At 48.1% G+C, this 71,713-nt stretch overlaps 1 protein-coding gene and 1 pseudogene across 1 annotated transcript; both read left to right on the forward strand.

The window, feature by feature from the left end:
• The first annotated feature begins 6,800 nt into the window (after positions 1 to 6,800).
• LOC122229098 lies at positions 6,801 to 6,954 on the forward strand (annotated as a pseudogene).
• Positions 6,955 to 23,807: 16,853 nt separating this feature from the next.
• CD2 (CD2 molecule) lies at positions 23,808 to 51,991 on the forward strand. Its single transcript, XM_042953582.1, has 6 exons — positions 23,808 to 23,905; positions 39,122 to 39,212; positions 39,333 to 39,635; positions 43,705 to 43,938; positions 47,814 to 47,936; positions 51,240 to 51,991. The coding sequence occupies exons 1-6, from the start codon at positions 23,891 to 23,893 to the stop codon at positions 51,536 to 51,538; spliced, it is 1,065 nt and encodes a 354-aa protein (XP_042809516.1). The 5' UTR covers positions 23,808 to 23,890; the 3' UTR covers positions 51,539 to 51,991.
• Positions 51,992 to 71,713: the final 19,722 nt, after the last annotated feature.

The following is a 71,713-nucleotide window of genomic DNA, read 5'->3' on the forward strand; positions in this document are numbered from 1 at the left end:
GGTTGGTCTTGAGGATGAGGACCACCTGTGGTGCTGTCTCTTCTAGCACACCTAGGGGAACCAGCACATATGTATGGAATCAGATTACGGCCCCACTTCCCATTTTCTCCTTATTCTATCGCGTAGTAACAGGAGTACCGTGAAACACAAAAGTGCCTATTTTCTGCTCAATTAGGTGAGGCACACTTAGATTGTTGTTTTTACCGCAAAACCTAGACAACTTTTAATAGGCTAACGAGTGCTGTGACGATGGCCCCCCGATAGGAACCTGTAACAACTCCAGAAAGCGCGCTCTGTGCCACATTTGGGGAAAATGCTGTGGACACACGGACAATCGGGGGCTTCCTTGCTCTCCCCCTGGGTCTCTGGTTTGCTGGGACGGCCAAAGCTCTGATTAGTCTCAGGGAGATGCGTATTCCTCCAGCTCAGCAGAACTGCCTCTCCACGGCCTGGGCCTCAGGGCTGCCGCGGGGCAGGGCAGAGCCCGGATCACCCCATTTGTACAGGTGGGGCTTCTAGTTGGCCGAGACATTTTCCCTCTCTGCTCCCCACTTCCTGGAACAGAGTTTAAGGAAGCCAGCTGGGCTTTTGGCCCAGGAGACAAGACATGAAATGAAACCTGTCTTCTGACAGGCATCTCCTGGCTTTCCTTCAAGTGGGATTTTGACTGTAGGATGGGGTTTAAACATTGAATTTCAATTTTGTACACACACACACACACACACACACACACACACACACAGGCCCTGGGGCACTGGGGCATTTGAAACGAACACCAGCCCAAGTCCTCTACCTGCCCAGTGTTGGATTAAGCTGCTTAGGTCTGTTTCCACCATCCTCTCTTTCAAATATTTATGTGGCAGATTATAGGCAAGCTTCAAAGGCAAGGAAATGCAAATCTGTTCCATAAATCATGGAATAACACAGCTGCTGTCTTCCTCGGAGTGACAGCTTACGAATGCCAGCATTTCTGTCTGCAGAGGGGTGGTTGGAGGTGGGCTTTTTACTCTCAGCCAGGACCTGTGTGTGTGTGTGTGTGTGTGTGTGTGTGTGTGTGTGTTGGAGGTAGAGGAGGGAATGGAAGTACTTAAGATATTTGCCTTTTTGCAGAATAGCAGATTGTATTTGTATTTGTTTTCACTAATTTCCCAGCAGGTAAGGAGTCCTATGGAACTTCTGTGAAGTAAGGAGTTAACTAATCCTAACACACTGTGGAGGGCTAGGACCTCTCCAGGGATCTGAGGCCTCCAGGGAGTTAGAGATGGGAGTAGCTTTCAGTTCTGGGGAAATGAGCCTATAACGGAAAGTAAGGTTGGGGGGTGGGATGGGGAGAGAAGTCGGTAGGCAGTAACTTTGAGAATCCCAAAACGAATTTAATTCGGTCTAAATGTGTGAAAAGGAAATTGTGCATTGCAAATAGTTATGCACATTAAGCTCTGCCCCCAGGGTCTTAACAATCTGCCAGGGGAGGCCCCAGTATGCTAAAGATTAGGCTTTCGAGGGCTCTGTTCAGCTGTTGCCATGAACACATAGTTCTGGTACAATGGTGTTCAGTGACACATTAACATCCACCAAGACCAACACTGGGGTTTATGGGCCTTGTCCAGCAGCCGGTTCTGGCCTGTTGTCGTCCTGTGTGACCATCTGGGGAGGGCTACAGTCAACAGTGTGCAGAGGCCCAGGGGAAGGGGTGTAGAAGAGGAAATGTGTCGGGAAAAGGTTTGCTGGGTATTAGTCAGGATTCTGTGGCAAGTGACTCAAACTAACTTGGGCAATAGAGGGATTGTCTGGGTCACAGAAAGGAGTACTGAATAAACAAATCCTGGGAAAGGAAGGGCTGGAGGGAGCTGGGTTTGGAAACAGCTGGAACAGACTGGAACACCGCCAGGGCTCTCTTCCATCACATGTCTTTGATTTTTTTCTGTGTTGGTTCCTAACATGGCTGGCAACCACTAACGGATTTTGTATCTAACACCTTTGGCCTCCATCATGTCCTATTTTGAATAATCCCAGGGAAGAACTACAATTGGCTCAAATGGGGTCAGGTGCCCATGCCTGGGCCAATCAGCTGTAGGGAGAGGGTGTGGGGTCATGTAAAAGCATGGCAGCTTTTATGGCTGTCTTACTAATAAGGGGAGGCCTTCCTAGCAAAAGGGGTGGGGAAAGCTTTGGGCAGACAATCCAATAACCATTCTCCTATTCCAGCCACGAGAGCACTGAAAAAATAGAACAGACAAAGCAGTGAAAGGGGGCCAGAAAAGATAGTGTGATAAATTAGTTACATCTGGAATTTCACTGACTTCTTCCTTGAAACTCAGTGTTCCACAGGATTCCTTGATGACACTAATTTCTCCTGGCTCTCCTTTTTATTCTTTCTCCTTGATCGCCCTGGATCCTCCCCTTCTCTGCATTGAGGATCCCTTCAAGATTCCAGTCCTTTGCTCCCCTGCTTCTAGAGGAGACCAGTAGACAGCTTCCTCCCAAATGCATAAAAAATCTTCCTGTCAGGACCCTCCCTTTATCTTTCAAAAGAAATCTATACTGGAAAATTCATTAGTCACCTTTAACACTTTGCTAGTCAAAGTGTGGTCCCCAAACCAGTCACACCAGGATCCCTGGGAACTTCCTGGAACTGCAGAAACTTGGGACTTGCCCCAAACTGCCAAATCCATTTACATTCTAACAAGATGAGCGGGGAAGTTCGTTAATTTGAAATGCATTACTTTAACCAGTTGCAAACTGAACTCATAACCTTTCTGCTCTCCATGCTAAAATGAATATTTATCTACAGTTTTCCCAGCAGGTCAAAAGCAACCACTTTAAGAAGCCCAGACTCATGATAAACCTCAGAGTCGTTTTTTAAATACTTTCTCGTCCTCCTTACCTATATCCAATCTGTCATTAATTTGCACTTGTTAATCCCACTGTCTCATTGGTCTGCTTTTCTTAATCATGCCCTCATAGCCTACAGCAGGCTCTAATAGAAGCATTTGCCAGTCAGCCTCCTCATTTATAAATTTTTTAAATGGGTCTGATAATACTAGACCTAATTTACACATTTTCGTATTATACAAATTTAATGTGTAATTATCTTCATCCTTACAGGTAGGTGTAGTTCTCAACCACAGCTTTGTGAAACAGTTGCAGGGAATATATCGCAAACAATACATTACGAATCATAGAGTGCCGTAACTTAGGATGATTTTGCTGATGAACATAAGCAGGAACTTTGTCGCAAGCCCACCAACGTCACTGTTCCCAATCAGTAAAGTGTTGGTAGCCCTCCATGGTTAGAGTTTGGTGCAGAGGTAATAAACTCAATGTGAGAATTCTCACTTGACGGTCCTCTTCCAGTCCCTGCTCAAACTCTCTCTCTCAAAAATAAACACGGGGCGCCTGGGTGGCTCAGTCGGTTAAGCGTCCGACTTCAACTCAGGTCACGATCTCGCGGTCTGTGAGTTTGAGCCCCGCGTCGGGCTCTGGGCTGATGGCTCAGAGCCTGGAGCCTGCTTCCGATTCTGTGTCTCCCTCTCTCTCTGCCCCTCCCCCGTTCATGCTCTGTCTCTCTCTGTCTCAAAAATAAATAAACGTTAAAAAAAAATAATAAATAAATAAATAAATAAATAAAATAAACAAACACTAAAAACAAGAAACTATTACATAATAGTTGCAGGTATAATATATAGATCACATATATCTATATATTACAGCTATTTTACATATCAGCTTTTATTTGTATTATATCATCCTGGGGTCATGATCTCACAGTTTGTGGGTTCGAGTCCCAGGTGGGGCTGTGTGCTGACAGCTCAGAACCTGGAGCTTGTTTCGGACTCTGTGTCTCCCTCTCTCTCTGCCCCTACCCCACTTGCACTCTTTCTCTCTCTCTCTCTCTCAAAAATAAATAAACATAAAAAAAAAAAGACCCGGTTCTGTGGCCTTTTAGGTGTTCCCACAGGACATTTCATGAAAAGCTTATATGAAGGAAACAATAATATTCTAAAGTCAGAATTCTGCTAACCATCCAATCGGACTCAGGAGGACAAGACCCCTCTGACTCAGCAGCTGTACCCCAATTGGTGAGGAATGGAGCCCAGGTGAGAGAGAAGCACTTTCTGGGTTCTTATATCCTATTCCTGCAAGGTGGACAGATGTGGGATGGTCAGATGTGGGTGGACAGATGGTCATCTGACCTTGCGTTTAACCTTGGCCAGTGATGGGTCTCAGCAATGACGTATTCACCCAAAAGACTACCTGGTGCCTCAAGGGATTTTGAACCAAGAAGCAAGCCCTGTCCTGTCTGATGGCAGAGCTGGGCACACGTGTGCCTAGAGTGACTGGCATCCAGGCTTCCAGCCTTGAGAGGAAAGCCACCTGAGGAGACAAAGCTGCCTTGCCGCAAGCAGGAAAGAGGGACAAGAAGTGCCCCGAGAGCCTCCAGTCCTACTGGCCAGTGGTGCCCAATCCTATTTCTTCCCCCTCTGGTTTGGGTTATGAGTCCACAGAGTCTCTCTATTGCTTGAGCTGATCAAAGTTAAATTTCTGTCATCTTTTAGACCAAAACTGTGTACAAAAAATTTGTTTTAACGTTTATTCATTTTTTTGAGAGACAGAGACAGAGCGCGAGCAGGGGAGGGGCAGAGAGAGCAGGAGACACAGAATCCAAGGCTCTGCGCTGTCAGCACAGAGCCCAATGCGGGGCTCGAACCCCGGAACCATACGATGGTGACCTGAGCCGAAATCAGACGCTTAACTGACTGAGCCACCCAGGCGCCCCTAGACCAAAACTGTTTTAAACAAAGCACTAAGTCAGGCAGCATAATTATAGAGCTCGATGAAATCAAAGAAATGGAAGCAACAGGAAACCTGGAGGAAATGCCATAATTCCCAGGAACAAAATAACCAGGGGGAGTAAAATTTGCAGTCTTGGAAGTCCACATACACTCCAGGGTACAGGATTGGATCTGAAAACAATGACCTTGGAATTTTAGCTCAGGGAGACAAATGCGACTTGGAGGTGCCATGAGCCTTGGAGGATGGAAAGGGACGGCAGCAACAGAAGGGGAGGAGAGGGCGACCACGTGTGAAGACGAGAACACGTGCGTGGAAGTGCACAAAATGAGGGTAGAGACGGTCACGGAGATGACGAAAAGAGAAAGGGAAATGAGACCGTGACCTGGACTCCAGGGCATAGAACCAGAGGTAGGGAACGGATGGCCGGGTTCCTGAGCAGTGTCACAGGCTGCGTGCTGGGCTCGCTCACTGGGGACAAGGGTCGGGGTTTGAAAGGACAGCGAGCCGCCCCAAGAAGCAGCCAGGCACAGGCCCTCTGGGGCAGGAACCACACTAGGTGCCAGACAGATCAACACAGGAGCAGACAAACACGGGCTCAAGGTCACCCTTAGGCCAGAAGCCACGTGACATGCGCAAGTGAGATCTGGAAAGAGAGCATAAGGGTGGGACACCGGCGGAGGGAGGAACCCAGGAGCACGTGGAGTCCCAGCAGATGGCCGTCTGCTGCCAAAGCGTCGCTTTTCTGCTGCTTGTCCACGAGAACGTGGCTCTGCCCTCGGGCTCGGAGGGCACATGTCTTCCGAGGGCACATGTGACCGCACTGGCTGGCACAGGAGCAAGATCCAGGGGAGATCGCGAGGAATCTCATCCTACCAGACACAGGGGGTCTGATAAATTCTCCTCATGCCGCTGACACTTCCATCTTCCGTAATTTAAAGAAAGAAACAAGAAGTGCTCCCCTGAACTCACTCTGGGCGTCCCGCTCTGCAGATGTGTAGTGACAGAGACCCCGAGAGGAACCAGCCTTTGAAAAAACTGAGGCCATCGAGGGCCCGACCAGATGAGGGCCTTGAGCCCACCGGGATAACAGGTTTTAGACATGTCCAGATAAGGGTTAGAAATATCTGGAGAGTAGATCTCCATGAGCAGAGACTCACAGGGAGCACACAGCTCCAGAGGAAAGGGAGGCTAACGGGGGCTAATTGGGACTCATTGTATGGTGCTAACCTACGATCGCAAGAAAACGGAGCTCAGATTGTACTTTACTTCCAAATTCGCAGTCGAGGTGGATCATCAGACTGGAAAAGGCAGGATTAATGCTGATGAGAAGGAATGAAGTCACATATAACGGCCACAAGCCGACTTCACGTACCCACTGAATACCTAACGGCCCCAGCAGGATTTGGCCCCCTCAGAGTGCTCCTTAGATACTTCCAAGCCCAGGGTGCTAGGCTCCAAAGGTTTGTCCACCATTCGAAACCCCCCCTGTCGGTAATGATTCTCAAGAACCTAGCACTCTGCAGGCCACAGCCAGTCAGCTCTGCTGTTGCTACGAGTACACACGCCCCAGCGTGAGGGGTGCTGAAGGCACTCCCTCAACCCCCCCAGAGTGTGGCAGAGACCAACTGACCTCCTTCTAGAACACAAGCTGCACAGGGGTAGGGTATTGGTCTGTCCCTACCCCACCCCTGCTATATGCCGTCAGGGTCTAGAATAGGGTCTAACAGATAGCAGGAGCTCAGGAAATCATACTCGTAACAAGTCTTTCCTAAACATTCCAAAACTAAAGAAGAACGAGACAGAGAATAATAACAACTGTTAAAAGATGTTGCTAACTTGGGGGTTCTCAGGCCCAGATTTAGGAATGCCTGTGTACAAATTACAAAAAAGTACGCCCTTGAGCAGGCCCATGGCTTTGCATGTAGAAAACGCCTTTGCGGAAAGGAAAGGGCTCATTGGTCTGACAAAATAGAAAAAGAAGTTTCCCTTTGCCCGTCCGCCAGGTGGGCAGGGAATGTACCATGATCAGGAAGGTGGTTTTCCCAGGGCGAGGCTTATCCATTGCACACCGGATGTGCTGACCCCTGCGATTTCCCCAAATGTGGGAAACTCGACTGCGTAATCTGTGGTAGCGGGGGACTGCGTTCGTGCTTTCCCCTAAAAAACAAAAAAAAGGAAGAAAACCCCACTTGGTGGGCACAGCCTGGGCAGAGGGCTTGTTTAGTAGGTGTCAACTCTGTGTAAAGAATAAGGCTTGCCTTAAGAGAAGAAAGGAACAGAGAAGAACTACAAAAACAACCATAAAACGAGTAACAAGTACATACCTCTCAATAAATACTCTGAATGTAAATGGACTAAATGTTCCAATCAAAAGACAGAGGATGATGAAATGGATAAGAAAGCAAGATCTATCCATTTCCTGCCTCCAAGAAACTCATTTCAGACCTAATGACACCTGCAGATTGAAAGTGAAGGAATGGAGAAGCATTTATCATGCAAATGGATGTGGAAAGAAAGCCAGGGTAGCAATACTTACATTGGACAAAATAGACTTTCAGACAAAGATTGTAACAAGGGACAAAGAAGAACACTATATAATCATAAAGGGAACAATGCCAAGAAGATATAACAATTTTAAATGTTTATGCACCCAATATGAGAGCACCCAAATACATAAAGCAGTTAATAACAAACACAAAGGAAGTAATCAATAGTAATACAATAATAGTAGGGACTTTAAAACCTCACTTACATCAATGGATAGATCATCCAAACAGAAAATCAATAAGGCAACAGTGCCTTTGAATGACACACTGGACCAGATGGGTCTAACAGATATATTCAGAACATTACATCCTAAAACAGAATACTCATTCTTTCCAAGTGTGCATGGAACATTCTCCAGAATGGATCACATATTAGGCCACAAAGCAAGCCTCAACAAATTCAAAAAGATTCAAGTCAAAGCATGCATCTTTTCGGAACACAATGCTACGAAACTAGAAATCAACCACAAGAAAAATCTGGAAAGAGCACAAATACATGGAGGTTAAATAACATGTTACTAAACAAGGAATGGGTCAACCAGGGAGTCAAATAGGAAATCAAAAAGTACATAGAGACAAATAAAAATGAACACGCAACAGTCCAGAATCTTTGGGATGTAGCAAAAGCTGTTCAAAGAGGGAAGTTTATAGCAATACAGGCTTACCTGAAGAAGCAAGAAACATCTCAAACAGTCTAACCTTATACCTAAGGGAGCTAGAAAAAAAGAACAAACAAAACCCAAAACCAGTAGAAGAAAGAAAAAATAAAGATTAGAGCAGAAATAGACGAAATAGAAGCCAAAACACAATAGAACAGATCAATGAAACCAGAAGCTGGTTCTTGGGAAAGATCAACAAAATTGATAAACCTTTAGCCACACTCATCAGAGAGACAGAGAGAGAGAGAGAGAGAGAGAGGACTCAAACAAAATCAGAAATGAAAGAGTAGAAATAACAACTGACAACACAGAAATACAAAGATTACAAGAGAATATTATGAAAAATATATGCCAACAAATTGGACAACCTGGAAGAAATGGATAAGTTCCTAGAAACATAACCTCCCAAAGCTGAATCAGGAAGAAATAGAAAATGTGAACAGACCAACCATCAGTATTGAAATTGAATCAGTAATCAAAAAACTCCCAACAAATAAAAGACCAGGACCAGACAGCTACACAGGCGAATTCTACCAAATATTTAAAGAGTTAATATCTGTTCTTCTCAAACTATTCTAAAAAATAGAGGAGGAACAAAAGCTTCCAAATTCATTCTATGAGGCCAGCATTACCCTGATACTAAAACCAGATAAAGACACTACAAAAAAAGAGAACTACTGGCCAACATCTCTGACGAATATAGGTACAAAAATCTTCAACCAAATATTAGCAAAACAAATCCAACAATACATTAAAAAAAATCATTCACCACAATCAAGTGGGATTTATTCCTGGGATGCAAGGGTGGTTCAATATCTGCAAATCAATCAACATCACATCAACAAGAGAAAGTACAAAAACCACATGATCATTTCAATAGATGGAGAAAAAGCATTTGACAGTGTACAACATCCATTCATGACAAAAACCCTCAACAAAGTAGGTTTAAAGGGAACACACCTTGGGGCGCCTGGGTGGCTCAGTCGGTTAAGCATCCGACTTCGGCTCAGGTCATGATCCCGCGGTCTGTGAGTTTGAGCCCTGCGTCGGGCTCTGTGCTGAAAGCTCAGAGCCTCGAGCCTGTTTCGGATTCGGTGTCTCCCTCTCTCTCTGACCCTCCCCCGTTCATGCTCTGTCTCTCTCTGTCTCAAAAATAAATAAATGTTAAAAGAAAATAAAAAAAATAAAAAAATAAAGGGAACACACCTCAACATAATAAAGCCATATATGAAAAACCCATAGCTAACATCATGCTCAATGGTGAAAAACTGAGAGCTTTCCCCACTAAGGTCAGTAACAAGACAGGGACGTCTACTCTCACCACTTTTATTCAACATGGTGCTGGAAGTCCTAACCACAGCAATCAGGCGACAAAAAGAAATAAAAAACATACAAATTGGTCAGGAAGAAGTAAAATTTTCACTATTTGCAGAGTACATGATACTGTACATAGAAAACCCTAAAGACACCACCAAGAAACTACTAGAACGGATAAATGAATTCAGTAAGGTCACAAGATACAAATGAATATATAGAAATCCACTGCATTTCTACACACTAGTAATGAAGCAGCAGAAAGAGAAATTAAGAAAACAGTCCCATTTACAGTTGCACCAAAAATAATAAAATATCTAGACATCAACTGAACCAAAGAGGTGAAAGACCTGTACTCTGAAAACTATAAAACATTAATGAAAGAAAATGAAGATGACACAAACAAATGGGAAGATATTCCATGCTCATGGATTGGGCAAAAACATAGTGTTAAAATGTCCATACTACCCAAAGCAATCTACAGATTTAATGTAATCCCTGTCAAAATATCAACAGCATTTTTTTCACAGAACTAGAAACAATCCTAAAACCTGTATGGACCCACAAAGGACTCCAGAGAGCCAAAGCGGTCTTGCAAAAAACCAAAACCAAAACCCCAAAACTGGAGGCATCAAAATCCCAGACTTCAAGTTATATTACAAAGCTGCGGTAATCAAAACAGTATGGTACTGGCACAAAAATGGACACATAGATGGGTGCTTGGCTGGCTCAGTTGGTTCAGAGTCTGACTTCAGCCCAGGTCGTGATCTCATGGTTCCTGGATTCAAGCCCCGCGTCGCACTTGCTGCTGTCAGCACAGAGCCTGCTTCAGACCCTTTGTCTTCTTCTCTCTCTGCACCGCCCACCGCCCCCCTCCCCCGCCACCGCCCTGTTCATGCTCTCTCTTAAAAGTTAAATAAACATTTAAAAAACAAACAAAAATAGATGCATGGATCAGGAGAACAGAAGAGAGAGCCCAGAAATAAACCCATAGTTAGTTATAGGGTCAATTAATCTTCAACAAAGGAGGCAAGAAAAGGTAATGGGAAAATTCTTTTCAATGAATGGTGTGGGGAAAACTGGACAGCCACATGCAAAAGAATGAAACTGGACCACTGTCTTATACCATACACAGAAATAAACTCAGAATGGATTAAGGATCTAAATGTGAGGCCTGAAACCATAAAAATCCTAGAAGAGAGCCAAATTATGGCAGTAATTTCTCTGACATTGGCCAGAGCAATGTTTTTCTAGATATGTCTCCTGAGGCAAAGGAAACAAAAGCAAAAATAAACTATTGGGCCTTCTTCAAAACGAAAAGCTTCTGCACAGCAAAGGAAACAATCAACAAAACTAAAAGACAACCTATGGAATGGGAGAAGGTATTTGCAAATGACATATGTGAGAAAGGGTTAGTCTCCAAAATACATAAAGAGCTTATACAACTCAACACCACAAAACCCCAAATAATCCTATTAAAAATGGGCAGAAGACATGAACAGACATTTCTCCAAAGAAAAAATACAAGTGGCCAACAGACGCATGCAAAGATGCTCAACATTACTCATCATCAAGGAAAATGCGAAGCAAAACCACAATGAGCTATCACCTTACACCTGTCAGAATGGCTAAAATCAAAAACGCGAGAAACAGCAAGCATTGGCAAGGGTGAAAAGGAACCCTCATGCACTGTTGGTGGGAATGCAAACTGGTGCAGCCACTGCGGGAGACAGGATGAAGGTTCCTCAGAAAATTAAAAAGAGAAATACCATATAATCCAGTAATTTCATTCCACTACTGCGTATTTACCCAAAGAATACAAAAACATCAATTCAAAAAGACATATGCATCCTTATGTTTATAGCAGCAGCATCTACAATAGCCACATTATGGAAGCAGTCCAAGTATCCATCGACTGATAAATGGATAAAGATGTGGTATACACACACACACGCACACACACGCATGCACACACACACACAGTGGAATATCACTCAGCCATCAAAACAAATGGAAGCTTGCCATCTGCAACAACATGGATGGAACTAGAGTATAATGCTAAGCAAAATAAGGCAGTCAGAGAAAGACAAATACCATATGATTTCACTCATATGTGGAATTTAACAAACAAAACAAAGGAACAAAGGGGAAAAAAAAGACAAACCATAAAGCAGTCTCTTTCTTTTTTTGAGAGAGAGAGAGGGGGTGCAAATGAACGAGGGGCAGAGTACGGTGGGGGAGAGAGAATCCCACAAGGGGCAGAGAGAGAGAGAGAGAGAAGTGGGGCTCGCCCGATTCGGGGCTCATGCTCACCCAAAGCTAGGGCTCGTGCTCATCCAATTCAGGACTTGAACTCTCAAACCATGTGATCAGGACCCAAGCCAAAGTCAGAGGCTTAACCGACTGAGCCACCCAGGTGCCCCAAGCAGACTCTTAACTATGGAGAACAAACTGATGGTTACGGGGGGGGCGGGAGGAGGAGGTGGGTGAACTAGGTGATGGGGATTAAAGGGCACACTTATCATGATGAGCGCTGAGGAATGTACAGAAGTGCTGAATCACTAAATTGTACACCTGAAACGAATAGAACACTGCGTGTTAACTATCCTGGATTTAAAATAAAATAAAAATAAATAGATAAATAAAGTGAGATATGTGTTAACAGTGCTAAAAAAAAAATAAAGTTAAAAAAAAATAAAAGCATCCCGAAGCTGCCTGTTACCTTTTTAGAAAGTGCTGAGTGACAGCTAACCCGGAACGTGGAACGGTTAGGGTGACACTTCTTTAAAAACGGAGAATTTCCCCCTTGTGAGTGTGTAGTGAATTCTATGTGACAAACCTTCTCCAGACGGGCAAAGAAACAGACCTATTTTGAGGCCCCCAGAACACTGACATGGTTTTTATCCTTGTTATGTGTAATGTTTTTATGCAGCTGGCATGGTGCAATGCTGCTGGTCTGATTTGGATAATCCTTTCAAAACGATCACATATCCTTACGTATCGAGAAGAACAAATAAAAAGGGGTGAAAGGACCAAAGAAGGGAAAAGAAAGAGAAGGCCTGCTTTCTGCCCGAAGACAGCCCACACCAGAGTGGACATAGCGCTGTCCTTGGACGCGTGACCTGGTGTCACCCCTTGGCCGGAACCTTTGTTCCACGGACAAGCTGCGCTGTCTCCCGACGGCTCCGCCGTGCCAATGTGTGGCATGAGTCAGCACAGCTGCCTATTCGCAAGCCTCCTGGTGTCAGGCCAGCTCTGCCTGGACCCCAGCCCCAGCCCCACCCAAGGCGGGGAGAGGGCGAGGGGCTCCCAGGCCTGCCTCCCTGTGTGCATTTCCTGTCCTGGCACCTGCTCTGTGGTGATTGGTGATGGACATTCATTCCCCCAGGAAACCAGCCCTCACCCCCCAGGTCTGCGATCTTGTCCTGCAGTGACCTGTAGAACAGTCCAGAGCACAATAGTCCAAGGGGCTTTGGGGTCACCAGTCTTCAGTCATGCTACATGAAGGACAGGAACTGTTTGCTCCAATTACGCTGCTCCGAGCATCCTTAGTTTTCCTTATTCTCTCTTCCAGGGGAGGTGAGCACTCTGCCTGGGTGTCCCTGACAGTCCTCTGGGCCCTCAGCTCCCGCAAACAACTGCTCAGGCAGAAAATACTCTACACTCAGCAAGAGCAAGCAAACCCGGTAATCCTCAGCATCCGTACAGAGTTAAGAACTGTTTCTCCCCTCCTCTGAAAGCAAGATCACGGGGACTCAGCTCAGCCTTCATCACGGACAAAAACATACACTGCCAAAACAAAACATTTATAACCAAACCTACAGTGGCCATCCAGATTAATCACGAGTTTCATTGCTGCGAAGGGCACACACGAGGCATTTGCTTCGCGTGTGTGCACGTAGGTAACAAAATGACTCCCAAAGTGTGACCCAAGGATTGACCGTCCCGATGGATTCAACTCGCTGTCTCCTTGCTGGACAAAGATGGATACGAGTTTGAATGGGAATTTCCTTAGATTCTACCCACCCATGGGGCTTTCTAAGAAAATGGCAGGTGCCAGCTTCCTCCAGGATACACCCATCATGAAAGAATTAACTAAGGGAATTTAAAAGAGCTTCTTACCATTGGAAATGGTGTTAAGTTTCTTGGCCTGAAACTTTAACCCTTGGGTGCTGAGAGACCTTGCAAATGTCATTGCTGAGTTCTGCCAACAACAATCTTCAACTGTGGGGACGAAACTGACGTCCTAAGCCTAGACCCAGGCAAATGTCCTGTATGCAAACAACAGAAGAGGGGGAGCTCTGGAAATCACACAATGACCGGCCACCTAGATTCTGGGTAATATTCATGAATAAACTACTAGAAGGAGATACATGAGCCCTTGTAAAAGGAAGTGGTGATTGCTAGGAGCCGGTATCGATTTGCCCATAATGTTAAGGCCCGGTAACCATTTCTCACTTTTTGAGAGGACTATTAACCTCAGGGGATTCTGAGACAGGGGCTCTGTGTTTCGCGAAGAGAGCACGAGATTGTTCATTCCATCTCCGACCCTATGAATCAGAGGTTGTAAATTGGCAGCCCACAGTGCCCTGTGTCTTGTGTGGCTCTGCCCAGCATTGATGGTGCTTTTGATTCAGTTGCTAACGTTTAAAAAGAGGGTTGCAGATGGTATCCTTGCCCCTGCTGTCCCCTATGCCCCGCCCCTCGCCCGCCAGTGGCCACGTGGGCAGCAGCGTCTCCCCACGAGTCTCCCCGTGAAAGACAGAGGGGCAGGGATCCAGCCTCCCCCTTCCCCTCCCCTCGCTCAGGGCACCTGCTCTGGCTGATGGAGTGCAGGCACGAGCGACCCATGCCACCTGCTGGGAGCCATAGCTTGAAGAGGGGCCCGTGGGTCCGCGGGCCCTCTTTTCCCTCTGCCACAAGAGGCACATCCAGGAGGGGGCCAGCCATTCAGAGCAGAGCCATCCCGGCCAGCATGCAGAAGGAACAGAAATAAACCTCTACTGGTATAAGCCAGTTTTGGGGGCTGTTTGTTCTACAGCTCTAACCTAGCAAAACTGACTGATAGGGAAGATATCCCATAGGAATCTGGATCTTCCTTTCGTCTTAAAGAGTCAGAAGACCCATGACCCTGCCCCCGCCCAGAGCCCTCTGGCAACAAATGGCTGGAAATGAAGGATGGCTCCCCCTTCGGGGGGAGACTGGTCACCACCTGCCCACTTTATTCTTCTGCATAGCTTGCCAGCCCTTCTAAGCTTCCGACTCAACCCCCCATGCCACCCCTGCCTAACACGAGCCACAGAGAGCCTGGGAGAGCCTGTCCCCAGGGTGCTCTGGGCATGCATCACCTCCTCCATGTGCTTAACCATGCTTCGGACATTGCCCACCCTTCTCCTTCAGCCTCAGAACATCTCTAAGCTCCTGGAAGGCAGTCGCTTCCTCACGGCACAAACCATAGGAGAAACAGGGGTTGTCTCCACCCTCTCCCAGCTTTCAAGGCCCATTTATGGAAGCCAGACCCCTAGAGTGCTCCCACCTCAGCCCCAAATAGTATCTGCACACCTGCGAGACCCCAATCCACACTCCTTCCATCCCCTAAGTCCTTGGCAAGTGCTCCACGGGTGGGGGAGAGCCTGGGACACAATGGAATGAAGGTGTCACGGGTTCTGCTGCTGTGGGGACACTGCCACATGGAGGCTACCAAGTGTCTGGGAGCAAACCAAGAGTCATGAAAGACCCACTGTTGACATTTGGGTGACTCTAGCTGCCCATCGCTGACATCCCGCCTTCCCTGGGCCTCCCTTAACTGGCGAATGCCAACCCCGCTCCTCTGAAATGCAGCAGCATAGTCTATACACCCTTGATGTCCCCTCTCCGGGTACCCCTCAGGTGCCAGGACCCTAAAAGCATAAGTTATGACACGACAGACCTGATGCCTGGGCCTCCCAAACATCCTCCCTTTGGCGGTGACCCCAGGCCCCTGGCGTATTCACAGGCACTGGTTTGGGGCAATGATCCATCAGGGTCCCCCGTCCCCGCTGAGGACTGTCCCTGCTGGACAGTGAGAGAGGGTGAATGCAGAGCTCAGTAAGGTTTCAGACATGCACTTTTTGAAGCCACTGTTATCTCCTGGAGCCCACGGTTCTATGGAACTAGACCCAGATGGCACTCACCTCCTTAGCTGGCACAGCGAGAGCTGGGCCCCACGGTTTGTGTGGTCTTCCAGCAGTGAGGGGCCGGGGTCCTGGACCACCCCCAGGACGTGTCCATGTATGTGCCTCACCTGGTCCCTCATCTCACACCCATGCCAACCCCTGCCAGAACGAGCCTCATAAAACGCCCCCCTGATTATGCCATTCCCCTGCTTATCCCTCTCTTGCCTGGTTCCCATCGCTTTCAGGATGCAGTTCAAGCTGCTTAGCACAACAAGCAAGTCTGTTCATGATCTGGCCCCACACCCTCCCCCACTCCCCACCTGCCCCTCAGTTCACACCATACCGAACCGCTCAGGGTTCCGCAAACCCACCAGGCTGTGGCACGTCTCGGGGTCACCCCTGTGCCAGGAACACCTCTCCTGGCTTCTTCTCACGGCAAGCTCCTCCTGGGTGTTGTCTCCTTTGGCAAGCTTCCCCGGGCCCCTCAGGCTAATTCTGACGCCCAGCCCCTGAGATTCTGAGCAGCCTGGGCTCAGGGGCGACAGAGAGAGCGGTTCTCACCGAGTGCTGCTGCCTGTGGCCCCCACCCCCATGAAAGCAACGGCTCCCCCTGCCTGGCGTCCATGTTGCCTTGCCATCAAATGATACTTTGCTTAGTATTAAAAATTGCAAAAAGAGTCATGCCACATCCTTTCTTTTCCCCGCCCCACCTTATCACTCTTCCTATTAGTCCTTGTGTACATCATCAGGAAGACCCTTGGGATTGTTAGTCTGTTCATTCATTCATTCATTCATTCAGCAAACGCTTACACTTTGCAGACACTGTGCTGAGTGCTTGGGAACTTACATTCTAGCGGAGTAAGAAAGATAGCAAACAGGTCAGGCGCTGAATAATAAGCTAGTAAATAAAGACGATGTCAGGTGACGCCGCGTGTCACGAAGAAAAATAAAACCATACAGGGGCAAATGGAGCTGGGGCACAGGTGATTTGCTCAGGCATTTGAACGGAGAGCTGAAGGACGTAGAAAACCGTACAGATGTTTGGGGAAGAGCATTCCAGGCAGAGGGAACAGCAAATGCAAAGGTCCTCTGTTGGTCAGGATGACACTCACCGTCGCGGCGACCGAATCCCAGAACTTCACGTTAACAATACGGCACAACAGATGTTTATTTCCTGCTCGTGTTCCTTCCGGTGTTGCATTGCTGGTTGATGGACAGCATGCTTTCTTTGGGTCCAGAGACTCACATGCCTTCCTTCTTGTGGCTTTCCCATTTCCAAGGGCCTCAAAGACCTCCCAGCTGAGTGGGCAGATGGGGAGTAGAGGAGGCACAAACAGTTCTTAAGACCTGCACCCCCCGGTGGCGACAGACCCCACTTCCTGTTATGCCGCAGAGGTGAGAACGAGTCAGACTACCCCGAATGCCCGGGATCGGACGGGGTTGCCGCCTCCCAGCAGCAAGGCCACACTGTGGACGGGCATCCTGGGAGGCCAGCCAGTGAGTGGGGGCAGAGCCTGGCAGTTCGAGGCTCAGCCAGGAGGCGGGGGTGACTGGGGCAGAGGGAGCCAGGCGAAGCGAGCAGGTCGGAGAGGTAACGGGGTGGGTGGCGGGCAGATGATGTCGGGCCCTGCGGTCACATGAAGGACCCTGGATTTTACCGTCTATGATGTGGAAGCCCTTGGAGGGTTTAGAGCGAGGCAGTGGCATGAAATGGCTTCTATTTCGAGGGGGCACTGTGGCCGCAGTGTGCAGCACAGACTGCAGAGGACGGGGGGACACCAGTAGGCGGAGGTAGGCTAGAGCAGCCATGCAGGGGTGAGATGATGCCGTCCCGGACAAGAAGGGAGGGCAGGGGCAGGGGCAGGGCAGACCCTCCTGGAGCGACGTCCAAACGACCTGCCACCCACTCCCACTCCCACCTTCTAAGCCAGGCGCTGGGGAAGGGTCACAGTATTTTAGGCTTTACAGGGCACGTCCACCCAGTGCGGCTGCTGCAGGGAGAAAGCTGCCACAAACAACACATAAACGAAGGAGCATGGCCATGGGCCTTGTGCCAATAAAGCTCTATTTACGAAATCAGGCCGTCGGCCGGCAAAATTTTCAGACCCCGATAAACCGGTCACACGGCACTGGGCTTCCCTTGTCCTCCGTTCCCAGCCGAAGCAGGGGTGCTGACTGAGGGCTCCGTCACTGCTTCAAGTGCGTGCGACAGCCACTCCCAACGAACCGAATTTCTCTCTCAGAGTAACGCTTGGGGTAGAAGAATGAATCACGGCTTCACGCTGCCTTTGAGCAAGTTCTCTCTTGACAAAGGAAATGGCTTTTGGCAAGACCTTTTTATTATAGTTCAGGCTCATCAACTATTCTTTTATAGTGCAATACCTTTGTTATGTGTAATTAAGGCAGCAGCTGAGAAAAGATGCAAATGTGCTCTTAAAAATCTGACTTCGCAGCAGCCCAGAGCTCTGCAACCTTTTAAAAGAGCAAGTTGATGTAATTTTTTTAAATTTATTTTTGAGAGTGAAAGAGACAGAGCTTGAGCGGGGGAGGGGCAGGGAGAGAGGGAGACACTGAATCAGGAGCAGGCTCCTAGCTGTCAGCACAGAGCCTGATGCGGGGCTCGAACCCACGAGTCTCGAGATCATGACCTGAGCCGAAGCCGGACACCCAACCGACTGAGCCACCCAGGTGTCCCTAAAGGAGCAAGTTTAAAGCGAAACACATTGGGCCTGTGCCAAAACAGGAAAGGAGAGAATGAAAGCTAAAGAAAGAAATAAAAAGACGAGGGGCCTGCAGCGTGGTGTTCGGGAACTCACGCCTGTCTAGCCGTCACCCTGTGAGCTGAGCAGACTGTAAACTCCGGGGAGCGTCCTCAGTGCCAAGCCAGCCCCGTCCCCACAATGGTCCCCCTGCCCAAAGCCAAGTGCTGTAGCAGCAGAAATATCACAGGCTGCCGCGTTCCCAACTTCCATGGGTGTTATCCGTTTTCAGAATTTCTTCGACTTCTTTTCACAGCGAGTTGTAGAGGGTCGCAAGCCAGAGCAACTGGGAAACAAAAGAGGAGGCCGGAGGAAGGAAGAGAATATCCCATCGCTTCCTTTGGGACGAGGAATGGAAGCCAGAAACAATCCATTTCCTTGGCACAGCACCATCCAGCAGCACTTTCTGTGGCGTTGAAAATATTTTATATCGGGGCGCCTGGGCGGCTCAGTCGGTTAAGCAGCCGACTTCGGCTCAGGTCACGATCTCGCGGTCCGTGAGTTCGAGCCCCGCGTCGGGCTCTGGGCTGACGGCTCAGAGCCTGGAGCCTGTTTCGGATTCTGTGTCTCCCTCTCTCTCTGACCCTCCCCCATTCATGCTGTCTCTCCCTGTCCTAAAAATAAATAAACATTAAAAAAAAATTTAAAAAAAAAAGAAAATATTTTATGTCTTCACTATTCAGTGTGATAGCCACGAGTCCCTGCAGGGGGCCACTGAGCCATCAAATCACCTTCTAGGTCAACTGCCTTGTATCTACACGTGCATCTCTACTCGTGGCCACTAAGCCCCGTATGGGTCAGTGCAACTGCAGGGGGCTGGTTAAGAACTTAGGCTCACGAGCGGCGCCTGGGCGGCTCGGTCGGTTAAGCATCCAACTCTTGATCTCGGCTCGGGTCATGATCTCGCGGTTCGGGAGTCTGAACCCTGCATCGGGCTCTGTGCTGACAGCATAGAGCCTGCTTGGGATTCTCTCCCTCCCTCCCTCCCTCCCTCTCTCTCTGCCCCACCCCTGTTCTCTCTCTCTCTTTCTCTCAAAATAAATAAATGAACATTAAAAAAAAAAAAAAGAAAAGAACTTAGGCTGAGGAGTCAGACCCAGGCTTCGATGCTCGCTGCCCACTTACTGTGACCAGGCCAGATGCTCACTGCCACCAATCCTTGGTTTCCTCACTTGCAGGCTGGGTACAATTGTGCCAACTCATGGAGTCGCTGGGAGAATGAGGTGACGGAGATAAACCGTTTCACACAGTGTGCCTGAGGGAGGACAGATACTCAGTACCTGCTGATTGTTTTTATTGTTCTCTAGGAAGTCCCTCGCAGGACCCACCTTCTAGATGTTTCAGAAAGCTCTCTCCTAAGGCACCTGTGCTGGTTTTTCCCACCGAGGCTTCCTGGGTCTTAAGCTACACCACATAAATTTGGGGAGAGGGATGAAGGAGGGCAGAAGGAGAGCCAATGGCCACCAAACCAGACCTATGACTCCCTCTGATCATCTTTGAGGAGGTGAAGACTGCTAGCTGCCCACTCAGTCTTTGGGTGGCAGTGCGACCAGCTAAAAAAGACCTTATTTCCCAGGCGGTCTCACAGCTGGGCGTAGCCAATAAGATGTAAGCAGACACGTTAACCGTGATTGTCACGAAGTCTTCAGAGGCATCGATTTGTATGCGCCCTTTTGCCTTCTGTCTTTTTTCACCATTCCTCCTATTTCCTATCTGGGGCGTAGACATGGCGGCTGGAGCTCCAGCACCCTTGAGGAGCTATCCTTGTGGATGAAAACCCTGAACTACTCAGAATGGCAGAGCACAAATAGAAGAGGCCTGGGTTCATGAACACTGGGGAACGATACCAGCCTGGGACCACTTGCCTCCAGATTTCTCTTACCTATGAGAAAGTTTTGTATCATGTTTATGCCATTACTCCTTCTATTGTCTTGTTATGTGGCAGAACCTGATGTCAGCTGTGCCTAATTATTTCTGAACGGTGATTAATTCTACAAGTCTAGGTTTTTATGACACATATTTGATGAAAGAGAGAGCTTGAGATCAATTTGGTGCCTGTTCCCTCATTCTGTCTGCAGGGGGCACCTCAACCTACCCTGAAATATTAGAAATCATCTATCCTGGGGGTGCCTGGGTGGCTCAGTCGGTTAAGCGTCCGACTTCGGCTCGTGTCATGATCTCGCGGTCTGTGGGTTCGAGCCCCGCGTCGGGCTCTGTGCTGATGGCTCAGAGCCTGGAGCCTGCTTCCGATTCTGTGTCTCCCTCTCTCTCTGCCCCTCCCCTGCTCATGCTCTGTCTCTGTCTCAAAAATAAATACAAAAATTAAAAAAGAAATCATCTATTCTGGCCAATCTTTTTTTTTTTTTTAAAGTAGTCTCCAAGCCCAGTGCAGAGCCCAACGCCAGATTTGAACTCATGACTCTGCGATCAAGACCTGAGCTGAGATGAAGAGTCAGACATTTAACAAACTGAGCCACCCAGACGCCCTGACCCCCTTTTTAACCATCAAGACTGTTTGTTATTTGTTTCTCCATCAGTCCTATGTTCCAAAATAAGCTCTCCCCCCACCATGAATTAAGTTCTAATTGGTTTACTCATCATGACACTTAGCAACCGGGGCGCCTGGATGGCTCAGTTGGTTGACACAGTTGGACTTCGATTCAGGTCATGATCTCGCAGTTCAGTTCGTGAGCTCGAGCCCCCGCATAGGGCTCTGTTCTGGCAGCTCGGAGCCTGGAGCCTGCTTCAGATTCTGTGTCTCCTTCTCTCTTTGCTCCTCCCCTCCTCATTCTCAGTCTCTCTCTCAAAAATAAATAAACATTTTTTAAAAAATGACGTTTAGCAACCATAGTGGATATGTGCCAGTTGGGAGGGGGGCCGCCCAGCTGTGGCTCCTCTTTCTGTATTTGGGGAGTTCTCCTAACACGAAAGAGTCTCTGATGACCTGACACTTGTCCCTGTCTGAGCTGGATGTGAGCACAGAAAGCTGAAGGTGAGCCGGCCGGATGGTCTGACCTGGGACTCTGCACCCAGAGTGAGGGGCACACAGCGGCAGCCATGGTTTGGGGCTCATTCCTCCAGGCAGCAACATCCTGCACCCTCGAGTGGTGGTTCCAGGGGCTCCCTGACCAGTGTCCAGGGCTAGTCTAAGCAGGTTGCTCTTTACTCAGGTTCCCCTAGCTGCTGGCCATTTCGAGAGCCTGGCCCTCCTGCATCTCTGTTTCTTCCGGGACCAGCGGACATTGTTCCAATGGGCTTTTTTTTTTTTTTTTTTTTTTTTTTTTTTTTTTGCTTAAGTCAATCAGACTTGGTTTCTATTCCATGCGACCAAGAATCCTGACTGACTTACATGCTGAGCAACATGATTTTACCTGTGATAACACACCAAACTGACATCATCCCAGCCAGATAAGGAGACGGCGTTGAAATTAGCCGTGCAGTATACTTTCTTCGGAGCTTTTAAAAATACCGAGTATTTTAAAAATACCGAGTATTCACTGTATACTTTCTTCGGAGCTTTTAAAAATACCGACTATTGTCTGGTCCATGTCTCCATTTTCCCCATGGTGAACCTTTAAGGACTGGGAACTCAAGCCTGGAAAACCCCTGAGATCATTGTGTTTCCTCGTCTTACAGATGGCAAATGGAACCCCAGAGAGGCAAAGTGACTTGCTCCATATGTCAGGCTACAGAAAGAACCTTCCAGCGAGGGTCACTAGCTGTTCACTCTTGCACTGGTTTGGCCTGTGGACGTGCTCTCTCAAGGAGCTCAAAGTCAGGTAGGAGGGAGGGTGATTTGAGCACATGCAAAACTCCAGGCTTGTGGATAAGAGCCCTGGGAGAACCACGGAGACCCAGATGTCATGGGAAAAAGCAGGTGAAGATATTCAGAAGAGACATGTGACAGTGAGAAAGGCAGAATGTGACCTAAGCTTCAAGAACCCATGTGCAGTGGATCAAAGCAGGGATGTGACGAGGCAGCCGGTAGCCTGCCGATGTCAACCTCCATTCCGGACCAGATGAGGCAGTGTGCCCAGAACGAGGTAGGGAGCAAGAGAGGGGAACCCAAGAAGACGTTTTGTAGAAAGCTTCCAAAGTCAGAGAGCGAAGTCAGTACATGATTATGTCCTGCTTTAAGAATGAGCGATCAGAGGGGTGCCTGGGTGGCTCAGTCTGTTAAGCATCCGACTCTTGGTTTCGGCTCAGGTCTTGATCTCATGGTTTTGTGGGTTCGAGTCCCATGTCGGGCTCTGTGCAAAGCCTGCTTGGAATTCTCTCTCCCTCTCTTTCTGCCCCTTCTCCACTCATGTTGTCTCTGTCTCTCTCAAATAAATAAAACTTAAAAAAAAAAAAAAAAGAAGAAGGAATGAGTGCTTGGAAACGTCTGAACGTGCAAAATAAAATTTTGCAAGATTATTCATTTTAAAATGGATTCTTCACTTTATTTTTTTTTTAATTTTTTTTTCATGTTTTATTTATTTTTGAGACAGAGAGAGACAGAGCATGAACGGGGGAGGGGCAGAGAGAGAGGGAGACACAGAATCGGAAGCAGGCTCCAGGCTCTGAGCCATCAGCCCAGAGCCCGACACGGGGCTCGAACTCATGGACCGTGAGATCGTGACCTGAGCTGAAGTCGGACGCTTAACCGACTGAGCCACCCAGGCGCCCCGGATTCTTCACTTTAAAGAGAGGAAGGCGCATCTATTTCCTAAGACATGGGAATTTCACCTTGCTGATTTATTTTCTACAACCTTCTACTGTGGAATAATTATTCCCATCTCACAGATTAGAAACCAAGGCTCATATAGATGATGCATCTGGTCAAGGTGGCAGCTTGTAAGAGGTGGACCCAGATGTCTGGATCCAAAGACCCCGTGTTTCCTGCCCTGCCAGACCGCCTCCCCCAGAGCTCTTTTAAATAATGAACGCTCGAAATGCATTTGGAAGGCACTTCTCATTGAAGAGACTCGATTTACGAAGATTAGATTTGCACACGATTTCGAGAACACATCCGTCCCACAAAGCATTATGCAACGATATAAGGATAAAGAGCATGGATCCCGTACAAAAAAAAAAAAGAGGAAAATGATAGAGAAGTGTGGTTAATTAATGCAGTAGGAACTGAAACACTACAGGAGCCAAAGAACACGCGCTCTCGGAATATGCTACAATAAGCGGCTTCATTAGAAAGACAATTTATGTGGTAGGAGAGAGAATAGCAAGCGGGAGGGGAAAACGTGGAAACAAATTCGTCTACTAGAAAACACTGATTTGAAAATATTTTATAATGATTGATTTGTAAGCAGTCTCTCGGCAGTAAACATCCTTGGAACTCTGGCTTTGGGAGATCTTAAAAAATAGGTCAGCTTCTCCGGCTTGGACAGGTTGACGTGTGATTTTCCTCTTTGGGGGGAAGGGGCCGGCTGGGTATTTTCAAAGGCCTCCTTTAGTTTATGGTTCCAAGGTTGCACTCATGGGCCTTTCTGTGACTGTCATCTTTTAAAGCTGGTTAACTCAGCGGCTTTATTTATTTTATTATTTTATTTTTTTGCCCTCTCAATTCCCCACAGAGCTTTAACTGAATCGGACCGCATTTGGAGTCCTGTGTCGCCTTCTGGGCACCACATTTTAAAAGGGACGTTGACCCGCTCTGCCTCCGGAGAATGGAACCAAGACAGGTGGGTGGAGGTTGCTCAGAGATCAATTCTGACTCCATACAAGAAAAGCCTATATCTCCTGCTATCAGAGCCCTCTCACAATGGAACCGGCTGCTTTTTGAGACAGTTTGCTCCCAGGGATTGGAAACACTGAAGCGAGGGGTGTTTTAACAGCTGTCAAAGTTGCCCTGGAAGAGATTTTTTTCTTTCTTTTTTCTTTTTTTCCCCCTAAGTTTCCTTTCAATTCCAACGCTGTATGATTGATTGATCATAGAACTCTTCAGTATGTTTTGCCAAGTCAATAGCTTCTTTTTTAGGCCTTTTGTCTTCACCATTAGCCCCATCTTTTTTCAGGAGGGGGAAAAAAAAACCCAAAAAGGCAGTTGGCGAAAACAGTATAGAATGATAGTAACAGTTGCAACATCATGGTCAGTGGCAATAATGTTGCCTCACAGTGCCACGTTCCCTCCACTAGGGAAATGGAGATGATGTGGCCTGTTGATGATCAAAGCAGATGTCTGGGGCCCAGTCAGGGTGATGGTGACAGCGCTGGGCCCTCCCAATGGTCCCTGGGCAGGTCGGTGTGAAGAGTAAGAGGAGCCCAGGCTCAGTGAGGCCACACGTCCTCTTCTAGGGTCCCCACTTGGTTGGTGGCACCTCTCCCCAGCCAGAAATGTGACCTTCTCCGTACCCTGCACCCCACACCACTACATTCAGTCTATCACCCATCCTGCCCACTTGCCATCCTTACATGGGCCTTTGCCCCTGCTCTTGTCCCTGCCCTGGGCCAATGCTCTTTCATCGTCTTGGCCTGGTAAAGGCTTACCGGTACTTCCCATCCCAGGTCATTCCGCAGGGAGGCCTCCCTCACCTTCCTGACCAGATCGTGTTGCCCTGGGGTCCAAGGTCGCAGCACCTGTGCCTCTCCTCCCCAGCACGTCTCCCATTTACAGGTATTCCTCCGTTTCTGTGACAGTTTCGTCTCTGGGATGGTGGGAACCATGTTGGTGCTTGGCATGGCGCCTCTTGAATGAATGAATGAATGAATGAATGAAGAGAAGCTGTGTGAGGTGCTCTGTACTTCCCAGTGGCTTTCCAGAGGCCTAAGAGCCATCTGGACCCAGGAGGTGGTCATCAATATGGCACTCCAGCCCTTGAATCTCCCCTCCACCGCCCCCAAACCTCTGTCACCACCAGGTCAGAAAGTCTATTGCTTGGTTCAGCGCTGTTCTCACATTTGAGTCTCCTTTGTAAGGCAAGTAAGGGAGGAGAGAGTGTCCCTAACACCTGTGGTTAGCCAACAGTTCGATCTATTCCTAAAACTCTCTCTCTAGAAACATTTGACTTAGACTATCGGGCTGCGGAGGGTAGAGATACGGGGAAGATGTAGAAAGGAAAGGGAATGACTTATGTACTGGATGCCACACTGTTGGTGCCTCTTGGCCTTTGCACATGGGGACCTGCTGTCTGGAAGGCACTCCTTTGCCTCTGGTCAAAATTGGTGTCATCCAGCAGAAGAAAGCATGGGGGACTTTCAGAAGCCTTCACTGGCATCCCCTAGCAGAGAGGCTCCCTTGTCCTCTGTCAGGCACCTTGCCCGCACGTCCACCATTATGGTGTTTATCACATCCTCTTGCAAAGCTCTGTTTATACGATGTTGCCCTTACTGGGCTGTGAGCTCTTGGAGAGCAATGCCCTTATCTTCACACCTTTATCCCCAGGGCCTGTCGCAGCACCTGGCTGTATTGGTCAGGACTCCTGGTAGCAAGCTATGCAAACCAACTCGATCTCCTCACTTGAGCAAAGAAGGACGAGCCACTCTTATTTCCTCAGCATGCTCCAGCCTCTCTGCAGTTCCTACAATTTCTCACAAACCTGGCAATCTCATGGGCGAGCTCTTCGCGGGGAATAAGCCAATAGACGTGTACTGACCACTGAATAGTGGGCGCCAGAGGAGGAGGGAGAGAGCGAGGCAGGGAAGGATGGCAGGGAGGGCCATGTCGCAGACCCGGTGAGCTCCCGTGTGTGGTTTACCTCGGGGCCACTCTGATGGTTCCCAACTCCCCATGGCTGAGGGGCGCCTGGCCCGGGTCTGTCCTTCCCATCTCCCTCTCCTCGCTCTACTTTCTTTGCTCAAGCTCTGTCAATTCATGAAACTCAGGAAATGGTGCATCACCAGTGCAAATGCAGGGCTGGGCTGCTGCATGAGCGTTGGGTCCCAGGAAGGTGCCCGCGATGTTTCAGAACCCTCCTCCCTGCCAGCGTCTACTCCACGATCCCTTCAAGTCGCCCTTACGTTGTAATAGCGCACTTTCTTTTCTTTGTTTCCTAGTTAAAGGCTAACAAAGAGTGAATTGGGTATTTCAGCTGTTTGTGGTCATCATTAATTTCATGGTCCTCTGCATTTATTAAGTCTTATTTCCTCTCCATAATCTCCTTTCCCCTGATATTTGTAAAAGCACATCTTATTTTCCTTAATTGCTTTGGCTGGTGTGATCTAATTCTGATTTTTTTTCCCCCACCACTCTTATCTTTTCCCGGGAAGCTTTAACTGATGCAGCATATTCTTGTTTAATTCTCTTTCTTCTCCACAGACAGGAGAGTATTTCTTTCTCCGGAGCTTTCCAACAGTCTTTGGGGAAGTTGCACTGATTGCATTTTGCTCTCCTTTACAAGAAGTGCTGTGTCGGGCTTTAATTATGGGGGGACCCCCTCCTTCTCCGCATGCTTCTTCCCTGAAAACCACCCAGCTTTCTCCGGTCCTCCGTCTGCGGCCAAACCGAGTGTCCTTTGCCCCTCCATTTTTCCGCTGGCTGTTTCGCTGATGGGACAGACGGCTGTGCCCTGGGGCAAGAAGGAAGAGGGAACCAGAGCAGTCACACGGGCCACCTATTAGCAGCTCTGGTGCACACACTGGTGGCAGAGTGAACTGAAATGATGCTCCCTACCTAGCAGGGTCATGGCCCAGGATAATTAAGTGCTCATTATCAATGACAAAACGAAACTCCACTCCTGGGCTGTTGAGAGCCAGATCCAAATGTCTACCGGCCTATTTGTCCCTTTCTGGACAATTTGTCCCATGTCTCCCTTTCTGACCTGCAGGCATCACCATTATAACTTCCCCTGCGTATTCGGCTTATTCTTCGTATTGAACATCTATTTCATTGTGCCTTGACCTGTGGTTAGTCATTCACGTGTCTCTCTCTCTCTCTCTCTCTCTCTCTCTCTCTCTCTCTCTCCCCCCCCCACCCCATGCCTCTCTCTAACTCATCACCTTGCCCCGTTGCAACGGAAACATGCTTTGGATCCCACGGTCCCCATTTCTAGTAGCACCATTGCCTAAACTATTCTAGAAATATCTCTGGCCCTCCTTCTTCCTCAGCCTCCATACGTGATAGTTCACCCGTGTGCATCTCTGATGCGTAGCCCTTTCCATTTGCACTTGATGCCCTTGGTAAACGCCACCTGGCTGCAGTGGACACTGGTGGTCAGCCACACCCAGCCCCCTTCTCTCAGTGACTACTCTTGGTTTTCTTTCCATTATCCACATCTCCCCAGGTGGCGAAGGGAAGCTGGCCCTACCCGGCGCTCTGGGAATGGGGCATGTGGCTCAGGCATAGCCCAGTCAATGCAACTCCACCCCCTGGCTAGTCTCATGGGTTCAGGGGTGAGTACTCAACACCGTTCAGACCAATGAGATAAGAGAGGATCCTTCCAGAACAAAAAGCATCCTTGCTCTTCTGAGAGAGGCTCTCCAAGCGGGCCAGGAGGTACTGGTGGCCATGTTTACCACCATATGGAAGAGCCCACCTGAAAGTGAAGATACAGACGAAAGCAGGGCCAATGGACCCGCTGTGCCCGAACCGCTCCTAGACCTCGTTCCTATACCCACACTAGAGCTGATCCAGAAGCAAACTCCACCGGCACTGCCTTTGGGATATACCCCTAACGCGATCCCTTCTTGGGTGTCTGCTGATGTTTTCCTGGGCCTCCGGCTCAGACCGTCACCACAGCCCTCACCGAGACTCCACCCCTGTCCCTTATCCCCTAGTCTCCACAGAGCAGACAGAGACCCTAGCAAAATCATATGTCACATAACACCACTGCTCTGCTCAGAACCCCCTGAAACTCTCCATTCAACTCCAAGATCCTTACCTTGACTCTCAGGCCCTGCCTGACCTGCCTGCTCCCCCTCTGACCTCATCTCTTACCACCCTCACCCCAACTCAGCCCACGCTGTCCTCACTAGCCTTTTAACTCCTACCTCACAGCCTTTGCACTTGCTGTTCCCTCTCCCTGAAATGCTCTTCCCTCAGACCCTCGCATGATTTACTCCTTTCCTTCAGGGCTCTGCTCAACGGTTACCTGTTCAGTTAGGCCATCCCTGACCCTCTGCCTGAAATGGTACCGCCTCATCACCCTGCAGCCCCTGGGATTGCTTTAGTTTTCTTTATAGCACATACCACCACCTAAAAATTTATATATTCACGTGGCTATTATTAGCTATATCGCTCCATTAGAATATACATCCTTGGAGAAACCGGGGCTATTTGGATTGCTGTTATATATGCCACTCTTAGAATAGAAACTGGCACATAGCAGCCTCTCCATAAAGCACTGTCAGCTTTCAGACGGATAGACCGACGGAGCTAATCACCTCCCTATTTTGAGTAAGGTCTTTGCTTTCTGGCAAGGCGGGGGGGGGGGGGGGGGGGGAAGCACTCCCTATTTCATTGCCAAGAATGATGTTAGCCTGTTTTCGATTCTCTCAGGTAAATACCTAAGCTTGGAATTGCTGGATCAGATGGTAGCTTTACGTCTAGGCTTTTTTAAGACTTTTTTTTTTTTTTATTGAGGTATAACTGACATATTACATTCTATTAGTTTCAGGTGTACAAGATCATGATTCAATAGTTCTACACATTGCAAAAATGGCCGCCACTAAAAGCCTAGTTGCATCCATCACTATACACAGTTACCAGTTTTATTTTTTATTTTTTTGTAACGAGGCGTCTGACGATCTACTCTTTGCATCTTTCAAATACATAATACAGTATTATTCAGTATGGTCACCATGCTGTATATTGCATCCTTGTGACTTCTTTCATTTCATTTCATTTCATTTGCTTTATATTTTGATTAAGGTTATTTTCAGGTGGCTTTCTGCTACTTTTTTTTTATGCCACTTGTAGACAAAGTGTTCTAACATAGGGTTTAATTAGTATTTACCTAAAATGTGCCTAAACAAATACCTTAGCTTGGGTCGGATTGTAAGTTACAATGCCTGGCCCACGACTGGCCCTTTCGAGTCCCAGGGATCATACCGTGCTCCCTTGGATACTTACACTGGTTTTGCCAGATACACGGAGCAAATCCTGCCCTGGTCCCACACTACGGGGAAAGTGGGCTTCCAAAACGTTAAGCAACAGAGCAGGGACCAGATCCCACCTTTCCTGATGCCCTGCCCACAGCTCATGCACACGTCCGTTTTGCACTTCCGTCCACAAATCTATAGCCTCGTGGCACACACCCGCCCACAGCCTTGGGAGAGTGCTGTGAAATTCTGGGCCATGTGGTCTCTATTTATCTAACATTTCCAATTCCCTCTTCTCTGAAAGCCAATAAAACTGAATTTCTCCCACATGAGATTATGGACCTTTTGGGGAAAAGAAAAGCAAGCATATGGCTCACAGGAAATCAAATCTGCCTTGTGAGATAAAAAAAAAAAATCTCCCCCTCTAAGTCAGCCCATGGCATCACATTCTTTACAGCTGCCTTTTACACGGTGGGGGCGCGGACAACATACACGTTCTTCTGCCTTGAGTGGTCACAATACATGGCAAACTATCCCTCCGCAAATCTCTTCCAGAGTGGTTTTTTCCCTTCCCCAGCTATTCCCCGAGGACGACATTAGCTCCCTTTTTAATTCCTTTCCCCTCACTGCACACTCTGATGTTACTTGCCAACCCCCAGCGGACATGTGGAGACGTATTCACTTTCGCATGTAATAGATAAAACAGCAGGGGCTTCTAATCGGAAAACGTTTCCCAGGCTGCAAAAGGCTATAGCAAACCACAAAGCTGCCAATATGGTTCAGAGTTTATTAATACATACTTGGCACACGTTGGCACGTGGCACTGCCCCCTCCCTCATGGGGAGGGAGGAGGGATTAGTTACAAGTTTACAGACAAAACCCACGGGGGCGGGGGGAGGCCTAGGATGCAGGCCCCTTTCCAGGGACCTTCTAGAGAGCTCCTCTGTTGTTGCTTTAAAAAAAAAAAAAAAAAAACAGTTCCAGGGGCACCTGGGTGGCTTGGTCGATTAAGTGTCTCACTTCAGCTCAGGTCATGATCTCACAGTTCGTGAGTTTGAGCCCCGCGTCGGGCTCTGTGCTAACAGCTCAGAGCCTGGAGCCTGCTTCAGATTCTGTGTCTCCCTCTCTCTCTGCTCCTTCCCTGCTCATGCTCTGTCTCTCTCTCTCTCTCTCTCTCTCTCTCTCTCAAAGATAAATAAACATTCAAGAAAAAACTTAAAAAACAAACAAACAAACAAAACAGTTCCAGGGGCACCTGGGTGGCTCAGTTGGTTAAGTGTCTGACTTCGGCTCAGGTCATGAGTTCGCGGTTCGTGAGCTTGAGCCCCACGTCGGGCTCTGTGCTGACAGCTCAGAGCCTAAAGCCTGCTTCGGATTCTACCCTCTCAGCCCCTCCCCACTCGCACTCTGTCTCTCTCTCTCTCATTCTCAAAAATAAACATTAAAAAAAAAACAGTTCCATAAATGTATCATTGATACACAAAGAACAGCATGTATTTAATGTACACAATTTGTTGAGTGTGGACATATGCAAACACCCGTGATACCATCACCATGGTCAAGGGAACAGACGTATTCAACACCTTCTAAAGTTTTCTTGTGTCCCTGTGTTTTTGTCATAAGAACACTTACCACGATGGTACAGCCATTCTAGAAAACAGTATGGTGTTTCCTCCAAAAAATGAAAAAATAGAACTACCATGTGATTCAGCAATCCCACCTTCTGGGAATATATCCACAGGAAATGGAATCACTGTCTTGAAGAGATACACACACCCCATGTTCATTGCAGCATGATTTATACTAGCCAGACATTGAAACAACCCTGGGTCCCTCAGTGGATGAATGGATAAAGAAAATGTGGTAGATATTCACAATGGAATATTATTCAGCCATTAAAAAAAAAAAAAAAAGGAAATCCTAGATGCCTGGGGGGCTCAGTCGGTTAAGCGTCCGACTTTGGCTCAGGTCATGATCTCACAGTCCGTGAGTTTGAGCCCTGTGTCAGGCTCTGTGCTGACAGCTCAGAGTCTGGAGCCTGCTTCGGATTCTGTGTCTCCCTCTCTTCTGCCCCTCCCCTACTGGCACTCTGTTTCTCTCTCTCTCTCAAAAACAAATAAATATTTTTTAAAAATGAAACATAAAGAAAACAGTATGAATTTCATCCTTCTCTGAAACCTTTCACTGCAGCTTCTCTGCCTGCCACTCTCAGAATCACTGGCTCCCTTCCAGGCTCCCTGGTGTCTGTGACTCCCTCCCACCAGGCCCATGCCTGGTTGTCTTTAATTGGCCTCTTTTTTTTTTTTTTTTAAGTTTATTTATTTTGAGAGAGATACACCATGTGAGCAGGGGAGGGGCCGAGAGAGAGGGACAGAGAGAACCCCAAGCAGCCTCTGTGCAGAGGCAGAGCCTGGTGACGGGCTTAAACTCACCAACTGTGAGATCATGACCTAGCCAAAGTCAAGAGCATATGTTTAACCGATTGACCCAGGCACCCCCTCATTGACCTCTTTATGAACTTGCATCCAGCTGGTCTCTCAAGGTCTGGCTCAGGCACCTCTTCTCCCAGCTGGAGCGTCTTTGATCTGAGAATTCCACCTGTGAGGCTTCTCAAGGGTACCCTGCTTCCCGGGAGCCTGTCTCACTTCCCTCACCTGTCTGAGGTCCCTGGGAGCGGGGGGGAGACTGCCCATGCCACCCCTTGCCCACGGGCAGCCTCAGATACAGATGGGGTATAGGGAGTTGGGGGCCACGGTAGAAGGAAAGGATAGGAGAGGATATCTGGGAGAATGCCCTGCTCCCATTCTGAGAACTACCATAGTAGGGGTAGAACTAACCGACACATCTCTAGTGATAGCAGAAAGAACACAGGTCTTACAGCCAGAGAATCTGGGCTCGTCTCCTGGCTAAGTCTCCCCAGAAATTCATTAAGCTTCTCCAAACTTTGGCTTGTTCATCGACAAAAATGCTTATAACTGCAAAGATATTATGTGGATGGGAGAATGTCATTTTCGAGGGAGAAACTGCGTAGCCCGAACACACTATGCAAATATACGGTCTGTTTGCAAAGGTTAAGTGTTAACAACCATCGACAGAGAAATCAGCAAGGGTGCAGTTCAGATTCTGGCCAGAGGGTGGCAGAAACAGGCAGGGACTTTGCCTCCAGGTCCTAAGAAATAATGCAGCCCTAGAAGCTGCCGGAAGGGATCAATTTCCTGGGTTGTCCTGAGGTGATGGTTTTCTTTTCTGCACCTGACCCTGAAGCACTTAGCCTCTCACCCGGTGTGGGGTCTGACCACCGCTGACCCAACTCCCGGAAACCTGCCCTGCACGGTCCACCCCGCCCCCCACCCCGCGCGCCGCAAGATTTTCATGGCCACTCCCACCAGCTCCGCACCTTCCAAACCCTTCCGGTGCACAGTGTAGGTTTCTCGTCGGTGACTTCATCTAGCCCTCGCCATAACCTTCTGATCTGGGTTGAGCAGGCAGAGCGCCGCCTCCGCACCTCACCATTTCAGACGTGGAGGCTTTGCAGAGCAGACAGCTGGCAAGCAGAAGTTCGAAAGCATACCTGGCCCGCGGGTCCCCCAGCTTGAATTCCATAGCACCAACTCTTCCTTCACCTTCTCTGTTCGCTTGCTCCTACAACCAGCATTTATCGGGCTCTCGCTGTTTGTGAGAGCGCTGCACGGGCTTCCAGCCACCCCGTCCCGCGGCCTAGGCCAAGGTCAGCAGGCAGTTCCCGCTGCACGCTGCTCTCGGCCAGCTGCGTGAGGCCTCGGCCTGTTTTCCTCTATTCCCGGCAGCTGGCTCTACCTCCTTGTGTCCTGGGCTTGTGTTCCCACCCCAGGGGCCCAGAAGCGCTCTGTTTCCCTGTGTCCCCTGCCTCATCGCTTCCTAGATCACGAACTCCCAGGTCCTGTGGGCCTTCTAGCTAAACTGCCCTGAGAAATAAGGGGGGGGGGGGGGGGGGGGGGGGGGGGGGAGGGGGACAGGAAGGTTACAAAAGTAAAAAACAGAAAAAAGTAAAGCACCTTTACTAAGAAACCTTGTAAAGTTTTCTAGTTCCTGTGGCTCTAACACCACTGACTTTCTTGCTGGAAAGGATTGAGAGGCTCTGGAGAGCCTCAAGCTTCTTTCTGAAGGTGAAGCTTCTCGATTTTATCCTCCGGCTTCTTCACTTAAGGAGACCCCTCTGTGAGGAACGTGGTGGCCAACAGGAAGGAAAACGGGCGTTTGTGGAGAGTCTCTTTGGGGCCAGGCACCGCCCTGGAGGCTGAAAACAAGTCACTGCATGTGAATCTCAATATGAGCTCGCGGATGAGCCACGAATGAGCCACGGGGGCTCAGTACATGGCCTGCACACGCAGATCCGGGGAGCTAGCAGGCGGTGGGCTGGGTCGGCTTGGCCCCCAGTGCCCTTCTCTGTAATCACGTGATTACACGGTGGCCGACCAACCCTCAGTACCCCTCCCCTCAGACGCAGTTGGCCCCTGGGGGACTTCCAAGCTGGTGATGCTCATCTCAGGAACCCAGACTTCGCACAGGAACTGTTTCCGTGGGCTGATGCCGTCCTCCCTGCTGCGGGGGTGGCAGACGCGAAAAGATAAGAAAACTCCGTTTTCACCCCCCGCGGAGGTAATACCTGGCAGAGGAGGAGGCTCTCAGAGACGGGGTCTCCCACCGTGCATATGCATTAGAGGCCACCTGTGGGCCTGCGTGCAGCACGAGTGGCCGTGGCCGCAGCTGCTGGTTCTGATGCGACTGTCCGTATACAGCCTGCTGACGTGGGCAGGACCGGGCTGCACACACACACACAGGCTGTGGCCTTTCCGATCATCAGTGAAGCCCTGGAATCCTGGGCTTTAGTCTAACGTGCTTCATGCTTCATGCGGCCCCCTTTTCGTGTTTCTCACCTGAGCGTGTGGGAAGGTGTGGAAAGGGGCTGGTGGGAAGCACCAAAGGGAGGAGATGGATGTCTCGTAGGAAGATGGGACCAAACTTAGTGACTCCTAAGTCAAGGGAGGCCAGGATGAGCCGGGGGCCTCAGCAGGAAGCACACAGTGTCCCAGAGGCTGGGGATTTGGCTGCTGACCTGGGCCTCCCTGAGCTCAGGACCCTCCACTGGAATGTGGAGGCCAGATCCCTCCCTGAGTTTCTTTCCACTCAAAAGACCCCCAACTCAGGGGCGCCTGGGTGGCTCCGTCGGCTGAGCCTCAGTCACGATCTCGTGGTTCATGGGTTCGAGGCCCACGTGGGGATCTGTGCTGATAGCTCAGAGCCTGGGGTCTGCTTCGGCTTCTGTGTCTCTTTCTCTACCTCTCTCCGCCCCTGCCCTGCTCACTCTCTGTCTCTCTCTCTCAAAAATAAACATTAAAAAAATAATAATAAAACAACATCCAGCAACTGACGACATTCGGTTGGGTGTGAACTGCCAGGGTCAGCACTGCCTGGTTCCCCCCAGTGCGTTACCTTGACCCCAAGAGAGGGCGGTGGGGGTCAGGACAGGAGGCATTTTCCTGATCAGGGATAGGAGTTGGTCCCACAGCAGCCTCTGAGAACGCGTCCTTCTTCCTCCTCCTGCTTGGCTTCTTCCCGTCTTCCCTTTCATCCATTTCCCCAGGAGTATTAGTCGGGCAAGAAAAAGGGTCCATGAAGACAGAGCAAGAGAAGCCCCAGAGGCCGGTTTCCGCGGTGAGGATGGTGAGGGAGAAACCGGGATGAGTCGCCCACTGTGTTTTCTACTGTGTTTTCCTGGAACCTCACATTCCAAGACAGGCGCTTCACTCGCCCGTGGTGCTGGAGATTTTAACTAAGTATGGGGCCCACGGAGAATCGAAATAAACGTTTCAGTTTCAGTCGAAACGCAATATGTGATCAAGTTAGAAATATTAGAAGAGTGACAAGAACCACGGACAACAGAGCAATGGCCATTATCCCACCATGCAGGGGCCCACGCCCTGCTGGACATCCTTTGAAAAACACATACCCAACACACTTTTTGTTTTTTGTTTTTTGTTGTTTTTCCAATATATGAAGTTTATTGTCAAATTGGTTTCCATACAACACCGAGTGCTCATCCCAAAAGGTGCCCTCCTCAATACCCATCACCCGCCCTCCCCTCCCTCCCACCCCCCATCAACCCTCAGTTTGTTCTCAGTTTTTAAGAGTCTCTTATGCCTTGGCTCTCTCCCACTCTAACCTCTTTTTTTTTTTTTTTTTTTTTTTTCTTCCCCTCCTCCATGGGTTTCTGTTAAGTTTCTCAGGATCCACCTAAGTGAAAACATGGTATCTGTCTTTCTCTGTATGGCTTATTTCACTTAGCATCACACTCTCCACTTCCATCCACGTTGCTACAAAGGGCCATATTTCATTCTTTCTCATTGCCGAGTAGTATTGCATTGCCCAACACACTTTTTGAGAAGCAGCAGTGAGATTATATTGCTTATTGTGGCCTTTGTTTTTCATAGGCAGTTTGTCCGTATTGTGATTAACTCAACCAACTTCCTCCTCTCAGACGTTTAAATTGCTTCCAAGTTTGACTTGTAAAAGAGACCAGTGTATAAACTTAGAGCCAAGTCTTATGAGTCCTTCCTTATTTCCAGAAGACAAAATCATTGGTATGGACTTGCTGGGTCCAAATATTAATATTTTTGATGCTTCTGATTCACACTGACACATTTTCTACCAGAAACTCTACACTGATTTGCATTTCTTCTGGCCATATACCAGAAGGTCTGTTTTCACTTATCATCAACACTGTATAGTTCAATTCTTTTAATTTTAATTTAATTTTAATGTTTATTTGCTTTTGACAGAGAGAGAGAGAGAGAGAGCACAAGTGGGGGAGGGATAGAGATAGAGAGGGAGACACAGAATCCGAAGCAGTTTCCAGGCTCTGAGCTGTCAGCACGGAGCCCAACACGGGGCTCGAAATCACGACCCATGAGATCATGACCTGAGCTGAAATCAAAAGTTGGACGCTTAAACTGACTGAGCCACCCAGGGGCCCGTATTTCATTTTTTTAATGAAAAATGAGAATCTATGTTAAAACTTCCATTGCTTTGTTTGTTAATAAATTGGCTACTTTCTCATGGGCCTATTTTTCAGTTGCATTTCTTCTTTTATGAATTGTCCCTTTTACGACCTTGACCCATTTTTAACATCAAGGTGTCCGTCTTTTCTCTCTACATTTATGCAAAAAAAAAAAAAAATCATTTCAAGGATATTAGCTTTTGTCATACATGTGGCAATTCATTTGCCCCACTTAGTACTTTGTCTTTTAATGTTTCTTAGGGGGTTGTATGTACAAAAGTTTTAAACTTTAATAGTCAGATCTGCCAATCCCTTCCTTTTTCACGGTCCGTGCCCTGGGTGTCATGCTCATTACTTAGAAGTGAATGAGCTGGAAGAGAAAATTATTGTTTCAAAAAGAAGAACAGAAAGCTGCTTTCCATTTGCTCCATGAAAGCATAGGAAAAACTGTCAGGGAAGTGGGAGGAAGAGGGGGCGGCAACTGCCTTTAAAAGCTGAGGCAGATAATACAATGGCCGCCACAGAGGCAAGACCAGATCTGTTTGAAGTTGGGCAGCCAGCTAGTGGGCTGGTCACTTACGAGTGGAAAGCTGGATGCTAATGCTTTCTTAGAATCTGCCTGTGCTTTTGAAAAAATCACGTGTGTCTGAAGCATCCTTTATTTAAAAAAAGACATAAAAAACTTCGTTACAAAAATAGCGTTTGTTACCGAAATTTCTGACCTCACAGAAGTTGGTAAAGTCAAAAGTGCACATTTCTGGGGCGCCTGGGTGACTCAGTCGGTTGGACGAACGGCTTCAGCTCGGGTCGTGATCTCACGGTTTGTGGGTTCGAGCCCCGCGTCAGGCTCAGAGCCTGGAGCCTGCTTCGGAGTCTGTGTCTCCCTCTCCTCCTCGTGCTCCGTCTCTCTCTGTCTCTCAAAAATAAATAGATGTAAAAAAAAAAATTAAAAAAGAAAGTGCACAATTCTCATCAGCCTCCTCGAAATCGAAGTCTTGAAGGAGGAACACTGTTAAAAGGGCAGCAGCATCCTTCTGGACTTTTTCCCCCAGTGCATCCACTAATTGTAATATATAATATGATATAATGTAGTATAATTCTCACTGTTAGGTCTACTTCATTCTATTTTAACCTTGATGCCGAATTTCATAAGATGAATATATTGTAATTTTAGTTGTTTGCAAGTTTCTACTACAAAAAAAAAAAAAACGCTACAACAAACATCCTTGAACAGAATTTTTGCACATTTATGTAAATACCTGTGTAAGACAGATTTCTCAAATTAAAATTACTCGGTAAAAATATATATATATTTTGAAGTTGGCAGATATTGCCAAATTTCATTCCCATGAAGTATGGATGTGTACTCCCTTCCCTATCGTACAAAGATGCATGTTTCTCCTATACTCTTGACAATAATGTAAATTATTATCTTTTCCAATGTTGCCAATCTGGTGGTGATAATGGTATTTCATGGCTATGTTAGATGTCCTGTCATGTGCTTGGCATTTCTTCTATTAAGCATTTCTTCTATAGACTGCTCGTTTGTATCCTTGCCCAATTAAAAAAACTTGAGTTTTTCTTTTCTTATTAATGGGAAACATTTCTAGATCTTGGATATTAATAATTTTTCGTATATGTGGCAAATATTTTCCAGCATGTTTTTTCATTTTGTTCATCTTTTTGCCTATAAGTAAATGTCACTTTTTAAAAATGTTTATTTTCGAGAGAGGAAGAAAGCATGTGTGGGGGGGGGGGGGTGCAGAGGGAGAGGGGGATAGAGGATCCAAAGCAGGTTCTGTGCTGTAAATGTTCTGTGTAGGTTTCCTTTTACCCAGTGGTTGAGATCCATTGCTTTGACTTAATTTTATTTCCTGGGCAATTTTCTCAGAGATAATATTCATATTTGTGCCTAAATTTTAAAAAAAGCAAGCAAGCATAGTCTTAAAATTTTTACTCACTCTATCCTAAGGAAGCACAAAACTAGACACTTTGGAAATCCGTCATCGGGTGTCCCTTTTCTCCGTGGCTGGCTCTCTCTCTCGGTGCATTTTTTTTCTGTGTGCATCTATCAATGCATCACTTTGTTTCTCTTCCTGACTTGCAAATTTCTTCCCTCTTCCTGAATCCTCTCTCACTTTTCCTTTTCTCTTTTTTAACCATCTGTAGTGTTATCCGTCGTAAATGTTCTGTCTGAATGATTCGTTCTGGTTGTTTGATGGTATTATTCCACAGACTCTACGCATTGTTGTTTGTTTGGGAACAAGTTTTTATTTACCTAACTGAATTTCAACAGAGTTGTAAAATGTCTGCTAAACATAAGCTCTGGGGGATTTCAAGTCTTTACAGGCGAGACTCGGCTTATATTTCTTTCTAATCGCAAAGAATTTTAGGATGTAAAAATACGTCTTTCGAGAACGAGAAAAACATCCACTGTCATACTTCTTTCACATGCATACGTTTCCCACTGCTTTTAATCATAGGATACAGGTTTGTGCGATGATACTCAGGAGCATTTACCTGTATTTTTATGTGATCTTGCTAGAGGCCATGTAGCGGAATGGGTACAATGGTTAGGTTTGAATCCTCGGTAACCAAAGGGGAATCCCGAGCGGTTTACTTAGCCTCCTGGTTCCTTTTGTCTTTGAGGGGGCTAGTAAAACCCACCCAAGGTCTTTGTGAGGATTAAAATGGTAAGGAGACCTGTACCCCTACAGACATACCTGCTTTGGTAAAGGAGCACATCAGCAGGGTTGGTATGTGCATGCATGTGTGTGTGTGTGTGTGTGTGTGTGATTGCTGCAGTAGAAGAAGCAAAAAAAGAGAGGCACGTGGTTTGGTTCTCAGAGGGTGGATTCCACTGGTCTTACTTCAGTTCCTTTTGCAGGAAGAGCTCAGAATCACAACAAGGAAACTAATCCCAAAGATGAGCCTCGCATGTCAAATCTTCCTTCTGATTTTCGTCTTTTCCATCCAAGGTAAGGTGGCGTGGGTCTCCACTGGCGACCTTGGGGCGAGTGTTAGAGTTGAAGAGGCCAGAGCCCAGCTTTCTCTGGCAGGGAGTCTCAAGATCTCAGTAACTGTCTTGCTTTTTATAGGTGCAGCTCCTGCAAATGATGATATCGTCTGGGGTACCCTGGGTCAGGACATCAACCTGGACATTCCTGGTTTTCAAATGATTAATATAGATGATATACACTGGGAAAAAGGCAAAAAGAAGGTGGTGAGGTTCCAAATTAGCAACAAGCCTAAGAATCCAGATGAAAAATATAATGTGTCAGTGAATGGAACTCTGAAAATTAAACATCTGATGCTAGAAGACAGCGATACCTACAAGGTAGTCATATACGATAAGGATGGAAAGAATGCGTTGGAAAAAACATTTCAGCTGAAGATTCAAGGTAAGTCTTTATTCCCTAAATTCCTTCATCTCAGCATGGGTGCTGTTTAGTAAGTAGGGGAATAGCATTTAGGGACCGGCCCGGCCTGACCTTGGCCTTGGGCGAGCTCTAAAAAAAAAAAAAAAAATCTAATGCCTCTCTCCCAGCTCAGTGAGGGCTCCAGTCCTGTGGAAAAGATGAGGTCCACACGTGTGGAAATCCACGGGGGAGAGATCCTCACCTCTATTTGCCTAAAACGCTCTCTTCAGAGGTTACGGGGATATAGAACTGAGTGTCCAACCCAGATTAAGGTGGCATCAATCAGGAGGAGGGGAGCACGTGGGCAGAAGAAAACAGCGGTCATTCCAGGTGGCTCGTGAAGGAGCAAGCGGGGTGTGGGGCAGGCTAGCTGGAGAGTTCTGGGTCTTCCATCGGGAGAGCCGTTTGAAGCCAGGATGCCCTGAAGGAGTCGTTCTAAGCCCTAAAGGGCTGGAAGTGATGAATTTAAAGATGAACGGCCCATGTTTGAGATCTACTCAACAGGAGAGCGATCAGAAGCAGAAGGTAACTCTTGCTGCTCTCTGTAGAAGGTACGCCAGGGGTGGCTGGCTGTGTGTGGTGGGCTGGGAGGGCCGGCGAGCCAGGGAGCTGCTGCTATAATCCGAGTGAGGTGAGAAGGAGCTGGCTGGTGATTCGTAACTCAGGCTGCCTGTTAGAGTCAACTGAGGTGCTGGGAAAGGTTACCGGTGCCTAGGTCCCAGCCCGGACCAATCAAATCCGAACTCCCTGGCATGGGGCCGGGGCATCAGCAGGTGTTCGAGCACCCCAGCTGACTCATGGGCAGCCAAAGCGCGACCACTGGCCTCGATAAAGGGTGCCTGTAAATGAGGAAGCAGGGTACACGGGGGTGGGGGGGCGGGGAAGGATGGGCAAGTTGGTCTGGGTACAGCAGACAAGGAAGAGAAAGTGAAATTGAATGACACTCAAGTTGAAAGTCCAGGAGACCCTCAGCAGGGGGAGGGGCGCAATAGGAGGAAGAGAAGCTTGGGGAGAAAGACAGGAACTCCAGCAACAGCATGAGCCAGAGTTTCAGGGGGCAAATAAATCAATATTTCTGTGCTTCGCACAGGAATTGTCGCCAGAGACGAGGTCCCTTCCCCCTCCCTAGGATCACCCTCTGGCCTGTTCCCAGCCCCCACTCTAGCAATCCCAGATGGGCCAGCTCCCTGCAAATGACAACTTTCCATACCCTAGTCCTGCAACCCTGAACGGAGAGGATATTCCAGAAATGGGGTGAGACTAAGAACAGAGCCGGAAGGGGCCTCTGCTTCCGGGCCCTGGGAACACAGCTCTCCTGACTCCTGTCCATATGGGCTCAAGTGTCCTCTCCTGAACACGAGCCTTACACGTGTGTCTCATCTAGTAACGCAGTGATGATGGCTTATCAACTAGGCATCAGGTGCCCTGCTACGTGATCCTGTTTAAGGTTCCCAGCAATGCGGACAGCATCCTCTTATCATCCAGAGGGAATCAGGAGCAACTTGTCCGAAGTCTCACAGTTTGACAGGAGCAGAGTCAGGGTGCAAGTTCAGCGCTTCTCTTAACGAGGATGGTGACATCCACCCCCCCCCCCCCCCCCCCACCAAACAGCTTTATTGAGATAGAATTCACATACCAGAAATTCACCCTTTTAAAGTGTACAATTCAATGGCTTTTGGTATATTCAGTTAGGCACTAGCTCACAACTGATTGTAGAATGTGTTCATTACCCAAAAATAACCCCCACTCTCCTTGGCCAAAAGACAGAGATCTTTCCATGACACGACTGGTGCCTGCTGAGTGAGTGAGTCTGTGTGTGTGTGTGTGTGTGTGTGTGTGTGTGTGTCAGTGTCACACGGCATCTTAATTCAGCTTGTGGTCTGGTCCTCATTACTTGCAACATGGCCTTGGGCAAATTCTCCGTCTGCTCTGAGCCTGATTTGTGTAATAATAACTCCATGGGATATTCAATGAGATAACTGAGCAAAGGTGCTGGACAGCACCTGGGACCCAATACCCATTTGCTCAGTGCTGATGCCCTACCCCAACCCTGTTTCTTCACGCATCTATAGTTTCAGTTTCCTTGAGGAGGCTGCTGCCCCTGGCTAAAGAGGCATCAGAAGTTCTCTTAAAAGAGAGCTTAGGGGAGAACTAATAAATCCTAGCAACCTGGATCTAGGGAGTTCTCGTCTATGTGATGTGCCCCCACTGGATCCAGCCATGCCTCTTCCGGGAAGCTACTTACAGAGAGGACATTTACAAAGACTTGGCTCCAAGAACCTGCTCATCGCTGTGTGGTTTATGTTAGTGAAAAACTGGAAAGGGTCACAAAGTCCCCAGCAGTTACGAACTTCTTCATTAAATTAAGACACCTCATTTAAAAAGATGGGGAGATGAATATTTCTTGATGTTCAGAAAGGAAAGAATTTCATAACAGATCATCAGTAAGGAGGGAAAAAAGCAGACTACAAAATCATACGATCCAGTTTTAGTTTTTAAAACATTATGTGTACGTGTGTTACGTATCAAAAGCATCTATTGACTCTGGGTAGTAGAATCACACGCGATTTTTTAATCTTGAAACATGTTACTGTAGCTGATCAAGTTTTACAATGACTAGATGTTACTGTTAGAAATAGAAAGAAGATTCTTTCCATTTTGAAAAGGCAAATAGACACCTTGACTTGACCCCTAGACTCTTCACTGCCCCTGCCTTGTAGGCCCTCCATCCGGTTCATTCTGGACCCCAAAGAATCTTGGGATGGGAAGAAAAGTTAATTTCTGCATACCTATCTACTAGAGCAGAAATGAAATTTGATGGGAACGTGCACAGAGAAGATACGTTGCCTGGGAGGCAGGGAGGGAGGGGTCATTGAAAAAGCAGCCATCTGGCTGCATAACGGATGGAGAGAAATTGAGTGAGAAAGGTGGTTAAGTCTGGGAAAAGAGAGCAAGGGTGAGAACAAGGACAGAAGAGAAGAAAAAGGAGGAGGTCAGACAGCTAAGAAGTGGTGATGTTAGGATTTGGACCAGCCCTGTGTGAAGCCAAGGGCTTTTTCTTTCATGACGCAGCCTTGAAAGAAAAAGAGAGGCAAGGAGTTGATGATCATGTCAGATGATCATGTCTTTCATGACGCAGCCTTGAAAGAAAAAGAGAGGCAAGGAGTTGATGATCATGAGGGGCTGGTACCCACTCACCTCAGAACTTGAGCTGCACACCCGGCCCTCTCCTCCCAGGACCTGGTGGATGGATGGGAGTAGGGTCTGTTTGTGACCAAGGTCCCAGACCACACATGTAACAACACCTCCAGGGTAGGGTTCCTGGCTGCTTGGAAGCATTGCCCCCCTCAAGTTTTGGGGATCAAGACATGCTGTCTTACCCATGCTCCTGAACTTGGGCTTAGAAGTGTGAGCTCCTCCCGTTATCTGCCATTTATTAGTGGGTGCCCTTAGATCACCATTGAACCTCTCAGGGCTTTGGGGATGTCCACTGTAAATGGCAAGAAAAATCAGCCTCTTCTCTTTGTTAAGATTAAGTGACATCATGTATGTGAAAACATTTTGAGGTATAAAATAGCACATAAACATTTGACAGGATGCATTTCTTTCCTGCTTATATGATGTATCTTTGAACGTCATAAAAAAATTGTTCTGAGTGTGCTGTATAAAAAAAATAAAAATGGGGGCGCCTGGGTGGCTCAGTCAGTTGAACATCCGACTTCAGCTCAGGTCATGATCTCGCAGTTCATGAGTCTGAGCCCCACATCGGGCTCTGCGCTGACAGCTCAGAGCCTGGAGCCTGCTTCCGATTCTGTGTCTCCCTCTCGCTCTGCCCCTCCCCCACTCATGCTCTGTCTCTCTCTGTCAAAAATAAAATAAACATTAAAAAAAATTTTTTTAAATAAAAATGATTTGCAACAATAGCTAGTGGTCTCGGAAATCGTCTCCTGGTCCCAGACTAACTCCATTCCCCCCTCCGTAAATAAGCATGTCAGTTAAAATCAGAAAATGGTCTACTATGAATTGGATCTTTTTTTTTTTTTTTTCCCAGAGAAGGTCTCAACGCCTAACATCGACTGGAATTGTATCAACAAAACCCTGGTCTGTAAGATATCAAATGGAACAGACCCTGAATTAAAACTGTACGTAAATGGGACCAGTATCAAGCCTGTTTCTTCGAAGTTCAGCACATACAGGTTTATAAACAAGCGGAAGATATTAGTCAACTGCACGGCAGAAAACAAAGTCAGCAAGGAAAGTGACGTGAAGATGATCACTTGTTCAGGTGCGTGGCAAACACTGGTCAGACATCCCAAGCTCATTTGGCAAACACAGCCTGTCAGGTCTGGGGCAGAGACTCCCTCTGGGGCACAGGGGACTGGGCTGAGAGGCAGCCCTTTGAAAACACACCTCTTCCTTCTGGAACCCTTCAAGGGAAGCCTTGAAGGAGAGAGGGGTGGGGTGTTCTTGGGCGTCCGTCCATGGAGCACAATTTAACATCGGGCAATCGAAAAGATCCTCTGAAGGAACTGTCGAGGTTTATCTCATGCAAATCCCCATTTCCCAGAGAGGTCAACTGACTTGCTCGAGGTCCCTCAGCTAGTCAGTGACCAGGATTGTGACTCCCAAGGTAATGATGGAGAAGGGAGCAAAAAAAGATTACTTTGTACAAGGGAGATGGGCAGTACTTCCTACCAGGAGCAAAGGTAGAAGGGCCGTATAAACCCAGAAGTTAGGGGGGTACGGGGAGAGGACACGCTCATGGCCAGGGAAGACGGTGGACACAGTGAGGCGAAGCTCCTCCCACCACAGAGCTGACAGCCCCGTGTGGTGTCAGCACCAGGAAGTCCTGAAACTCTAAGAGTTTAAACTCTTCTCCAGGGTCCCCAGCTTGACATGACCCCCGGAAGTAATTCTTGAGAGGCAGCCTGTGGTAGTGGGAGCTCTGGGGACCAGGGGCCTGGACTTCTAGTTTGGGTCTGTCCAAATTTAGCAAGATTACCTCGTCAGAGCTCCCCCACCCCCACCCCATCTCTGGGCTTCTGTCACCTGGTCCACAAAGAGAATGAGCGCCATGAGCTCCAAAAGTCTCTTCTTCTGGTATCCTGTGAGTACCTTTCCCGTGCTGTCTGGTTAACCCCTCTGAAGGGACACCGAACACACACAAAAATAGTTAATTGGCCAGATGCCCTGAGTCTCTACAGGGACTATGGCTGGTTAGCTACCTCTGGAAACAGCCCTGAACTGGTATGAAGTCAGAAGTGAGGCTTTTTCATATATACTTTCAATTAGTTATCTGTTGCTGCATAACAGATTACTTTTGTTAGTGGCTTGCAATGACAGTTCCTGTCTCCCAGTGTCTGTGAGTCATGAGTCTGGGAATGATTTTGCTGGCTGGTTCTGGCTCAGTCTTCCGTGAGGCCGCAGTCAAGACACCGGCAGGGACCACAGTCATGTCAGTCAGGCCCAGGCTCGGTGCGGGGAGGGTCCATGTCCAGGCTCGTTCACGTGGACCGTTGGGCCACCTCACAATATGGCTGCTAGCTTCCCTCCTTGCTGGCTAAGAAAAAGAGTAAGTACCCGGGACCAAAGCCGCAGTCTCTTTGTAACTTCACCTCAGGAGACATATCCCATCACTTCTGCTGTGTTCTTCTGCTGTGTTCTGTTCTTCAGAAGCAACTCAGTAAGCCCAGCCCACATGCATAGGAGGGGACTGCACAGAGATGGGAATACCCGGAGGTGGGGGGCTGTGGGGGCCAGCTTAGAGTCTGCCCACCACACGCTTAGACCAGCATCACTTCACTCTTCATGTTGGTCCCCAGCCATGGCTCCGCGCCCCCCTGCCCCCTGATCACTGAGGCTCCCTGCGTGAATCTATCGGTCCCTTCTTGACTTCACAACCTCTTTTCCCCCTTCTGGGAGGCCCCTGATCAGAGCTGCCCCACTTAGCAAATACAAAAGACAGTATAAGTATCTTCTAAGTGCTTCATGGGACATACTTATGCTAAAACTTATCCATTGTTTATCCAAAATTCAAATGAACCTGGGTGTCCTGTGTTTTATCGGGCAACCCTGCTCTTCATGTTTATTTTAGCCAGAGCCCACGCGTATAGACATGTGTGTGCATCAGGGATGGAGGGAGTCAGGAAGGGCCTCGGGAGAAGCCAAGGCTCAAAGGTGGAACCTTCGTGCCCCTTCCTCTGTGGTGCAGAGCAGACGCCAGTCCGAGGAAGGGCCGAGAAAGAGATGGGAAGAACACCTTGGGAGGGCCCCGGGGGAGGTGCAGTTACCCTCAAAGGGATCATTTTCAAGGGCCAAGCCAGAGCAGGGCAAGGACAAGACTAACCATTTGGCTCAGCAGAGGTGAGCCTGTCCTCGAAACCAAAACCCTGAGGGAGGAGCAGGTTTGGAGGCAGAAGAAGGACCCCATCACAGGAACGTAGGGGCACATCATCTCCAGGAGGGCACACAGGAAGCCGAACGCTTGGATTCAGAGACGGAGAGGGTGTGGTTTTAAATGATGGAGCCATGGCTGCCTCGGAGACAAGCTGGAAGGTTCCCTGTGGAGAGCACCCCAGGTGCCTCGGAGGGCCACGCCGGACAGGCCTGCCAGCGGGCGGTGTGAGGCATGCCCGCGTATCTCCCAGTGCCCCCACACTGGGGTGTGGCCGCCCCATGGCTGCGTGGCTCGGCCTGCACTCCCTGACCTGTCTCAGATCCTGGGGAGTTGAGCCCGAGAGAGACTCCAGCAGCCCCTGGCTCCAGCCTGAGGAGCCTAAAGGACCCAATGCTTTCTCGGTCCCATGGAACGGGAGCTTAGTGTCCTGCCTGCTTTTCGAATGGAGGCACCTTCGTCCACATGGCAGGGAGAGGTTGTGTAACCGGCAGGCAAAGAATGGGGCAGAGAGAGACCCGAGGAAAAAGAGAATGAAGAAACTGTTGCAGTCAGATCTGTTCAGTTTGCTTCTCGGGCCTCTGGCCTGCTCCCAGGGCCCATCCTGGGCTTCCCAGGTAACAGGGTCTTCCTGGGGACGTTGGGCTGGAAAAGGGTTTCCTTGTGACACTGGCTGAGCTCCAGTTTGTTCTCCAGATGCGCCAGTCCCCTGCCACACGGCCCCAGCTGCTGCCTCTCTAACTGCTGTTGACTCACAAAGGGCAGCCGGCCCAGCACCTCTCCTGGGAAATGGCTCCCAGAATCACCAGTGCACAGGGCTCTACTAAGAACAAGACCTCACCCCTATGTGTTGTTTTACAGTTTACAAAGCACTTTCACATCCATTATCTGATTGACCTCCAACAGCCACCCTGTGATGTAAGTTTCATGATCTCCCTTTTATGAAGAATGGAACAGGCTCAGAGAGGTGGAGTCACTTACCAAAGGTCACACAGCTCTTGCCTAGAAGAGCCTGGATTCAAACCCATTTCTCTGCACACAGAGTTGTTGTCAGCCTCGTTGCATTACAGCCACTGACGGTCTGTGAGCTGAAGATCAAATCCACGGCTGCTGCTAACTCACTGTGTGTGTGAGGTTCTCTCACGGGCCGGGGAAAATCCGGGAGGGGTTGCTGGCCAGTGGGCCGGACAACTGAAAGATTTACCCCAAGTCTTTGGAAAATGCCTGGTCAAGAGGGTGAGGGGGAAAAAATGGTGCAGGAGGGCAGCCAGAGATGAAGGTGGGTAAATAGTGCAGAAACCTGGACACGAGGGGCTGCTTAAAGGAACCACTCAGAAACAGATGCTGTGTGGCCTCAGGCAACTCATCCTCCCTCTCTGGGCCTGTCTGTGAAACTCGAAGGTGACGCTAGATTGTCTCTAAACTCCTCCTCAGAGCTAAACTTCTGTGACATGCACCTTGATGAGGAGAAGTGGACAATGTCCCAGCACACGAGGAATTTGGCATTTCCAGTCCAGACCAGCTGCCCGAACCCAGCCCCCCCCCAGGAGCCATCTGGGGTGGGGGGGCTTATCCTGGACCCTGCCCTTTTGGAGGCTGACACAATTGAGAGCCTCCACGAGCTCGGCTTTTCTGAGGTTGAAAAGTCCCATCAGGCTCTTTTTATCCACGTCATGCGGGAGGCAGGAGTCCTTGGCCAGCGCAGTGAGATGGCCGCTCTGCCCGGGGCCCCTCCCCCGCTCCAGCCACTCCTGTTCCTCTTGCAGAGAAGGGTCTGGACCTGTATTTCATTATTGGTGTTTGTGGAGGAAGCACCTTGTTCGTCATCTTCATGGTGCTACTCATTTTCTACATCAACAAGAGGAAAAAACAGAACAGTAGGAAGAATGGTAAGTCCCCCCCCCCGCCCCCCGCCCCCCCACTTCTGTCCCCCTGCAGGCCCCAGGCAAAATCCCCATGGAAACAACTCATGGGGACGACACTCTGAGTCTGGAAAGAAAATAATGGAGATGGGGAGTTTGAGGATGTCAGGCTTATCACCAGCGGTTACACTGTGTTCCATTTTGTGGTTAGCTTGATCTTTGAAAAACACATTCTCGGTGGCGACAGTAGGAGAGCTGTGAGAAGCCGAATCCTGGTTGGCCTCCTGGAATCCCCCGCCGAGGCTGACTCGGTGAAGGCCTATGCGGACCTATTTCGAATGAGCCACACGTCTCTACGTGGGTAGAACGGTTACCATCAAAACATGGTTTCCATCAACAAACATCTCGTCCTCTCTTGAGAGGGCGGCCCGAGATGTGTTCAGGACCAGGCTCCTAGGAGCACAGGTACAATTTCAGGGACCTGCGAGGACACGTATGGTCTAAAACCAGGGGTTTATGCCCCCCTTTCTGATTTGTTGTTCAGACGGAACGTGCTAGTTCTGGGACTGTTGCGTCCGCAAGTCAGGACTCCAACAAGTCAGGACTCCAACAGTCCGCAAGTCAGGACTCCAACAGCCACCAAGAATGAGAACGTTAGGCTCAGAAGTGGGGAGCTGGGCTCAAAGAGCATACAGTACAGGCCACCCAAGGCAGTGAGTTCACATGACGGTGCCTTAGGTGTCCCTGCAGGCTCTGGGGTGGGGGTGGGGCCCCATGCTCCAGGAGCATCCAGTAAGCTGTGTCTGGCCAACAGCAAGCCGTGCAGCCAGGCAGGAAGGTCCCTCGGGTCCTGGGCAATCTGCCATTCACTGTAGGGCTGGGTCCCCTCACTCTGGGTCTCTTCCTAGAGCGGGCCCGGGAGGCCCATGCCGGCCACCGGCAGTGCCACGCTAACAAGGACGTGGGCTGAACCTGCCCCAGCGGGGGTGGCCTTGGACCCCCTTTGGATTTAGCTTGCTTCCTTCAGACTTCTCGCCTTGGGTCTCCTTCGGGCCCCTGCCCCTCAGCCCCATGTCCTGCCACACCACTGCCCCCAGTGTGGCGCCATATTTCCACCACCATCTTTCCAGCGCTCTCTGCCCCCGTGGAGCAGAATTGCTTGCCGAGTCCCACAGGCACGCATAGCTCCGTCACCCCTGTGCCCTGCTCAGGCGGTTCTCTGCCCGAGTCCCCCTGCATTTGTCCACTGCCTGATGGTCAAAGACCACATATTCTTCCAACATGGCCCTCGTGTGGCACCCCGTGACAAGGCGATCCCTGCTTTCGCCAGGCCAAAGTGACCAGCATGATCATTAGCCGACACTGACAAGCGGTCACTTGTGCCAGGCACTTATCTCTGTAACAGAATGCTTCGTGTTCATTATCATATCCAACTGTCTCGGTGATCCTGTGAGATAGATAATATCCATACAGGTGAGGAAATTCAAGCTCAGTGAGGGTAAGTGATTCCCTCCCAATCCTACGGCCAGCGGGCTGAGTCAGGACGAGGGCGATATAAGCCGGGAGCCCATCAAATGAAGCAAAATTGAAGGAGACCATCGCCCTCAGGGCCCACGCTGCCCTTGCCCAACCCTGAGAGTGAGGGCTCTTTCAAGGCCATGCCCTGGGCGTCTTGCTTGCGTCACCCTAGTCTGGGCCCCGGGTGCGTACCCAGGAGATGAGATGAGTGAGAAAGGACACTGAGTGTGGAGTAATTCCTGGGAGCAGACATTTGGGCAGTGGCTGAAGTGACAGGCGTGGGCAAACCGGGCCCCACAGTCCTGCTCTGCCAGGCAGGCCGCTCCGAGCCCCAGCTCATCCGTCTGTGCGAGCCGGCCTGGGGTCTCAGCCACTTGGCCACACCCCACCCCTCCTCCCGGAGCCCCTGGGCTCTGCCTGCACCCCTCCGGGCTCTCACCGGAGATGGACATTGTGTGCATTGTGTGCGGTTCCGCTCTGTGTCACTTGATTTCAGGCTTCCGAGCTGTTGCTGCTACTTTAGCCATGGCACCCGAACCCAGAAGACAGGGAATAGATGTTTGAAGAACAAACGGACGGGACGGTGGGTGGCAGACAAATGGGCAGCCCAAGCTTGCCTTAGACGAGGGCTGTAAGAGCCCCACTGCTGGGAATTGGGGTCAGGGTCAAGGTCCTCTCCACAGCGTGCTGGCGTACCCACCGCTACCTCGGGCCAGCAAAGGTGGCATAGAGGATGTGTTTTTCCCTTTCTGTGCCCTTGACCTTTGGTGCACAGAGCACTCTGGCCCCTCACGTGTCACAACCATGTTGTTAGACTCTGAGTCTTCACGTTCAAAGCCACCTGAGACTGCATTTTCCGCCATGAGGGGCGACTCTTCCACGGGCAGCCTCACCTGAAGCTGGGGGGGGGGGTTCAGAGGGGGCCTGTGATTCCCGGGGCTGTACCCGCTCCATACTGACATGTAGGGCCATTCGTTGGCCCCAGGAGGACACCCTCTTCCTAGCTCCCTTGGGAACCCCCCCCCCCCCCACCAAGGATGGCTTTGGACACAGAGACCAGAACACCTCCCTCGTAGCCCAGGGAGGCCCGAGGGGCCAGCGGGGCCCTCCAGGCCTAGAGAAGTAGGAAGCTTCCTCACAGATTGCCCGTGTGGTTTTAAGACAGCAAAGGAACAACCACGTTACTGGGAGTTGTGGCCCTGCCTTCGTGGAGGGCAGTCACACATCATGGAAAATTCCAGACGGGGCGAGAAGTTCTTTTCCTGCCAACCCGAAGAGGATGGGGCTGGCTTGTGAATTTCTGAGAAATGCATAGACACTAGGGAGTTTCTAAGGTCTCAAAAGCCTCTTGCTCACGTTCCTTGGAACAAACCTGCATGAAAGGCAGATCTAACAGGGAAACCCACCTGAAGGCAGGCTGTTGCTGATGTCCCCTCTATTAAGCTCCTGCCCTGAGGGCTCTAACCACAGGGTCTCCTCTGGGCATGGTCTCTTGGATAACCCAGAGGCAGGGCGCTGAGGTCCATATCGTCAGAACACCCAGACACAAAGCCCTCTCCTCTCCCCGCCTCTTTGCCTCTGGCTCCCTGAGTTCTGGAAGCCCTGGGCTCTCACTCCACCCTGCCGGTGGGCGTTTCTGTCTCTCCTACAGGACCTGGACATTTTAGAGCGCAGAGGGGGCTTCTGCCTCATCGCATCCCCCAAACAGCTAGCATGGCGTTTTGCACGTAGGTGGTAAATATTTACCACTCGGTAAATATTTACACCAATCCTATCTTACCGAGAGACCTGTCAGAGGTTTTATTGTTGCAGATGAAGAGCTGGAGATAAGAGCATGCAGACTAACCACCAAGAAAAGGGGCCCGAAGCCCTGCCAGGTGCCAGGCTCGACTCCCCAAAGTCCCGCTGCGTCCCGGCCTCCTCCACCGCCCAGTCATCGGCCCCAGGCCCCGGGTCATCGGCCACCGCCTCCTGGCCACCGGGCCCAGCACAACCAGCAGAGGAAGGCCCCCCCTCCACCAGCCACACAAGTTTATCAGCAGAAAGGCCCTCCCCTCCCCAGGCCTCGAGTTCAACCCAAAGCTCCCCGTGGGGCCACAGGAAACTCATAACTCTGTCTCCTGACCTGGGTGTCCCCTTCCTCTAATTAAAAGCGATAGAAATCGTCCTTTCCCATAAAGGCACCGTGGAATTTCTCCGCTGGGAGGGGGAGCACCTACACTTCCATCAGGCGTGTTCTGCGGTAGGATGACCACCCCCTGGGCTCGCGGGCCACGCCGTGTCGGCATCTCCTAGCTCACCTGCATGCTCTAACACCTGGAGCCGCTGCTCCTTGTCACGCCCAGAAGGGCTGGCAATACAAGTGCCACCACCAGGAGGATGGGCCACCGACCACCAAGTCCTCGCCTCCCCTTCAGATCCCGTGCAGACGTGAGGCGTCCTGCGGCACCGGGACCTCGCTGCAAGCCGTCTGCCTGCTCAAGACGCCCTTGGGTTTCTTATGTATCTGGTGGATGCTTGCCCACCATCTTGGACGTAGAAGGGAAATAAAAGCTTTCATTTGACCTCAGTGTCTGCTCATTGTAGAAAGAAGCCCAGCATCAAGCTGCTGGATAAGAAGGAGGCCGGGTGTGTGTGACAGCAGGATCCAGTTTGGTCACCCCAGTTCACCCGGACCGCCTAATCCCCCCGCCGAGGACAACCAGAACGTGCTCCCCAGGTCTCAGCTGCAAAGCTGGCCCGATAGGCTATTTGTAGACTTGTCTGATGGATTGAAACCTCTGTGCGCAAAGTATAAGGAGGGGCACCGGCAAACGTACTTGTTTGGGTCTCACTTCCTTGACTGTTTAGACACGGGCACAAGGATCTGTAGAATCATCCCTGGAAAGAAAGGAATCCGTGAATACTGGCAGTGACACGAGCCTACCAAACACCACCAAAAGGCAGGCCAAGAGCCAGGTCGGTGGAATCAAATCCCGAGGGTCTTAAATGGCCATTAGGAAAAGAGCATACCCCATCCCCAGCGAGCTGCCACATGCTAACTGCACTGGGGGAAGTGGGAGGAAAAGAAAACCAAAACAGTTTTCAGTTAAGGTTTACAGTGATAGGCGGTGAGAAGGCACCTGCTTTGAAATGCTGGTGCCATTTTTGTGGTCCCATCTGCCCCCCTTCTCCTGGCTTCTTCGACTTGCTAAACCTTGTCAAGATCTGGCAGGAAGCTCTGAGGTCTAAACCACAAAGTCTATGTATATTCAGGGCTTCCTGTGAGAGCACACTGAGGGGGGAGCCGCTCTTGCCTCTGAACCTCAGTGTCTGTGTGTTAACACCCAGAGTCGATTATTAAGGATGATGATGGATGAGCCCCCACAGCCTCCTGAAATTCAGACACGAAATCCAACCAAGTAACGGTTTTCGCGGGATCTACCTGGTGGGAGAAATGAAGGTCTTAGCGCTGGCCCATTCTCCTCCCTCATGGCAGTCCTGAGTGATTCCATCAGCCATCCTGCCAGCATGGCCCATTCCCAATCCCTTCGTGAAGACTTCCCTTGCCTTTCTAGCCTCCAGCCCCGCCTTTCTGCTGAAATCCGGTGGCATTACATGCGGTAAAGAACGTACATCGTTCACGCATTCAACACACATTGACCGAACGTCTCTGTACCAGGCTCTGTGCTGGATGGTAGGAACACAGAGAGGTATGACTGCATCTTTGCCTAGACTCAGCTTACAGTCTAGAGAGGGGAGGACAAATGTAACACAGCTTGGTAAGTGGAGGTCGGAGGCAAGTATAAGAGCCCCGAGGAAGGACTCTGCATCCACACTGAGTGCAGGAACTGAGGTGACATGGAAGGCTTCCTGGAGGAAGTGGCATTTGAATTGAGTCATAATAAATCAGTAGCACTGATGAAATAGATGTGCAGAATTACTTGCGCAGGGGGAACGGCACGAGCAAGGTTCACATCAGTTACCTGTTTATACAGGTATATTATTCCCTTTTCAACTACTGTGTTTCATCAATTTGAAGATACCATGGATTCTAAGAGGCTTCATCATTTTACATACCATAAGAAAGAAAAAACACTCTCTATTGCATCGTAACCAATGCTAAGATACAATCAACTTTTAGGCGCAACTCCATTTCCGGGATATTAAAATGTAAAAAAAAAAAAAAAATGCTTTTTAAAATCAATGAAAGCAAGGGGCGCCTGGGTGGCTCAGTCAGTTGGGCGTCCAGCTTCGGCTCAGGTCATGACCTCACAGCTTGTGGTTCGAGCCCTGCGTCGGGCTTTGTGCTGACAGCTCAGAGCCTGGAGCCTGCTTTGGATTCTGTGTCTCCTTCTTTCTCTCTGACCCTCCCCCACTCACGCTCTGTCTCTCTCTGTCTCAAAAATAAACAAACATTAAAAAAAAAAATTTTTTTTAATAAAAAATGAAATCAATGAAAGCTTCCTGAGGACAATGAGTATTTCTCAGTATTGTGTCTAGCACTTCGTGGAAAATATCACTAGCCGATTGATTGGATGGGTGAGGACAGTCCTGTCAAAGGAAGGGCAGTGAGTATCTATGGCATCTGTAGACAGAAGACACATCCCCTGCCCTCCTGGAGTCTCCACCGTAAGGCAGAAGACACGGGTTTTGCTCAAGATTTATGCTGCAGTCACTCACATGTCTGTTGATGCGTAACCTGCCACTGATCCTGTCCTGGGGCATGGAGTTTCTAAGAAATGGTCAGGCCAGCTGCATGAGAATAGACTGTAGATAAAAAATTAAAAAATTAAAAAGAAAAAAAACTTAAAAAAAAATGAGGCACCTGCCTGACTCAAAGGAGCATGTGACTCTTGATCTCAGGGTCGTGAGTTGGAGCCCCACACTGGGTGTAGAGATCACCTAAATAAATAACCAACTTAAAAAAAAAAAAAAACAGAAAAGAAATCCCGGTGATTCAGTGGGGTAGGTTGGGGCCCCTGTGTTTTTAATAGCCTCTCTAGGTGATTGCAATGGACATTCAAGTTGGGGAAGCACAGGTCTTTTGGTCCTCAAATTATTCTTCATCAGTGGGCGGCCAAACTTGAGGACTTATGGATAATACAACATTGTAGGAAAGACGGTGACAGCCTGGTTAAATAATCCTCCACGGGGATCCTGGGTGGCTCAGTCAGTTAAGCGTCTGACTTGGGCTCAGGTCATGGTCTCACGGTTTGTGGGTCCCAGTCCCGCGTCAGGCTCTGGGCTGACAGTGCAGAGCCTGCTTGGGATTCTCTCTCTCTCCCTGTCTGCCCCACCTCCACTTGTGCTCTCTCTCTCTCCGTCTCACAATAAGTGAAGTTAAAAAAAAAAAAAAAAAAAAAAAGATAATCCTCTGCAGGGAACTTTCTAGACAAGGAAGTTGGCCAAGTTGGAAAAAATATCCAGGTAACGCAAGAGACTGAAACAACGCAAGAGTGTCGTAGAAAAGTGTGATCTTTTTGATAGCCACCCCCTGCCCACCCCCTGAAGAGCTGTCTAATCCAAGCACCCGGGCCAGCCTGGCTCCGAGGGGCCCCTGGCCGTGGACTTGGCCCTCATCCCTGCGGTCTCTCACATGGGCCCTTCAGGGCTCGCCCATGCTCACCAGGAAGCAGCCACAGGGCTCCTCACACTGGGACATGTGTTCTGTACTCCAGGGCCACTGCCTGCCCTGTCCCACTGGCTCCTCACCTGTCCACAGTCTTCTTTCAGGACCCAGACCAAAGGTCACTAGAGAGGCCTTTCCTGAGCTGGAGTAGTTTACTCAGCTTCGTTGAGTATTGGTTTCCTTATCTGTCAAATGGGGATAACAGCTCATGGGGGCAGAGTGGGGATTAATTGTAAATAATAGATGTAAACGTAACTGGTCTGTCTTGTTGGACAGAAGACATCTGATAACTGAGCTTTCTATCTGGCTTGATACTGGAACGAAAATACCCCAGATAGTAGGTATAAATGACCCGGTTATTGGAAAAAGACAAAGTTGACTATAAATCAGTCAATAGGCACACTATACGGTGACTCATTGTGCTGTGAGTTTGATTCACCTGTGTTAGTTTCCAAACACCGGGCCACACGGGACAAATGGATGAAGTTCTATACCATATGTGTTAAAAGCTGAAGAACAGATCTGGGAGACCACCCCACAAAGCTTAGACTGAGCCACCGGCCTGGCTGTCACCTCCTTGGCCCCTTGAACAGGGCCACCCCGATGACACATCTGGACATAAGATGGCTTGGTGGTTTATTCAACCGCAACTCAAAGCAGAGGAGAGGGAGGCCAGGGAAATTCTGGTCTTTCTGATAGCCTACCTGTCCACATGAGATCTACCCACTGGCCAGGGCTGGCACAGGGGTGGTGCTTCCTGCCACTGTTTGCACTGGGCAATCCACTTTCATGGATTCAAGCAGTCAACCAGTCCTGGAGGTCCAAAAGGAATTGTTGTAGCAGAGCCCAGCCACATGCACAAGGGAGACAATACCTATATTGCAGGGGGCTGTGACTGGGGAGGGGACAGGGCAGAGGTAACAATAAAGAAGAGGAATCTCTAGTTAAGGTAAGAGCTTAACTCCTGCATCAGTCTTTACTCCCTTGTGAAACCCAACAAAAGTGACATTACACTTCACAAAAATAAAAGATATAAATCACCAAAACAGGGGCACCTGGCTGGCTCAGTCAGGGAGGCGTGCAACTCTTGATCTCGGGGTCTTGAGTTCAAGCCCCATGTTGGGCACAGACCTCACTTTAGGAAAAAAAGAAATAAACCACACACAAAAAAAAGAGAAAACAGAGGAAAAAACCCCAATAGCGTATTCTGGGGAGTTGGAAAAGGCAGAGGGAAGGGCAGTAGCTGACTATGAAGACTTCAAAAGTGACATCAATCTGAAGGCGGTAATGGGGATAGCCATGGTGCAAACTGATTTACGCCATTAAATACTCAAAAGGCATAGGAGTTGGTGGCATGAGGTATCTCCAGAAGTAGGAATGATGGTGAGGCTGAGACAGAAAGGCTGGTTCATGAGAAGCAGTTAGATCCCAGATTCTGTCTCCTACACCATGCAGATCAGTTACTTCTGGCAGAGATCTGGAGGTTTGCTCCCTGGAGATGGAAAAACAGAGTTTCTAGATTAGAAGATGCCAGGCACAGTTCACCAAAAGGGACTATATTAAAAAACAGGGGGATTATATAAAAGTTTTCTACTGAATGTTGGGATTGAACTCCTACCCCACCAGCTTGCAGAAACTAGGCAGATTATGTAGATATTTTTTCAGGCAGGATATTAGAAAAGACTTATCAGCTCAAAAAAAAAAAACCAGATCTTAACAAAAAAATCTTATTGAAAAAGACCTCATGACACCAACATCCAGGGTTTCCCCATGAAACCACTCATCTAGATGACCCTGGAGTGAAGTCTGCAGTCACTAACCCCCCCCCCCAACCCACACAAGGTTGTCTTTACAGTTCTTCTCTTAAATATGAGCAGATAGTTGAGTATACCATGGAGAGGAGGAAAGTTTCCAATCTGAAACATGAGGACTCAAAAAAAAAAAACCCCAAGCATAAACATTGGAGGTGAGGGAGGAAAACTTAAACAGCACGCTACCCTTATTGAGCTCAAAGGGTTGAGAAAATATTGCATCCCTGAAAAAAGAACAGAGTGCTATGAAAAAAGAATATTCAGAGAACAAAGAGTGTTCTTGGAAATTACAAATATAATAGCAGAAAGGAAAAACTCAACAAAAGCCTGGAAGATACGTTGAAAAATTTTCTCAGACAACAGAGCAAAAGGACAAAGATGAAACAATGGTAATAAAAAGATTTTAAAATTGGAGAACAGTTCTAGTAGATCCAAAACCTAAGAAATGAGCATTCTGGAAAGAAAACAGTGGACACAGAGGGAGTTTGTTGTCCATGAAATAATTCCAGAACATTCCAGAATGGAAGGACATAAGTTTCCACACTTGATCTTAGCCAAAGGGCCGAGAAGAGACGGGGACATAAATTTCCACATGAAAAGAGCTCACAAAGGACCTAGCACCATGAAAGAAAATGATCCGCAACAAGATATATCATTGTAAAACTCTGGAACACTGGGACCCAAAAAAGGAAGGTGGGGAAGAGAGGAAGGAAAGGAGAAAGAGAGAGAGAGAGAGAGAGAGAGAGAGAGTCTGACTGGAGCAGAGAAAGGGACCAAGGGAGAATTATTCAAGAAGATGAAATTAATAAAACATCTGATGTATTTAAGCATATTGAGAAAAGATTTACATTTCTGAGGGAGAGTTTGAGAATAAATTAGGGATAAGTACAGAGCACATTACTCAATGAACAAAAGACAATAATTAACCATAGGAAAAATAATAACTTGCACAGAAAAGCAAATCACTGCAGCCCATATCACTTGGCAGTGCACAACACTTACATGACCACTAATAATATAAACACTGAATGTTGATGTATCCAAAATTATAAGGTTGCTTTACTGGTAGGATTAGGGGTGGGGAGTCTATACACATAATGCCTGAAATGGAAAAAAATCAAGAAGCAACTATATAATCATCCTTAGAGACAGGGATGTAAATACCCAAAGACTCAGTTTTAAAATGTGAAGGTGGTTTTCCCTGGAGAGTGGGAAATGTGGGGAGGGGGTATCAGGAGGCTACTACAAGCGTTAGTATCCTTTTTGGTAATAAGCTTTGTGGGACTGCTTGACTCTAAACTATATGCATGTTAAATCTTGATAAATCTGACAATTATGTCAAGAAGGAGGAGGGGGAGGAGGAGGAGGAAGTGGAGGAGGAGAAGAAGGGGGTTAAGACAATTTTTTTTTTAAGCATAGAAAGATGACAGAATATATAAACTGGACCCTAAGAGGACCTCAGGCTGGAGAAGTTGGACCATATCAGAATAGAGACACAAACGTGTGGGGATTTAACTCGAGTAACAGGACAGGATTCCAGAAGTCAACCCCAGGATACCAAGTTCTGATCCAGAATAGTGGCAAAAGCAAGACGTTACAGGAGTATAAAAAGTGAGAGAACTGTGGCTGGCACAGGGGCCTGGTTTCCCAGATGAGCTAAATCAGGGTGGTGAAACATGTCTCCACTTCCTGTCTTGGACGTTTCTTTTGTGCTTCTTTGGTGATTTCATAATTGAAAATGGCCCCCGGGGCGCCTGAGTAGCTCCGTCGGTTAAGCATCCGACTCTTGATTTCGGCTCAGGTCATGATCTGACAGTTCGTGAGATTAAGCCCCACGTTGGGTTCCATGCTGACAGTGCAGAGCCTGCTTGGGAGTCTCTCCCTCACTCTCTCTGTCTCTCAAAATAAGTAAATAAACATTTTTAAAAAATGGTCCCCCCAATTCATTGTTGATATAAGTCAGCTTGGGCTGTCATAACAATACCAGGTGCCTTAAAAAAAAGTTTATTTTTTCACAGTTCTGGAGGCTGGAAGTCTAAGACCAAGGCACCAGTAAGGTTGATCTCTCATGACAACACTCTTCCTGGCTTGCAGATGTCATCACGTGGACTTTTCTCTAGGCCGGTGTACTCCCGGGGTCCCCTCTTCTTTAAGAACACTAGTCTTGTTGGATTAGGGCCGCAATCTTTTACTCTCATTCGACTTAAATTTTCTCCTTAAAAGCACTATTTCCAAATATAGTCACATTGGGGATTAGGGTTTTCATGTATGAATTTTGGAGGAGAGAACAGTCCATAATTATTGAAGTGCTGTCTAATGTTCCTAAGGGCAGGAAGGCTCTGATGTGCCTTATGGAGAAAATATATGTGTTAGATAAGCTTCATTAAGGCATGAGTTATAGTGCTGTTGGCCGTGAGTTCTAGTTAATGCATCGATAATATATCTTTTTTAAAAATTTGTTAATGTTTATTATTTTTGAGAGAGCAAGCGAGAGAGAGAGAGAGAGAGTAAAAGGCAGAGGGGCAAAGAGAGAGGGAGTCACATAATCTGAAGCAGCTCACAGCTGTGAGCACAGAGCCTGACGTGGGGCTTGAACCCACAAACCATGAGATCATGACCTGAGTCGAAGTCCGACGCTTAACTGACTGAGACACTCAGGTGCCCCAACAATATACCTTAAAGAAGGTGTCTCTAAATAGAAACACTCCCAGGAAGAAAGCTTCCAGACTCATTCTATGAAGCCAGCATTACCTTGATTCCCAAACCAGATAGAGACCCCACTAAAAAGGAGAATTACAGGCCAATATCCCTGATGAACATGGATGCAAAAATTCTCAACAAGATACTAGCAAATTGAATTCAACAGTATATGAAAAGAATTATTCACCATGATCAAGTGGAATTCATTCCTGGGATGCAGGGCTGGTTCAATATTCGCAAATCAATCAATGTGATACATCCCATGAATAGAAGAAAGGATAAGAACCATATAATCCTGTCAGCAGATGCAGAAAAAGCATTTGAGAAAATACAGCATCCTTTCTTAATACAAACCTTCAAGAAAATCAGGATAGAAGGAAACTACCTTAACATCATAAAAGCCATATATGAAAAGCCCACAGCTAATATCATCCTCCATGGGGAAAAACTGAGAGCTTTCCCCCTGAGATCAGGAACATGAGAGGGATGTCCACTCTCACCGCTGTTGTTTAACATAGTGTTGGTAGTCCTAGCCTCAGCAATCAGACAACAAAATGAAATAAAAGGCATCCAAATTGGCAAAGAAGGAGTCAAACTTTCACTTTTTGCAGATGACATGATACTCTACATGGAAAATCCGAAAGACTCCACCAAAAAGCTGCTAGAACTGATACATGAATTCAGCAAAGTCACAGGATACAAAACCAACGTACAGAAATTGGTTACATTTCTATACACCTATAGTGAAGCAACAGAGAGAGAAATTAAGAAATCAGTCTCCTTTACAATTGCACCAAGAACCATAAAATACCTGGGAATAAACCTAACCAAAGAGGTAAAAGATCTGTATGCTGAAAACTATAGAAAACTTATGAAAGAAATTGAAGAAGACACAAAAAAATGGAAAAACATCCCATGCTCTTGGATTAGAAAACAAATATTGTTAAAATGTCAATACTACCCAAAGCAATCTACACATTCAATGCAATCTCAATCAAAATTGCACTGGCATTCTTCTCAGAGCTACAACAAACAATCCTCAAATTTATATGGAACCACAAAAGACCCCAAAGGGTCAAAGTAATATTGAAGAAGAAAAACAATGCAGGAGGTATCACAGTTCCAGACTTTAGCCTCCACTACAAAGATGTAATCATCAAGATGGCATGGTATTGCCACAAAAATAGACACATAGACCAATGGAATAGAATAGAGAACCCAGAACTGGACCCACAAATGTATGGTCAACTAATCTTTGACAAGGCAGGAGAGAGTAGCCAATGGAAAAAAGACAGCCTCTTTAGCAAGTGATGCTTGGAGAACTGGGCAGCAACATGCAGAAGAATGAAACTAGACCACTTTCTTACACCATACACAAAAATAAACTCAAAATGGATGGAAGACCTGAATGTGAGACAGGAAACCATCAAAACCCTAAAGGAGAAAACAGGCAACAACCTCTTTGACCTCAGCCGCAGCAACTTCTTACTCGACATGTCTCTGAAGGCAAGGGAAATAAAAGCAAAAATGAACTATTGGGACCTCATCAAGATAAAAAGCTTCTGCACTACAAAGGAAACGATCAACTAAACTAAAAGGAAACCCATGGAATGGGAGAAGATATTTGCAAATGACATATCGGATAAAGGGTTAGTATCCAAAATCTATAAAGAACTTACCAAACTCAACACCCGAAATACAAATAATCCAGTGAAGAAATGGGCAGAAGACATGAATAGACACTTTTCCAAAGAAGACATCCAGATGGCCAACAGATACATGAAAAGATGCTCAACATCACTCATCATCAGGGAAATACAAATCAAAACCACATTGAGATACCACCTCACACCAGAGTGGCTAAAATTAACAAATCAGGAAACAACAGATGCTGGCGAAGATGTGGAGAAATGGGAACCCTCTTGCACTGCTGGTGGGCATGAAAACTGGTGGAGGTTTCTCAAAAAATTAAATATAGAACTACCCTATTGTAGTAGGATTCTTGCACAGAGTCATGACACCGAGGCTTTCTTTCCAAAAAGCAAATTTATTCCTGCTGGCACCCCTCAGTTGGGTTTGTACCCGAAGAACTGAGCCCCAAACGCCATGTGGTGTAGTTGTCTATTTATATTCCACTTCTTTGTCTCCCATATATGGTAAGACACAAACATGTAGTCTGTTTAAGTGGTCTCATGCTACAAGGTCATGAGGGATGTTGTCAGTTACGCATATAACCAGGATGCCTTGAGGTTTTTTTGTTTTTTTTTCTTTCCTTAGGGAGCGGACCCTACCACACTATGACCCAGCAATAGCACTACTAGGAATTTAACCAAATGACACAGGAGTGCTGATTTATAGGGGCACACATGTACCCCAATGTTTATGGCAGCACTTTCAACAATAACCAAATTCTGGAAAGAGCCCAAATGCCCATCAACTGATGAATGGATAAAGAAGGTGTGGTTTATATATACAATGGAATACTACTTGGCAATGAGAAAGGATGAAATTCTGCCATTTGCAACAACGCGGACAGAACTGGAGGGTATTATGCTAAGTGAAATAAGTCAGTCAGAGAAAGACAGATATCTTATGTTTTCACTCATATGTGGAATTTGAGAAACTTAACAGAAAACCATGGGGGGAGGGAAGGGGAAAAAATAGTTTCAAACAGAGAGGGAAGGAGGCAAACCATAAGAGACTCTTAAATACAGAGAACAAACTGAGCGTTGATGGGGGGGGTGGGGGGAAAGCAGACGAGAGGGGAAAATGGGTGATGGGCATTGAGGAGGGCACTTGTTGGGATGAGCACTGTGCGTTGCATGTAAGTGATGAATCATCGAAATCTGCTCCCGAAGCCAACAGCATACTGTATACACTGTATGTTAGTTAACTTGACAATAAATTATATTAAAAAGCAGAAGAATTGGTAGGGTCCTAGTCAAGAAATCACCGATATGTTCCCTATTGATTGTTGTGTATCTGAATATATAATAGAGTTGAGGAGCTGGATTCCATAATCACTCACTGTTGTTCAAATAAAACATCACTAACATGCAAAAAAAAGAAAACAAACAAACAGAAACACACATAAAACAAGGTTATGCATTGATCAGTTGTTGAAAATGTGACCAGAGGCTCACGGGAACCTAACCCTATATTTCGCTCCCCTGGGAGCGATGGCTTGGTATTTGCCAGTTCAGTTTTTATGGTGACTTTATAGAACTTAACTATCATGAATAATGAGAATTAACTGTTCAAGTGTTTATTTTTTTCCTTTTGCATTGCCTTCAGATTAGCTCCCTTCCCACTCTCCACCACAGCTGATGGGACAGTGGCCAGGGACTGCAGAGGCCAACATGTCAAGGCAGACCACAGCCCCAGGCAGGAGCTTTTTGAAGCACTTCCCCACCTGACTTCTGCTACTTCTCAAGCATCTTCCCATGTTCACCCCCATCACTAAGTTCTGGGCATATTCAGCGTTACTCAGTTATTTAAACATATTTACACTCTCTCACTTCTAGGCCTCTTACTTGGCCAGCTTCTATTTGTTCCACATTATACATCATCCTTCTTGCCTGAGACCCCAAACATCTTCCCGAACACTTGGAGTACTAGGCTCCCCTTTCTGAATTCCTCATGGCGCCCTGACTGTCCCCTCTTACAACCTTCCTAATGTTTGAGAGCGGCCATTGCTGTAATGCCTGCCTTCACACTGGGCTATGGTACCCTGGGTCCGTCTGGTCGGCCTTAGAATCGCCAGTACTTAGCACAGCGTCTGAAACACAGCTGGTGCTCCATAAATAGTTCTAAGCAAATTCGTTCATTTATTCATTAAAACACATTCATTTGTATGGGTGTGGCTGGTTCAGGAGCCAGAGATCTCTCTCAGGAACCGCACCGTGACGTGAAGAACCACATAACCCACGTAATAGGTGCTTCCTGGGTCAGTGGCGAGGAGATGACGGGGACCAGGAGGCAAGCAGGGAGGAGCCCGGGGACCTGTGGCAGGTTCGCCATTCACGCTGCATGGTCCCCTCGTGGAGTGAACTTGAGAAAACAGGGAAGCGATTCCCAGAAAACAAAGACATCAGTATGAGTATTTTTATCTTTTCCACCCTCAGTGTCAGCAAACTGAACATCAGCCTTCAGAAGGCTTTGGAAGAAGGCAGGTAGTCTCAAGAGGAAACGTTCCTGCCAGAGAGTGGCCTGCAAAGACTCTAACTGCTTTGCTTCCCTCCTGCCTCAAAGTTGACATGAAAGGATGCTGTTGGGGCAAAGCCGGCAACATGGGTCTTAAACTGCTAACGTTAGCGACAGCCTAATGACACCAGAATTACCTAAGCAAGACCACGAGGTAACCAAAGTTTGAATGAATAGATCTTAGAGCTATATGTTCATCAAGAGAGGCAAGGCAGATGTCTGTGACCCGGACAGATAAAGGCAAGCAAGTGTGACTGTTGGTTGTACTTAGAGACATGTTTCCCTATGAACGCGAGTGGAGACAAGTAGCTGTAGAAATTCCTGCTACTCAGAGAACAGGCCCCAAGTAATCCTACCACTCATCTCTTAGGGACAGGGGTCTTCTGTGAAGCGTCAGGAAGGTGGAGGAAAGTCAGGCCCTCTTTATACATCAGGGAGATCTGTGTCTCAGGGACAGGACAAGGAGAGCCTGTTGGTGTGATGTCCGAGGGGCCGGAAGGCCCACTGGCCCCCTAGATAGCTCCCATAACACTGGCTGATAACTGAAATTTCACTATTAGAGCTTTGTGTGTCAGGACTGAGAGTTACACGTGAGAACCATCAGACCGGCCAGTGATGTTGGCATCAGTGTCCAGATACTAATCCTTTAGTGGAGAGAGAGCCATACTGGTTTCCTCCCTGACAATCTTTTATTCAGTAAAGTAGGTATTCTAGGTCTTGAGTTCATGCACTGTTCTTTGTTTTTGTTGTTGTTGTCTGTTTTTATAGTTTCATTTCAGTGGGAAGCAAATGGACTGGGGCCTTAGGGCCTTTAATTTTTCCATTTTCATTTCACCTCTGGCGTAAGGGTTCAAACCCTGTTATAACACAAGTCCTCCCAGAAAAGAGCAGCCTTTTTCGTGTGGGAAGAAGAACACGTTGGCTGAGTACTGAAGGGGTAAAAATGGTAGGATATGATTAGGGGTCTAGGGGGAGAAGAGTAATGTGGGAGGGGTTTGGGGCAGTTTCCTGCCCCCTCAGAACTCTGCCTGAGGCTAGCCTCTGCCCAGAGCAGAGGGACTGAGGCCGTGTGAGCAGGGCAGCTTGCCTGATGTTCTCCAGAACAGCTGCTAGGCCCATGGAGCCCTCCACTGGTAGCCTCCAAGAGCTGCTAGGAAGACGAAAGAGAAGTCTGTTCTCTGCTAAGCTGGAAAGTCCCCTGTTCTAGGGGAGAGAGTCTTGTCTCAACCCAGAGCTCAGGGGAGTATCTGTAAGAGACCAGAGAAGCCTTGCTCAGTGGGAGCCATCCTCAGGGAAATTCTCCTCAGGGGGATCACCTCAGGGTGTGTGCATTTCAGAGGGAGCACTCCCAGGGGAGAGTCCTCAGGGGGAACACTTCTCAGGGGGAGCATCCCTCGCATTGCTTCTCAGCCTTTGGCTAAGATTGAGTGTAGGGAGAGCATCCCTCAGAGGGAATCACCTTGGTGGGATGCATTTCAGGAGGAGCACCCTGGGTGGGAGTCCTCAGGGGGAATACTTCTCAGGGGGATCATCCCTCAGGGGGATCTCCTCAGGAATTATGTGTTTCAGAGGGAGCACTCCCAAGGGAGAGCCCTCAGGGGGAATACGTCTCAGGGGGAGCATCCCTCAGAGGGAATCTCCTTGGTGGGCATGCATTTCAGGGGGAGCACTCATCAGGGCAGGGTGGGGGAGTCCTCAGGGGGAACACTTCTCAGGGGAAGCATCCCGCAGGGAGATCTCCTCCGAGGGCCTGCATTTCAGGAGGAGTATTTATCAGGTAGGGTTCTCAGGGGGACAACATCCCTTAGGGGAAGTCCTCAGGGGACACTCTGCTCAGTGGGGCTTTCTTTTCCTTCTACCTTTTCCCCTCCATGTGGGTTCTGGCATTTTCTCAGAGCCAGATCTGTTCCTGCTTCCTAACAGGACAGGATCAGACACTATCATTTACACCCTGACTAAAAAGCAGGTACACACATTCACAACAATGCCTTCCCTCACCAGGCCACGTGCAATTCATGGAGAAACCTGGTGTCCCCTAGGAATTTCAGCAACTGTGTCAGGAGCATGGCAAGAACTGCCCGCGAGCCCTTCTCCTTGTTCTTCAAACCATACTATACTTGTATCTGGCCCTGGCTATAACGTCCATTTAGGATTCCTGGAGGCTGACATTGGATAATGAACCCTCTCTTCTTCCTACTGCCAGGGCTTGGACCCCTGCACAGTAGAATTACTGTAACTTTCAGGAACCCGAACCCCCAAACTGGCAGGAACACTCAGAACATCCACCATAAACCACGTGTTTGAAGTGCTGTCGTCAGTACTCATGCTACAGTGAAAAGAGCTCATGAAAACAGGTTGGGCAGGAAGGTATTGAAAAGCCAGAAATCGCTTTTCAATAATAAAAACACAAGCACAATGTAAGAACTTGTTTTTAGTGGAAAATTACTCTTCATGTGCTGCCTACACACTCTTCTCCGTACCAGCCAGGGCGCTGGCAAGAAGTAGAATTCCATCCAGATGGTTCAACTGAAGAGACTCCAAGGAAGGGACCACTTACCACGGGTGGGCAAGGTCAAGGGGGCCAGTAGTGGTGCTGAGGTACCCAGAGGCTAGGAACTGTATGAAGCTGTTACCCCTTGAGACTAGAAGGGACAAGGGGTCCAGTGAAAGCCAGAGCTGTGGGGAAGGGGTCACCAGGAGGGAGTCGTTATCATGGAAGGACACAGCTACAGCCAGGGACACAGTACTGAAGCAGGGAAGGACCCCAACGTCTCTTCCCTTCTCGTGGCTGCTCATTGGCCAACCCCACCGGCAGCCAAGAGGTAATGGAGCCCAGGTGATACAGTCCATGGGGGTCAACTTCCTGATACGCGGATGGAGAAAGATGGAATGCGAGGCCAGGTGGAGAATAAGCAGTACACTCACTGTTACGCTGGGTGTGTATATTCTTTAGATACAACGTTATCATAAAATACATCACAGAGGAGAGTACCTTGTGTTTTCACTCGTTATGCACCCCCATCTTCCCACCTCACAAATACTTTTAGGAACCATACTTATCTTCACGAATCATGAAGACGACCTTGGCCTGCCATATACGTAAGAGACAGACGATGGGCCCCTTGAGTGACTTCTTTCTTCCTGCCCACAGAATTTGGTCAGTAAATGTACAATGGATGAAGTCAAGGGAGTTAGAGAGAGTAAGTGTCCATCTTTCCCTAGGACTGGCTCCAAGCCCCCCTTCCATTGGATACAGCCTCCTGGTGGACGCATAAAACTGGTGAAGAGACAGTTCTATGACGACATGAATATGACCAGACCTTGAAGTGTGGGGAAGGAGGGTAACAGGAGGCAACTCCGAATTTCTGTTGGTATTTGTGAACATACAAAATCTCTCAGAAAGCTCAGGACGTTGCCCAGCTGCCTCCAGAAGCTGCCTCCCTCCTGTCTGTCTTTCAGTTCGGAGGACCCAGAAAATGTCGACTTGCTATTCATTTGGCCGTTTATTCGTCCATCTGTCCCTCCAGTAATTTTTTACGGCGGACATCTATCGTGCCAGGCAGTGTATTAGGCACAGGATTAGAAGGTTGAAAAATACTACAGTTGGACTGGAAAACTCACCATCCTGCCGAGATGTACATATACTTATTTGCCAGGTCTCATCAGCCTGGGGGATGGTCAGGGGGGAAGTGACAGGTGCAATGGTATGTGAGTCCGAGGAGCGCTGCAAGCAATTGTTCAACTCCAAGCCCCACTCTGAGTCCCAGAGGCAAACCCTCCCTGGAGCTATAGCAGGTGCCCACATCATTCCCTCCTGTCCCCACACAGAGCCCCGCCACCCTTCTCCTGCCGCTGCCTGGGGTGGGCTCTTGCGACAGTGGTTCCTGTCCAGCCCCCTGTGTCCATCGAGAGAGTTCCAGGCTCTGAGACAAAGCCCTGCTGCTCAGGCATCTCTTTTTACCTGGGCCGTCACTCTTCTGTGATATCGTGAAGACAGCGTCTTCACCTTTTACAATTATCTAGCTTATCTCACCAGAAACGGTTTTAGTCAAAATACATGTGGTATCAGATCTTTCCTGTTTTTGAGAAGGCTCTGACTAGGGTGGAAGGGGAGGAGAGATGCTTGGGGTTTGGGAGACCAAAAAGGAGGGCAGGGGGGCTGAGAGCAAACTTCCTGACTTCAGCCCTTGACCGCGGCCAACCACTCTGGGCTGCGCAGACAGATAAAGACTGTGCATTCCATGCCTTGTTAGAGGACGGCACGGGAGCACCTGGGTTGATTGAGCATCTGACTCTTGATTTCAGTTCAGGTCACGATCCTAGGGTTGTGGGATTGAGCCCTGCGTTGGGCTCTGTAATGAGCACGGAGACTGCGTTGGATTCTTTTTTTCTCTCGGTCCCTCTCCCCTGCTTGCACTCACTTTAAAAAAAAAAAAAAGTTTATGAAGAAATAGAGGAGAGTATAAAGGTCTTGACGTTATAAGTCACGTATCATCAAACATCAGGACATGGAATTTTCTCTGCCAGATTGCCTCCATAGTCCACCCATCCCTTAAACAAATATGTGTCGATCTACTCCGTACAAGGATTGAGGACCGTGTAGGAAATGGCTCAGTCTCTCAAAATGCTAAATTCCTAGCCCCGGGAGGTGATAGATGGAAGGATGAGCTTTTCTATTCCTCACCATCTCCTCCCTTCCCAGAGGTTGAAGCCCCCAAGGCTACCAAATAGAGGAGGTTGTTTTTGTTGTTGGGAAACCCAGGCCTTCGAACAGAGAGCCTTTTCGTTCGAGGAGACGTGCGAGTTATGCAAATAGGAGGGAAATATGGACAAACAGATGAAGTAAACTAGGCATGCTTTGGAGCCTAAGGCTTGAGACAAAAGGGAAGAGCTGGTTTTACATACTGTGTGATCCTATTCATGCGCGTGACCGGATGAGGCCTGTATAAGTCACCTTTCCGTTCCACCCCACCTCCTGGCCTTCCCTGGCCAGGACACTCCCCGGGGACCGGAGATGGGGAGCTGAGGATGACCCCTTCCTGGAGCCGGCTGACCAGCAACTCAAGGACCATTCTTGTCCAGCTCTATCGCCTTCCACCAGAAGAGATCGGTGCCCAGGTTACAGACATATACACAAAGAGTAAGTGCGGGTCACGGAGTGCTTTGAGGGTCCAGGGAAGGGAGGTGTTCATGCCTTCTGCTGTGACGGAGGGAAGATTCAGCAGAGGGAACAGCATTAAAAAGGAGCCTTAAAGGACATCTATAATCTAGGTCTGTGGAGACAGGAGGGGAGGAAAATCCAGGCAAAGAGAGCAGAGGTGAATGGAAATGAGATGCATAGTCTTTATTTATCAGGGTGTCGTGGGACATCATGTGGAAAATCAGTGTGATTATTTATCTCCATGGTGCTGACCTCTTTGCATCTTTGTAATAATAACCTTGGCAGGAACTTACATAAAATCCCAACTGGAACCAAATATTCCTTCCTTATTTTTAACTAAACCATAGATCACGCCGAACTTGAAACACACACACACGCGTGTGCACACACGCATCACATATACCCTTAAGTTTGAACCAGACACTAGACTTCTATATATTTTAAGCTGCTGTTGAACACAAATTGTTGATGAGACAGGTGTATTTTTAGATTCTAAGCAGTTTTTATCTTCTAAATATAGTATCTAATTTATTCCAGTGATTTGAGTTTGTAAGCCTTCCCTTTACGAGTACACAGAATTCAGTGAGGCAGGACTGTACCTCATATTGATTTCTGCGTGTCGCTTGTAGAATTAGTCTTCATCATTAACCTCTGTACACGGCTCCATCCGCAGGCTATAAGTCAGGGGCCTTAACTGAAAACACCATCACCCACTTAGCTGGTGTAAACAGAAGGGGAATTTGTTACAGGCTATCAGGTATCACGCAGACTCTCCGAGAAAGCCAGAGGGTCAGGCTTGGGAGCTACTCTGCCAAGTGCGTGCCATCACGACTCTGTACCGACAAAGACCACACAGGGAGCAGTACGGTGCCCACGGGTGACGCCGGGCACTGGCGATCAAAAGCTCTGACACCGCTCTCTGGAAAAGTAACATTCTGCTGCTCTTCTGGCCAAGAGCTCCCCACCCCCATGCGTTCTGCTTTTCACATTGTTCTTTTCCAAACTTAAGTCTTCTTTTATTTTGCTTTATCAATTTCATTTATTATTTAAATCCAAATTAGTCAACATAGAGTGCAATGATGATTTCAGGAACAAATTCAGTGATTTGTGACTTACATGGCACCCCCGGTGCTCATCCCAACACATGCCCTCCTGAACGCCCATTCCCCCTTTAGCCCATCCCCCACCCAACACCCTGCCGGCAACCCTCACTTATATTCTCCGTACTTAAGAGTCTCTTATGGTTTATCTCCCTCTGTGTTTTTTTTTTTTTCTTATTTTTGCTTCCCTTCCCCTATGTTCATCTGTTTTGTTTCTTGGCCAAATTGGAGTTTGTACTGTGCATCCGATAAGTAGAGTCTAGGTAGCATGCCTGTCTCCTACACCTGCATAGGAAGCTGGGGAAATGAGTTCCAGTTTCCCCCTTGGGAAGGATAAGTCCACAATGTGGGAAGTTCCCCAAACACAGGAAGCTATTCAAATAACGTGGGGTCGGGCGCCTGGGTGGCTCAGTTGGTTAGGTGACCGACTTCGGCTCAGGTCATGATCTTGCATTCAGTGAGTTCGAGCCCCTTGTCTGTGCTGACAGCTTGGAGCCTGGAGAGTGCTTCGGGTTCTGTGTCTCCCTCTCTCCCTGCTCCTCCCCCGCTCATGCTCTGTCTCTCTCTCTCTCTCAAAAATAAAATAAACTTAAAAACAAAAGTGAGGTGGCCACAAAGTATGGCAGAAGTCCACGACACGTGGATACGATGCCACGTGTCATGGTGCTATTTTAATCAATTTTATTGACAGAAAATTCTCTGTGTTTCATTTGTTTAGCATTCTGGAGATTTCTGTTTCTGGCATTATTGTAAATGAAACAGCCTGAGAAAAATACCCCACTATAAGACATCTAGAGATTCTGGAAAAAGTAGATCAACTCTCCTCTGAAAGGTGTCACTGATCTTGACAAGATAGTGAAATATCTACAGAATGAAACTGAAGCTGGAAACATGGGAATGAACTGACTCTGAGGTTGTAAGTGCCCTTTGGAGATTTGCTGATTTCTGTAACCCAGAGTTATGGGTTTAATGGTTGCACAAGGGCTGAGGTGAAAGTTTTGGGTCCATCTGCAGGCGAGAGTTGAGCAAAGACCCCCATGTAATCTTGACATAGTCAAACAGTCTCAGTGAAAGGTGGCTACGGAGAAGCTGCTCAAAAGCAAAGTGAGTCATTCAGGGTTTTTTTTCAGCCTGGGCTGAAGCTGACTAGGGGGAAAAAAGTCTCTCCTAAAACTTCAAGTTTGGCTTTTGATCATGCACTACCTGTGTTGGCCAAGAAGTCACAAGCTGAGAAATTTAGTGTCGTGCCTCTAGGTTTGCAGTGTGCATGGCGACAGGTAGAAGCGAACACTAATTGCCTCTAGAAGGCATAGCCTCAGCCCAGGTGTCTCAGGATCCCGAGAAACACAACTCAGCCAAACACAAGATCGTACCATGAAATTATAAAAGACATAAGGAAACATGCCACCACGAGCAAGAGTCAGTGAAAATAACGAACAGTCAAGTTAGATCATCTAGGACTTCAGACTAGAATTACAGTACAGTTCAAAACGCTACAAGGAATTGGAATTGAGCCGGAAAAAGGTATCATCAAAAAAGGATGAGTCACGCAAGAGAGTATACACAGGAGAAGACAGAATTAGTGAGTTGAAAGAAATTACCCAGGATGCAAAGAGTAAGACAGAAAGATGGGAAATATAAAAAGAGAGTTAAGGGGCACGGGAAATAGAATGGGTCTAACATGAGATTAACAAGAATTC

Source organism: Panthera leo, chromosome C1 (assembly GCF_018350215.1).
Source record: "Panthera leo isolate Ple1 chromosome C1, P.leo_Ple1_pat1.1, whole genome shotgun sequence".
Classification (NCBI taxonomy): Eukaryota; Metazoa; Chordata; class Mammalia; order Carnivora; family Felidae; genus Panthera; species Panthera leo.

Excerpts from the sequence above, each read along its gene's own strand:
- CD2 (XM_042953582.1), top strand. Across the intron at positions 39,636-43,704 it reads ATTTCAGCTGAAGATTCAAG|AGAAGGTCTCAACGCCTAAC; the intron begins GTAAGTCTTTAT and ends TTTTTTTCCCAG. Across the intron at positions 43,939-47,813 it reads GAAGATGATCACTTGTTCAG|AGAAGGGTCTGGACCTGTAT; the intron begins GTGCGTGGCAAA and ends TTCCTCTTGCAG.